General features: G+C 37.3%; 4 protein-coding genes and 3 long non-coding RNA genes across 16 annotated transcripts; 5 read left to right on the top strand and 2 right to left on the bottom strand.

Moving 5' to 3' along the window:
• Window positions 1-15,983: 15,983 nt before the first annotated feature.
• On the top strand, window positions 15,984-21,429 carry LOC104248403 (RNA-binding KH domain-containing protein RCF3). Its single transcript, XM_009804654.2, has 8 exons — window positions 15,984-16,953; window positions 18,500-18,985; window positions 19,202-19,450; window positions 19,902-20,162; window positions 20,395-20,474; window positions 20,545-20,653; window positions 20,746-20,872; window positions 21,052-21,429. The coding sequence occupies exons 1-8, from the start codon at window positions 16,264-16,266 to the stop codon at window positions 21,069-21,071; spliced, it is 2,022 nt and encodes a 673-aa protein (XP_009802956.1). The 5' UTR covers window positions 15,984-16,263; the 3' UTR covers window positions 21,072-21,429.
• A 1,718-nt stretch (window positions 21,430-23,147) lies between these two features.
• Window positions 23,148-29,465, top strand: LOC104248404 (uncharacterized). Of its 2 annotated transcripts, XR_716435.2 has the most exons (10): window positions 23,148-23,268; window positions 23,363-23,584; window positions 24,948-25,212; window positions 25,535-25,685; window positions 25,966-26,188; window positions 26,285-26,376; window positions 26,991-27,126; window positions 27,732-28,063; window positions 28,266-28,913; window positions 29,007-29,465. XR_716435.2 is itself a non-coding variant. In XM_009804655.2 (9 exons), exons 1-9 carry the CDS (start codon window positions 23,207-23,209, stop codon window positions 28,514-28,516), a joined length of 1,734 nt encoding a protein of 577 aa, XP_009802957.1. In that variant the 5' UTR covers window positions 23,148-23,206; the 3' UTR covers window positions 28,517-29,465. The 2 variants fall into 2 exon arrangements, 1 of the variants encoding a protein (XP_009802957.1); XM_009804655.2 differs by having other exon boundaries at window positions 28,266-29,465.
• Window positions 29,466-31,213: 1,748 nt separating this feature from the next.
• On the top strand, window positions 31,214-35,457 carry LOC104248405 (uncharacterized). 2 transcript variants are annotated; one of them, XM_009804657.2, is made up of 3 exons: window positions 31,214-31,296; window positions 32,487-33,351; window positions 34,702-35,457. In XM_009804657.2, exons 2-3 carry the CDS (start codon window positions 32,606-32,608, stop codon window positions 35,180-35,182), a joined length of 1,227 nt encoding a protein of 408 aa, XP_009802959.1. In that variant the 5' UTR covers window positions 31,214-31,296; window positions 32,487-32,605; the 3' UTR covers window positions 35,183-35,457. The 2 variants fall into 2 exon arrangements, with proteins under 2 accessions (XP_009802959.1, XP_009802958.1); XM_009804656.2 differs by having other exon boundaries at window positions 34,699-35,457.
• A 3,729-nt stretch (window positions 35,458-39,186) lies between these two features.
• LOC104248408 (uncharacterized) lies at window positions 39,187-45,843 on the top strand. Its single transcript, XM_009804658.2, has 10 exons — window positions 39,187-39,496; window positions 39,583-39,772; window positions 40,015-40,097; window positions 40,310-40,410; window positions 42,990-43,085; window positions 43,318-43,371; window positions 43,489-43,637; window positions 43,774-43,891; window positions 44,822-44,909; window positions 45,337-45,843. The coding sequence occupies exons 1-10, from the start codon at window positions 39,379-39,381 to the stop codon at window positions 45,525-45,527; spliced, it is 1,188 nt and encodes a 395-aa protein (XP_009802960.1). The 5' UTR covers window positions 39,187-39,378; the 3' UTR covers window positions 45,528-45,843.
• On the bottom strand, window positions 41,034-48,279 carry LOC104248406 (uncharacterized). 6 transcript variants are annotated; one of them, XR_011406209.1, is made up of 6 exons: window positions 48,103-48,278; window positions 47,263-47,429; window positions 46,387-46,453; window positions 43,465-43,665; window positions 42,864-43,056; window positions 41,034-41,516 (listed from the first exon to the last, which is right to left on the bottom strand). It is a non-coding gene; the product is annotated as an uncharacterized lncRNA (long non-coding RNA). The 6 variants fall into 6 exon arrangements; XR_011406207.1 differs by lacking the exon at window positions 41,034-41,516 and adding an exon at window positions 42,406-42,743; XR_011406208.1 differs by lacking the exon at window positions 41,034-41,516 and adding an exon at window positions 42,406-42,736.
• Window positions 48,280-57,771: 9,492 nt separating this feature from the next.
• On the top strand, window positions 57,772-64,879 carry LOC104248409 (uncharacterized). Of its 3 annotated transcripts, none has more exons than XR_011405880.1 (3): window positions 57,772-57,879; window positions 57,972-58,067; window positions 64,522-64,879. It is a non-coding gene; the product is annotated as an uncharacterized lncRNA (long non-coding RNA). The 3 variants fall into 3 exon arrangements; XR_716439.2 differs by lacking the exon at window positions 64,522-64,879 and adding an exon at window positions 59,104-59,510; XR_716440.2 differs by lacking the exon at window positions 64,522-64,879 and adding an exon at window positions 58,296-59,057.
• Window positions 64,880-67,422: 2,543 nt separating this feature from the next.
• LOC104248410 (uncharacterized) lies at window positions 67,423-68,082 on the bottom strand. Its single transcript, XR_716441.2, has 3 exons — window positions 67,937-68,082; window positions 67,735-67,833; window positions 67,423-67,648 (listed from the first exon to the last, which is right to left on the bottom strand). It is a non-coding gene; the product is annotated as an uncharacterized lncRNA (long non-coding RNA).
• Window positions 68,083-71,081: the final 2,999 nt, after the last annotated feature.

Here is a 71,081-nt window from a genome sequence, read left to right as displayed (position 1 = left end):
GATAATATGAAGAAGTCTATTGCAGAATTTGTAGCCTAGTGTCCCAATTGTCAACAAGTAAAGATAGAACATCAGAAACCCGGTGGATTGCTTCAAAATATAGAGATTCCGACCTGGAAGTGGGAGGTGATTAATATGGACTTCATTATTGGATTACCTCGCTCTTATCATAAGTTTGACTCCATCTGGGTGATAATTGATCGACTTACAAAATGTGCCCATTTTCTGCCAGTGAAGACAACTTACGCGGCTGAAGATTATGCAAAGTTGTATATCAAGGAGATTGTTAGGCTTCATGGTGTGCCCATATCTATTATATCAGACCGAGGAGCTCAATTTACGGCTAACTTTTGGAGGTCTTTCCAGAAGGGTTTAGGCACACAGGTAAATCTCAGCACTGCATTTCATCCGCAGACTGACGGACAGGCTGAACGTACCATTCAGACACTGGAAGATATGCTACGAGCATGTGTTCTAGATTTTAAGGGGAATTGGGATGATCATCTTCCACTCATAGAATTCGCCTATAACAATAGCTACCATTCCAGTATTAAAATGGCCCCATACGAGGCACTATACGGGAGGAGATGTAGATCACCAGTTGGATGGTTCGAAGTCGGTGAAACAGAATTATATGGGCCAGATTTGATTCACCAAGCTATTGAGAAGGTGAAAGTGATACAGGAGCGATTGAGGACGGCACAAAGCAGGCAAAAATCTTATTCTGATGTCCGACGTCGTGATCTAGAGTTTGAGGTTGGTGATTGGGTTTTCCTGAGGATCTCACCAATGAAGGGTATTATGCGTTTTGGGAAGAAAGGTAAGCTGAGTCCAAGGTATATCGGGCCGTATAAAATTCTTCGACGGATTGGACAGGTTGCTTATGAGTTAGAATTGCCATCCGAATTGGAATTTGTCCACCCGGTATTCCATGTATCTATGTTGAGAAAATGTATTGGAGACCCTTCTCGAGTCGTCCCTATCAAAGATGTACAAGTTACAGAGGACCTATCATATGAAGAAGTGCCAGTGGCGATATTAGATCGGCAAGTCCGCAAGCTGAGAACAAAAGATGTAGCTTCCGTCAAAGTATTGTGGAGGAACAAAAATATGGAAGAAATGACATGGGAAGCAGAAAAGGAGATGAAGTCAAAATACCCTTACTTATTCCAGAATGAAGATAACAAGGATGCTGGTGGAAGACAGGATACATTGGAAGAAGAAACGGCTCTATGAGGTAAGCAATAATTTGAGAATACTCCTCCTTAATACAAAATGGTGATATGTAGATAATGTAAATACGCATAATGCTTTGTGTAGACTTGTGAAACCATATGTTGGGCTTAATTACTTGCAAGTTTTGCTAGTGACCATTTTATAGGGGAAAATTGATCGGAAATTTCCATTGGAATCCACGATGATTTAAACTCCCCATAAACCCTTACATTCGAGGACGAATGTTCCTAAGGGGGGAGGGTGTTACAACCCATATCCACATGTGTTAGTTCATGCCATATATTAGTTAACATAAATCCAAGAAGGAATTATCTTTGAGATGATAAGAAGTCAATCCTATTGGTCTTAAGTGATACAAGAGTGTATAAGGGTGATTAACCAGTATTAGAAGTTAAACGAATCAAGGATGTTGTAACTCGTATTTTCAGGTAATCTAGCGGTGCTTAATACACTCAAGAGGTCATTTATTAAGGTATTTTAATCATATAATATCCGTATCATAAGTCTTGAAGTCAAACGAGTTATGAAACAAAAGTCGACAAAAGTTGTCGCAACTTAGGTTCATAATTTTACTTAAACATTAGGTCAAATGTTTCTAATCTTTTCTCATAATTTACAAGGAATTACGGGGTGATCTACCCACCAAATTAAAGATCTATGAGTCTAGTTTCCAACGCATTAAACCGTTCATCGATACGATCTCGGAGTAGAGAGATATTCGCGTTTTCGCGAGACTGCGCCAAGCACCTCTCTATGGGGCCCACTAAGTCGGTTTAAGATATTTGGACTTATATAGGATGACCACAACCCGTTTTTAGTCATTTATTTTCACTATTTTCAGACCTTAGAACCCTAGGAACATCCTCTCAAGGTTCTCTCAAGATTCAAGACCCAAAAAAGGGCAAACAACACAAATCAAGTGTCGGGAATTCCGTGGCGCTAGTAAGTCTCTTGTTCTTCTTGTTGTTGCTCATTTTTGTGTCGTTCCAGCTCGTGTGGGAGGTTGTTTTAAAGGGTTTATGTTCTGTAAATACTCCCTCATGTTCTTAATATCAATCCTAGGTGATTTCAAGCCTTCTAAAGTGATTCTAGTGCCGAAAAACACTAATTGATCGCTAGTTTCGCTCTTTTGTTGTTGTGGCAGCATTGGAGGGATATTTCATGGAAATTTAAGGTCAAATTGGAGTTGTTCTTTCTGTATAAAGGTAAGGAACCTCTTACTCTATATGTATTTAAGATTATCCAAGTTGCGGCTAAGCCATTGAAGCTAGAACTTGTGAGATATATATCGAAAGGTTTGGTAGTAGTGTTATTGTTTTGTGGACTGTTTTGCGTTGTTGTTGGGCTGCGTATTTTACTACTATCTTGTGGAGTTTTGGAGGAGGAAGGGTGTGGAGAAACACCATATATATGTAGGTTTATGGGCTGATAGTTATTCGTAACATTTCCAGGTTGTTTGACACGACTACGGTGGTCGTCGTATGTATGGAGTGATTAGGCTGTGTGTGGACTATTTCGGGAGGCTCAATATGTTTATTATTGATGATGTTTGGGCTGTTTGGTGATTGTTTTGAATGGTGTGAGGTCATATATATAGGGGAGGTGCTGTCCGTTTCATCGTAAAATAGGTTGTGGTCGATACATAATAGTTATGACGCTTAAATGATAACGATAGTATCGTTTCTCTTATTGTAGACTAAGGAGTTTTGACAATTGCATAGCTTGAGATTGGGGCAGTATATACAAGGTATGTGAGGCTATCCCTTTCCTTCTTTTGCACGACTCCGATTGTACATAATGTAATGAACGAGCTTCCAAGATACTCTACTCTTAGAAGCTAGCAGTACTTACATTGTTTTCCCTCTTATGGAACGATTGATGTTAATGTTACTTCTCTTATTCTTATGTTATCAATGTTGTTCGTACTTCCTAAATCTTATAAGGTTCATAGTGAAGAGTTAGTCCTAATAACGTGTATAGAGGATACCGACCTTACGTCACTCCGAAAGGTTTAGAATGTGATTCCATGAGTCGAGCATGCATTATATATATGTATCTATTTTACTCTACCGAGCCACGCTATAGTTGGCCGGGTACGGCACCTATTGTGCAACCACTGATCAGTTGGGTTTTACCGAGCTCCACGTGGCCGGGTACGATTCTACCGAGCCTATTATGGCCGGGTACGATATGATGATGATGATGCCCACAGAGGCGAATGCTTTAAAGGTTTATGTATTTATACATATGTATCATGCATTTCATGTAAGTAGCCCTCAGAGGTACTAAGATGTTACAGGTGGTATATTCTTTATCCTTGCTTACATTACTGATTCGTATTTATGGTTCCTTGCCTTACATACTCAGTACTTTATTCGTACTGACGTCCTTTTATTTGTGGACGCTGCATGTCGTGCTGCAGGTCCTGATAGACAGGCAGGTGCAGCTCCCCCACCACAGTAGACTGTCCAGTTCAGCGGTGATTGGCGAGATCCCTTCTCCGGACTTGCCTTGGTCTTGGTATGCAATTTTTGTTATAGACATTATGGGTATGTCGGGGCCCTGTTCCGGCTATGTTGCAACACTTATGTTCTTTTAGAGGCTCATAGACAGGTGTCGGCTCATGTATAGTTTGGTATGCCTTGTCGGCTAGTTTTTGTTGTATAGTCTTTCATAGTAGCGTGGTAGCTCATACCTTATACGTAGTTTCTTGATTGTCTGGTCATCCCCTGCTATGTATGTTCATGCCGTCATATTTTATTGCTGGTTGTCCATGATCTAGGTCTACCATTTATATTGATCTCGTCAGCCTTAAAAGATAATAATGAAGGTTAGATGAAATGTACGTTGGTGCTCGGCAAGTGTGGTCGGGTGCTAGTCATGGCCCTTCAGTTTGGGTCGTGACAAACTTGGTATCAGAGCAAGTCTGTCCTAGGGGTTGTCTATGAGCCGTGTCTAGTAGAGTCTTGATTATGGATGTGTAGCGCACCACATTTATAATCAGGAGGCTACATGACATCTAGGGTTGTTACCTTCTTCCTGAATTACCTTCAAATTGATACTTATCCTTGCCATAATACCGCAATCCTCAACTCAGACTCACCACACGAGACACAAGCATAAAACTACACTGTCTAAAGGCTCATAAGCCGTTGAATACTCTCTTAAATATTCTCGAAAGTACCTCATTCAAAATACTTTCTCTGAAGGGGATTCCCTTGAATTTAAAGCCATTACCTTCACCTTCCTAATACTGATGTATAGAACCCATAATGTACAGAAATGCCAAAAGTCTTATCATCCTCCAATGTAAACCTCAATTCTAGCCAATTACATACCATGAAAATCTCCAATTATTACATGTAAATCTTGAATCCATTTGAACCATTCTCGAGAGACATCCACTCTACTCAAACCCCAATTAGACTGATCAAACGGACTGAACGACCTTTGCTCCATTAGCATTTCAACACCGCAGAAAGTAACCCCACCTTAATGCAACCAAATAAATTCCTGCTACATGCACGTTACATCCTTCACCAATAATAACTTAATTCATTCCATAATTCTTATACACCCATAAAGAATAACACAACCCCTATCCAAAATTTCCTTTATTCGGGTCATCCTCGATCTCAACCTCTGTAAGTCATAACTAATTCACCAGTATGCTTCAAACTGGAACCAACATAGCACATAACCGTGCAATCAACTGATCAATAGCAAACTCCCCCACTTGGCTCAAAGCCATAGATCAAAGTACATAATAACTCATAATGCATATACTCTATTACTGCCATAATACCATAGTGAGATTAAACTCAATCCTTCATAAGCTCGTGCAACACAGACCATCTAGTACTTCAAATCTTCTGCAAATCTCGCATTCATCCTCGTAACAGTCAAGCCCACTCTCTTAAGTGATCCAAATTCAAGTTGCAACACGTATATTTCACTAGTAAAAGAGGTCTTCCAACAAACCACATAAGGATCACACAAACTACAAAATACTCCGCATGAGATAACCCACCCGCTTCACCTCAAACTAACATCTCTTTATACCTTTCCACCGTCATAAGCATCACACAATCACTTAATCTTTCTGAGTTTGAACTCGTATCACAACATGAAATCTACTTCACTTCCAGACTAGACAACATGAAAATATCCTTCAACACCCCCACAACTCGGGGCTATACATCTAATCATAATGGAAATCAAACACCAAATAGTTTTTGTTACCCCCAAGTAGACCCTTCTCGTCTCATTAAAATCATATAAACCCATATCGCAGTCACATCATGCTCATCATGTATATATCCAGTCATCACTTCCCCTAATAGGGACACTATTGAACATATAAAACCAAAAAAACATGCTCACATAATCAGCACCTCAGTGCTCAAGCTACAGGCAAAACCCAGCCTCAAGTCCTCCAGACTGGCCCAACATCAATGCACAGAAATAACATCTTGCCCCTCGATAAGGAAATCACAAGCCATCGATGCACAGTTGATACCGAGCACTCATGCGCGCATACGAACGCTTGGAAGGAATTTTAAGAGTTACATCTCAAGCTGAATCAAGATCGCATGATAAGAATTCAAGAATGTGGGATTTACTAAAGGTTTTACAGCCTCTCGAGGATAAGTACAGATGTCTCCATATCGATCCGCAAGACTCTACTAAACCTGTTCATGACTCGTGAGACCTATGTAACCTAGGCTCTGATACCAACTTGTCACAACCCTAAAACCAACCCGGTCGTGATGGTACCTATCATGGAACTAGGCCAGCCGACACAAACCCAAAACCAATCAATATTTTCCATTCTTAGGATAAAATCAAATCTAGTTAACAATAAACCTTTATATAGTGTTTAAAACAAACAACAGTGCGAAAAAATAGCCCGACATCGGGGTGTCACTAGTCATGAGCACCTACTACAACTGACTGACAACATCAAGATCAACATGGTCAGGAAAATCTAAAAAATACACTAAGGGAGAATAAGGAGGGCTGCAATCACCAGGCAGCTACCTTGCTAACTCCGATGAACCTGCCACCGAGCTCAGAAATACCTGAATCAGCACACAAGGTGCAGGGAGTAATGTAAGCACGCCAACTCAGTAAGTAATGAAAGTAAAGACTGAGCAGTAGGAAACAAATAGAATCCACATCATGATAAACTCAGCAAGCACAACAGGCTTTCAACTTGGAATATGAGTCAATTATCTCCTTTAAAATCTAGTTTTTGGTAAAAATCATTTGAAGATGCTTTCCAACATTTTCAATAGAGGTTCAATGTAGTTTATAGTAAAAGTGATGAAAATTATAATCGGCCCCTTGGGCAAAACATAGTTCATATACAGCCCTTTGGGCAAAACATGAATCATAAACAGCCCCTCGGGCAGACCCCTCGGTCACTCATGTACATCTCATAACATAAAGATCTCAGTGGAAATGACAAAGCCAAATCAGTGATTAAATTCTGAACATCTCATAAAAACTCCAGTTTCAATGAAAGTTGTTTAAAAACATTTGTTCAATATTTTCAATAGAGGCTCAGTATAAAGAGGAGTGAAAACAGTAATTTCATAAAAATAAGCCCCTCGGGCAAAGCATCACTCGATATATATAGCCCCTCGGGCAAGCCTCTCAGTCACTCGAGACTCGGCTCTCACCAATCAGCGCTCACACTCAGTACTCACACTCAATAGATACCTTATAATAACCGTTGCGGCGTGCAGCCCGATCCATAAATATATAATCGACTGCGCTCACTGGGGGTGTGCAGACTTCGGAGGGGCTCCTACAACCCAAGCGTTATATCGTTGCGGCGTGCAGCCCGATCCAATATATCGCTGCGGCGTGCAGCCCCATCCATATATCGATGCGGTGTGTAGCCCGATCCATATACATACATACATACATACATACATATATATGTATGTATATATATATATATATATATATGTATGTATGTATATATATATGTATGTATGTATGTATCGTTGCGGCGTGTAAATATATAATCCTCACAATCAGACCCTCGGCCTCTCTCAGTCATCAACCTCACAATCAGGCCCTTGGTCTCTCTCAGTCATCAACCTCACAAGCCACTCGGGCTATCAGCAAAACAGGGTGCTCAGCCCAAAATATCATTTTTATGTATTAAAGGAGTAATAAATATTGAGTTATAAAATCAATAAAAATATAACACGACTAAGTACAAATCTTAAGTCAAAATAGTGAGAAAATAATGTTGTAATCCTTCAGTTGAAGTAATATAATCTGTTAGTTTGGTTGGTTGTACAAATTGCTTCAAAAAGTAAATTAATATTAACTCCATATAAATCCCAAATGATTAACCAGCGATATGTATCTAGGGGTGGTATGGTCTTAAAACTAGGCATTTTCTCCCTTTTCTATTAAATTTATCTTCTTTTTTGTTTTTCATCTATTGAAAAATATGATCCGTAGATGCCAACACAGTTATTTACTATTTTTTACATATATGAATTTCCAAAAATATAATTTCCAACACAGTTATGAATTTTCAAAATCGAAGCAAATTTGATATCCAAGTCAAACGCAACAAAAAAATAATTGTTTTATCTATCTGTTCTGCATCCTTATGTAATAGTAGCATAATTGATGAAGTACTTGATTTTATAAAATGAAACGAGTGATGTTCATAAGTTCATTCAAGTTCGTACTCCAGATAAGTTTATACGTGAAACGACGTATTTTAGTTTTTCAAACTTTATTGCTTTAAGATCGAATGTACTTTTTAAGTAAACTAGATTCATTTTAGTTTTTCAAACTTTATTGCTTTAAAATCGAATGTACTTTTTAAGTAAACTAGATTAGATGAAATTTGTATCGTTCCACGTAATGTATTTAGCGTTTCAAAATTTGAATCAATTATATTACGTTGAAAACTTATCGCACAGAGTTTAAAAATTGGATCTTCATAGACTTTTTGAGAAAATATCAAGGAGTGACTTCCTAATTCTCTTGTGCTCTCCCACTTTAGCAAAATAAACAAAAATATATTCTTACCACAATAGAAACTGTAAGCTCTAAAAATATATTGTTTACCAATTTGTTTGACACTATTTGTTTGACCAAAAAAGTATAAAACCCTTTTGTCAAACTAATTATTCATAATAATGAAGGTAAATCTTAGCCAAACATAATTAATTCCAGATCCAAACATACAGAGTAGAAATAGAAGAAGAATAAGAACACTTAAGATTTCTTAATGTAATAATCATACATCGAACATGAAAGACGAGCTTACATCTAAGGCTCGTATGCATCATAATCATGGGAGCAAGGAAGGGGAAGAGAGGTAACTATTGATGATGAAGAGATTCCTCTTGTTTTCTCTATTGTCCCCGCTATCTCCCAGAATCTCCCTCCTTTTATCTGGGCTTTTCCCCTATATATATATAGTTCATTTTCCCTTTATCCAATGGTCTTTGACCGGCGTACTTTCTTACGACTGTACCTTTCGTCATATACTCGAACACAACGTTTGTTCTGTGATGTACGTTTTCCGACGACTTGACCCCGGCGATGGCCGAGGTGCTCTTTGCCATCTTGCCTCGTTGGTATGATTACAGCTTGGCCGACCCCTTATCATTCCTCTTAAGGACAACCATTCTGGTCAGATTTTGACCCATACAGTTAGTCCCTCTGTCCGTCGAGGTTGCCTCTTAGCGGGCTCAACGGGCGGACTCTGTCGATTCGAAAGTTATGAGAAATCTGAATTGTTGCGCATTGAGCGAGATCCTTAGGTCGAGATGGCGGCGTGACGCTTCAATGGTACCATCAGACCGTTACGTCCGTTCGGAGTTGAATTGTTGTATTGATTCGATGCGTCATGAATAGCCACTATCATTATGGTGCACTTTATCCAGGCATCGTATCGTTTCTTGTGCCCTATCAGTTTTGATCAGCGGCTCTTGGGTTTTCCGCTCAGGACATTTGTATTCCTATAAATAGGGGAAACCACCATTCTATTGCTACACTTTTCGATTTACCTAAAGAACTTTGCAAATCTTCACCTTCTTCAATATTTCAAACTTCTGAGTTCATTCTCTCGTTAGTCAGAACTTGACGCTACCATCTTCTCTATTCCTTCCTCTTATCCATTTCTTCCTATCAATATAGACAAATGGTTGGTACTTCTTCCCACACTGATAGACTCGTCAAAGCTCTGGTGCCGGAAAATGACACATTTGTTCTCGGAGAAGGAGCAGAGGCAGTGGAAGATGAGGGGGTTCCAACAACGGCTGAAATACTGCCCCGTCCGAGGAAATTATGGACCGATTTCAACAGCCCTGTCGGAGAAGAACCGGATCCTACATCATCTACCATGGATGAAGCGGTGATTGCGGCGCTCAAGACCTAGTGGGGAATTTCGAATCACATTGAAATGGTGTTGGCGACGGGGACGGATATTGTATATTTGCACCGCCCAGGGTACTGCGCATTCTAGCATACCCTTTTGTTATCGGGTATACGCTTTATCTCCCCTCCCTAGTGATAAACTTCTGTTGCTTCTACGAAGTGTGCCCGGCTCAGCTTTCACCGTACGTGTACAAATTCTTTCTCATGCTGATCAAGTACGCAAAGCTCGCCGGTCGAGAGGTCACTTTGGGGCATATTCTTAATATCTTTGCCCCACAACTTATTCGAGGCTCGATGATCCAATGCGCCACCGAGGAACAAAGAGTTTGGTGGTGAAGATGGACGACAAGGCTAATCATCGTTTCTGGGAGAGCTATTTCTTCGTACGGACCGAGCACCTTGTGGAGGACCCGGCAGGGTTTCCCAAGATGTGGAACTTCGCCCGTAAGTTTTCTTTTGTTTATTTTGTGACTCCTCTCGAGGTGGTAGCCGACCGATCCTCTTTAGGTGGCATTGCTAATCTATTTTCTGCATTCGTAGCTGAGAGATTGACTCTCCAACCAATTGACGACATCCGCAAGTGGGTGAATGTTATTCTTCCCCATACAGTGGGGGTCTGCGAGTGGGCGTCCTTCTATGAGAGATACGTGCGCAAGCCTCTCACTAGTAAATCGGCCTGTTGCAGTTTCCTTGTTCTTTGCCTTGTAATTTGATCGTGTCGCTTATATGATCGTTTTTCTCTATTGAAAAAGAGAGTGCGAAGGGTGAGGGCTCCCTTGCTCGTATTCCGTCAACCGACGCCTTCTGCCCCTCCCGCACTGAGGTCTCCAACCCAGCCTACATCAATAGTTACTCAATCTGCACCTGCGGTCAGGGCTGTATGCATGGAAATTACTCATCAACCTGAGACTCTGGCTCCTGCTGCCCACTCAACGGGCGAATCTTCTCGTGCTGATAGCGGAGAGGGTCCGTCGAAGAGACAGCGAGTGGAGTCTGAAGCAACTTTTTCAGCCGAAGCATCTTGGGGGGCGACCTTCCCTTGGCGATATCTGAAATTGGCGATTGTGCTAACTCAGTCGCAGAGGCTTCGACCGTTGTGAATGATCAACAGGATATTGCGACAGATAGATGGGATCTCGAGGCTGCTGTTGCCGTTTTGGGCGGCTCTTCATCATCCGGGCCGAATCGCACTTCTTCTTCAGCCGCAGAGAGGGGAAAGGGTGTCGTGGTTGATGGCTACGAGTCTGACTCCGACCTTGATCCTGATGATGTCAGGATGTTTGAGGAGGGCTTTACCCGTACTATAGTAAGAGTGGGAGGTCCTTCTCGTATACTTGATATTCTATCAGAGCTCAATCTTCTACGGGACACGGAGTGTTTGGTGCCGCGGTTCGACCTTTTATGCTCCACCGCAGAGTGTGAGGCTCTTCAGGACGTTAGCGACATCGAGTTAATGCATGAAGTGGCCGCTATGGGCCTGAGGGTAAGTTTCTCCTCTTTGTGTTTTTTTTATCCTCCTTTTGTTTTTGGCTACCTTGACCTTCACCGACTTTTTTCTTTGCTTTCAGTCTTATATTCTGGAGATCGAAAGTGCTCGTAGGGCCGAAACTCAGGCCAAGATTTTTCTGATGATGTTGGAAAAGTATCGGCACTACCGTAACAAATGCAGTGAGATGCATGAGTGGCTCAGGGTGATCACATGCAATCAATCTCTCGAGGAGGAGTTGGAGAGAAAAGATCAGGAGATGATGTAGTCTACTCGTAGGAATAGTGAGCTCGAGGAGCTACTTCGTGCAAAGGATGAAGAACTTGAGTTGGGAAAGGGGGTCGCTGCAGAGTGCGAGCATCTTCAGGTGAAGGTGTTGTCGTTGCAATCTGAACTTGATCAAAATGCCGCCAGAGTGGAAGCTTTGAGTGATGAGTGGATGGGGAAGTTGGCCGAGCTGAAGAGGAAAGTGTCCGAGTTGGAGAATGCCGAGAATGTTCAGGCGTCGACTGCGGCAAGGGCGGTGGCGTTGGAGGACACTATCTGTGTCCTCTAATCCGAGCAAGAGTCTGAGAGGGCAACAGTCATGCTAAGGGAGGCGAGGCTCGAAGACCGTATTGGCGAAATTGACCGCGAAGCTTCGAACTTGGGAGATCGGGTCGCTGTCCTCAAGGCTGAAAAGGCGCAATTGTTGTCCCAAGTTGAATCTGCCTCTACCGCTGTTCCTCGCCACTTGCATGAGCTTTGGGTTCATGTCGAGGCCCAACGAGACATATACAAAAGTTTGTGGGAGGCGGGCAATAATTCTGAGGCTGCTTATGGAGGAGACCGGGAAAAGGCACGAGAGGCTTGTGCCAACTGCTGCTACGACCCTACGACACCGAAGGCCGGCGAAGATGTTGATGCTAAGGAGGAATTTCCTGGAGACCATGATGGAGAGAAGGATGGAGATGACGCCAAGTGAAAAGCTGCTGCTGCTTTAGTATATTTATTATTATTTTTTTTTGTTCATTTTCATTTTTTGGGGGCCAGTATTGGCCTTGTGTAAGGTGTGGCCGTTGCGCACGCATATATATATAAATAAAAGAATTCTTTTGCCTTTGTATATCCTTTGATTTTCTTTCCCTTCCCTTTGCTCGTTGCATCTTTTTATTTTGGCGTAGACCTTGGGATTTTTGTATGGCGAGTCCCTGGTTTGTTAAACTTTGGGAATCCGAACTTGACCGGATCGAGTAGGGACTCGTCGTGCGAGTGTGAATGGATCCACTTTGAACTTACTCATTCGGGCGAGATAGTCTTTTGATTTTTCGCCTTAGGCAGAATCATTTTTTATTCGACCGAGGTCGAATTCAGATTCATCATTTCGGGCGAAGCCAGTTTCGATTTGAACATCCGAGTGGGATTGAGTCGGCTTACCGATTTAGGTAAAGTCGAATTTCTCATATATGTTCGAGCGGGGACAAACTTAGAGCGGAGTCAATTTTCTGACCTATTTGAACGAGTTCGAAAGAACCTTTTTTTGCCGATGGCTGGGAGCCATAAAGGTGTTATTTCACGTAAGATCAAAATAGTAACCTATTCGGTTGGCGATGGTCATTGGCCACGAGGGAGTTATTTCGAAATAGGGTTGAAATGTTAATCCATCATGATTCGAACGAGGTCGAATCCTTCTTTTGTCAATGGCCTTTGGCCATGGGGGTGTCATTTCGAACTAGCATCGGAATGTTAACCTGCTGTGATTTGAGCGAGGTCGAATCCTTCTTTTGGCGATGACCTTTGGCTATAGAGGTGTCATTTCGAACTAAAGTCGAAATGTTAACCCATTGTGATTCGAGCAAGGTCGAATCTTCCTTTTGGTAATGGCCTTTGGCCGTAGGGGTGTCATTTCAAACTAGGGTTAGAATATTAACCCGTTGTGATTCGAGCGAGGTCGAATCCTTCTTTTGGCGATGGCCTTTGGCCGTAGAGGTGTCATTTCGAACTAAAGTCGAAATGTTAACTCGATGTGATTCGAGCGAGGTCGAATCTTCCTTTTGGCGATGGCCTTTGGCCGTAGGGGTGTCATTCCGAACTAGGGTTGGAATGTTAACCCGCTATGATTCGAGCGAGGTCGAATCTTCCTTTTGGCGATGGCCTTTGGCCTTAGGGGGTGTCATTCTGAACTAGGGTCGGAATGTTAACTCGCTGTGATTCGAGCGAGGTTGAATCTTCCTTTTGGCGTTGGCCTTTGGCCGTAGGGGTGTCATTCCTAACTAGGGTCAGAATGTTAACCTGCTGTGATTCGAGCGAGGTCGAATCCTTCTTTTGGCGATGGACTTTGGCCGTAAAGGTGTCATTTCGAACTAAAGTTGAAACGTTAACCCGCTGTGATTCGAGCGAGGTCGAATCTTCCTTTTGGCGATGGTCTTTGGCCGTAGGGGTGTCATTCCACTAGGGTCGGAATGTTAACCCGCTGTGATTCGAGCGAGGTCGAATCCTTCTTTTGTCAATGACCTTTGGCCGTAGGGGTGTTATTTCAAGCTAAGCTCGAAATGTTAACTCGTTGTTTCACTGTCAGATTTTGGAGAATCGCAGGTCGCCTTACTGTTTGTGCATACGTCGGGGTGAATCCTGGCGTACTCGATTTTGTTTTTACTAGAGAATATTCGGTGTTCCTTGGAGGAATCCCAGTTTTGCTTAGCTTCTGCATTTCCTGGGTGAGTTCCAGTTTGCTTAATTTTGCTTGATTGGAGAATACAATGACAGAGAGTACAGAATGTTGCTGTTTCACTCACTGGAGAATGCCATACATGTTCGTTTCATATATATATTGGAGAAGTTTCCATGTATCTAGTCCCTTCATTGCCCGGTCTGGGGAAGTAGTCAACATGCGGGGTAATGAATCACATTTGAACTTCGAGACGTCCCCCTCGTCGCCTCGTTAAAAACCTCCCCAAGAAAATCCAATTGGGACGGAACCCAGGCAAGAGAAAAAGAGTGCGACTTGAGGGGTGTCCTTTTCCGGAAGTTGAAGTATTTGATATGGGCAATATTCCAACTGTTTTGTAGTAGTTTTCCTTCCATTGTTTCTAGTTGGAATGCTCCTTTTCTCGCTTGCCCGTGCGAGTGCTCGCGTTCCTGTTTAAACCAACAACAGAGGATAAATCAAAATGAAATTTTCTGCACCTCGATCCAACGGGTCAGCGAAAAGAGCAACGTTATAGCGTCACTCGCTGTGCTTGGTGTTTGAATGATGGTTCTAGATTTGGCGGCCGTGTTCAGCTCCGTTTTTAACAGCATCTAGGCTTCGCGCGGGTTGGGCCTACCTCACTTGCTGAAGTGTTGAAATCGAGTCCCGGTCCGATCTCGTTCGATTTGTACCAACAACAAGGGAAACATATCATCATTCGTTCATGGACCATCCAATGCGTGGGGAAATGTGAAAGTAGGGCAGGATATGCCCATTCTTTCAAAGGACTGCGCAGCAAGCTGTCGTCCCCTCATGAAGGGTGGAAATGCAGGTTAATATATAAGGTAAATGCGTCTAATGGGGGTGTGGCCATGCTAGATGACCCTGATCCTATTTTGAATGTGCGTACGTCGTGCTAACCCTATCGTTACTGGCGAGATGTGGGTTTTGCATAGATATTGATTATAACTTCTACTTTTGTGTAGCAGCCTGACCTAGATTAGTACGATTGTCTCGAAGGTTTATTTACCTCTCTTTCGAGCGGGTGGTGACATTTCACCGGTTCTAGATCTGAAGGGAACTAAGAAATTCCCACAGACGGCGCTAAATTGTTTAACCAAAAAAGTGTAAAACCCTTTTGTCGAACTAATTATTGATAATAATGAAGGTAAATCTTAGCCAAACATAATTAATTCCAGATCCAAACATACAGAGTACGAAATAGAAGAAGAATAAGAACACTTAAGATTTCTTAATGTAATAATCGTACATCGAACATGAGAGATGAGCTTATATCTAAGATTGATATGCATCATAATCATGGGAACAAGAAAGAGGAAGAGAGGTAACTGTTGATGATGAAGAGATTTCTCTTGTTTTCTCTGTTGTCCCCGCTATCTCCCAGAATCTCCCTCCTTTTATCTGGGCTTTCCTCTCATATATATAGTTCCTTTTCCCTTTATCCAATGGTCTTTGGGCGGCGTACTTTCTTACGACTATACCTTTCGTCGTCTGCTCGAACACAATGTTCGTTCTGGAATGTACATTTTCCGACGACTTGACCCCGGCGATGGCCGAGGTGCTCTTTGCCATCTCGCCTCGTGAGTATGATTACAGCTTGGTCGATCCCTTATCATTCCTCTTAAGGACAACCATTCTGGTCAGATTTTGATCCATACACTATTTAAGTGAACAACACTTCTTGACACATAAGTTTAATGTGTAAGCAAATAAAAAATATTCCTACACGATACACACAAATAATTATTACAGCTCCTGAAAGATTAAATATTACGTAGGATAACGGTAAAAGTAAAATTAAATATTATGTAGGAGTTTCTAAAACAAATACTGCTAAACAAAGTGAAATAGCGCGAGCTAAAATCTTAGGAGGAAGAGTACACAAGACGAGCGGAGGAAAAAAGAAACAACCCCATAATAGCAAAATAGAGACTGCTCAGAGAAGCAAGTAACATGGTACGACTAGAAGTCCAAAAGAAGGAAGCTTCGGTCTTTCCTTAAAAACTTCAATATCTCTACCCTTAAACGACGACGTTAAAAGTGGGGAACGTGAGTTACACGCCCATCGTTGCTGAGGTATTTACCCACTACGCACCACCAAAAGGAAGAAATCACGATTATAAAAAGCAAAAGCAGCAGCTGCTCACCCTCACACAAATAGAGAAAGTAAAGCAAACAAAAATTGAATCTACAAAAGCATTAAAGTTAAAAATGATGAACAGCAGATGGAGGAGCATAAGCTGAAGCTTCGTTATTATGTACATTTTCCTCATCATCACTGGCTCTACTGAACTCAGTTTCCCTTTCTTCCCTTCTCTAGGGTTTTTGAACAAATTACAGCAAAACAGTACACGATTCTCTTAAAACCCTAAAACTGGCAGCAGCTCAGTGGAATTTCACTTCCAGATTTGATTTGAAACCCTAAAAGGACATGGACAGATCAAGATCTAAGAGATACTATTACGACCAAGACTACGATCCCGAGAACAACTTACCCAGGACTAAACAGAGGTACAACAACAATCCTCATGCTAATAATCACCATTATGCTCCTACTCACCACCGCCGTTCCCTCACCGGAGGCGGCGGAGGAGGAGGCCGGAAAATGCAGGACCCTTCGTTAATGGTTACTACTAGTTATCGGATTTTGTGCCACGATGTTAAGGCGGGTGGTGTTATTGGGAAATCAGGTAGCATTATTAAGGCGATTAGGCAACATACTGGGGCGTGGGTGAATGTGCATGAACTGATACCGGGAGACGATGAACGGATCATTGAGATTTCGGATACTCGGAGGCGGGACCCGGACGGTAGAATGCCGGCATTTTCGCCAGCTCAGGAAGCGTTGCTGTTGATACATGAGAGGATTTTGGATAGTGATGGAGGCTACAGTGGTGGTGGTGGGGTTGAAGTGGAAGAGGAGTTTAGGATGAGGGGCCTTAGTGGGAATAATCGTGCCGTGACGAGGCTTGTGGTGTCAAGAATGCATGTGGGGTGTTTGCTTGGGAAAGGAGGAAAAATTATTGAGCAAATGAGGATGGAGACTAAGACTCATATTAGAATTTTGCCCAGAGATCACACTTTGCCTCGTTGCGTTTCAATGTCAGAGGAGATTGTTCAGGTTAGAATACCAAATACCTCAGTTTCATGCACTGCTCCTGGAGTTTTCTAAAGTCTCCATATGGATTTGTCTTGGTTAATTTGAATTGGATAGTGACTTTGTGCATTGTTGTCGATAAAGTGATCAGAACCATACCATTAATTGAAGCAGTGATATAGTTGCTGAAACAAAGAAAAAACTAATGACAAAGATAATTTTAAAAAAAATACTCTTACCATTGGGAACTAGAACTGATTTGTATGATTGTTTGTTGGAACTGAAAAAGGTTAGCTGATACTGCATAAGAAGTTGGAGAACGAACATGCATCTTAAGTAGAAATGAACACTAGGTCACTTGTCACTCAGGAAGTTGGAGAGCGAACATGTATCTTAAGTAGAAATGAACACTAGTTCAGTTGACAATGAGACTCGATGATACCTGAGTTCAGATAGGATACAAGAATGAAGATGTTCTGAATTGAAATGGATCAGATAACTAATAGCTAGTGATATTTTAATGAATGGCTAATGTTTTATGCCATACTTTTTGAGCACCTATATTTATTTTCCTGAGTTCGGCTAATATTGGGGCAAGACTGATATTACATGTGACAACCCAAATTGCTTTCTGCTATATGCTGACTAGTGTATCTACAAAGAACAAGTACAACTACCACTATGACGCCTCAATCCCAAGCAAGTCGGGGTCGGCTATATGACCCTCACTATCCATGTCACTGCATAAGCTCATCTCAGTACAATATTGCTGAGTAGTCTAATCTGAAAATGCCTTGAATGGGTATTTCAGATGAAGTGTTTGATGTCTGGTATTTACCTATTTTTCGGAGGTCAATGTGCATGGCAAAATGAGCTTTTATTCAATGATTCAGTTGAGAGACCCACAAGGTGCCAATTAACTTTGATTTGTCACTAGTGGGTTTTGCTTTAAAAGCCATTAGAGCAAATTTACTGTTGATTTCCTTCAGGAACTTGTTGGTCCAGGTAATCATGCAGATATCTGCTGAAACTCTTGGGTCATATGTTTAAGCATAGCACTTTATGTTTTGATGGCTAAACATTTCTATATTGGACCATATCCTGCTTACTTTTCCTCCCGAAGCCATCAAAACATTTGCATATTTCAAATGATTTTGAAAAAGATATTTCAAAGAACATGGATACATTAATGCAGTTCATTGCCTTCATATGACCTAAAGGGATCATTTCACTTGCAATTATTTTTGGCTTATAGTTGATTTGATATAATTACTTACATTAAAGTAATTCTTAGACAATGCTCTTAAAGTTACCTTTGTGATTACAAAGAGGAGATTTCTAATTAAAGAGTGGTAAAATACTGCTGCTACTGATTTATAATCTCTTGTGCCTGATGATTCTGAGCTTTTCATATAGATCATGATATTTATGTATGACGTTATCCGGACGTTGTGGCAATTGTAATAATGTGGTGGATTTTATTAGATAGCTAATGCATGTCTGAAAAGTATCATTAGTAGTGCAGCGTAGCATTATGCATTGTGTATGTCTGAAACCTGTTTGTGTGCAGGTAGTTGGGGAAATGAATGCTGTGAAAAAGGCCATAGAAATTATCTCCTCACGCTTGAGGGAGAGCCAGCATCGTGATCGTAGTCACTTTCCTGGTCGGCTACATTCTCCTGAGCGGTTCATTCCTCCTGATGACGAATTTATTCCTCACATGAACAATACAACCCGCAGGGCGTCTGAAAATGGGTCTAGTTTTGGATCAAGGCTACCTGCTGGTATGAGTAGTGGTCGAAGCAACAACTATCCCTCATCCTCGTCTGGATATGCCATTGAATCTGGAAACGCTCCTGGCAATGAGAATGGGCAGGTCATGTATGTCGAAGATCTTGTGTTCCGAATTCTATGTCCAGTTGACAAGGTTGATACTGTTGCTGGAGAATCAGATGGAATTATAGAGTTGCTTCAGAATGAGATTGGCGTGGATGTCAAGATTTTGAATCCTGTTGCCAGCTCAAACGAACAGGTCATAATCATTATGTCTGATGAGGTACTCCTCCTTTTTCTTTTTCACATCACAGTAAGTCATTGCTGCTTTTGGCTGTTAGAGTTTTAATTTTTAGTTTGCTGTATGGGAGAAGAGGATTCCACTAGTTTTCTTCCCCCTTAGCCTTGTTTCTGAATTTGTTAACTTTATCAAGCATAGACCTCATAGAATTATGTTTAAAACTTTATGAAAGATCTCTGGTTTATATTTGTCTTTTAGGGTCCAGATGATGAGCTGTTTCCTGCTCAGGAAGCTCTTTTGCATATACAAACCCGCATTGTTGATCTTGTTCCAGAGAAGGAAAATGTTATTACAACTCGTTTAGTTGTGCAAACAGATGAAGTTGAATGCTTAGGAGGAAGAGATGGACCATTATCTGACATGCAGAAAATAACTGGTGCTACTGTCCAGATTCTACCAAAGGAAGAACTTCCACCATGTGTGTCAGGGACTGACGAAATTATACAGGTAATGCCAATCTTCTTTTAATCTTCTAATATGATGGTACCAATGTAGCTAATTTGATTCTCACGTTGTTTAGTTGATATATGCACCAGAGATGGTGCATAATTGGGCAATGCATTCCTTTTGCAAGATACATGGGTTGTGCAACGAAGGAATCTTGTATCTGCAGTTTTATCAGCTGCCATTAATTTTCCTAAATGTCTTAGTGTAGCATAGGTTGCTGTTGTGTAGAAGAGATTTTAAGAGAATTCAGATTATTGGTTAGAGCTGTAATCTATCTCCCCAGGGTAGGGGCAAGGTCTAGGTCTGCGTACATACTATCCTCCCCAGGCCCCACTTGTGGGATTTCACTAGGTTTATTGTTGTTGTTGTTGTTGGTTAGAGCAGTACTAGTGTCCGGTTGTTGGACTCATTGTTTTTTCTGGACGTGGTCTGTAATTCTTCAAATCTCCAGATTGTTGGAGAGATAAAAGCAGCTAGAGAAGCACTTGTTGAAGTGACATCGAGGCTTCGGAGTTACACTTATCGGGAGTTCTTTCAAAAGGATATACCCTCACCAGCAGTACCTGCATCAAGCCCAGCTAGGAGTAATATTGGAGCAGACAAAAGTTCCGTCAACAACACATCTCCTTCTCAACAAAACTACAATGTGAACGATGTTCAAACTTCAATCTATCAAAATGCACCAGCCAAACTGATGACACAGCCAGTAAAAGTGAGTTAATTGCCATTCCTTCTTGTTTCCGGATGAATCTAATTTTTCTTACCCCAGCCTTTGCCGTTACATCCTAATGAGCTTGGATAATACTTAATAGTTTGTCAAATAGCCTTAGTTGTCTCAAGAAATGTCTAATAGCTCCTTATCAAAAAAAGGAAATGTCTAATAGCTGGATTCATAGGTGTTGGATCCCCCTATTATATTCCATTAAAAGGTGTTTTCTCTGTAGGAAACTGGGGCATCTGCCAGTGAAATAGCCAAGCAAAATGAAAATGAGCGTCGTGAAGATATTCCAAGCGGATTGAATAGGTAACAATTCTCTGTTTTATCTTAAACCATGGTAGTTTGCTGTCTTTGAACCTAAATTTCTCTTTTCCAGAATGCATGTACCATTGGTCACAAGAAGTACATTGGAAGTTGTCATACCTCCACACGCAGTGCCCAAACTGATAACAAAATCAAGAAATAAGCTTGCTCAGATTAGCGAGGTCAGTTTGGCTTCTTCATTGCAACCACTTTCCTTAAGAATCACGTTTGCCTACAGCAAGTATCATTATAACATTATTTTTATTGCTGACAGTTGTCAGGAGCAAATGTTAAATTGATTGAGGATAGACCTGAGGAAACAGAGAAGATCATACAAATATCAGGCACTCCGGAGCAAGCGGAGAGAGCTCAAAGCCTGCTTCAAGGGTTTATTTTAAGTAGTAAGTATCTTTCTTCTCTCTTCATCTCAACCTTAAACTGGGAGTTAGAGAGAAGTGTGTGCCAGTAAACCCCACCCCCACCCCCCTCCCAAAAAAAAGGGGGGGGGAAGAAAAGAGAAAAATAATGACTAGCATGGCAATGTTCCTTATGTAATCTAATTCTTTGCTTTATTATTCAGCCCTAGAAGATGGCCCCTGAAGAACTGTGACATATGTGGCAAATAATGCTCCAAGCCTGTAGGTGCCTTGCAAATTTTCCTCTGTAGTCCGTTATAGTAGGGTATCCTAGGCCAGCGCGAGGCACTGACAAGTAAGAATGTACAATATTAGAACTCAGTGCTAATGTAATTTGTAATGCTTTACTCCCTCAAGTTGTCGTGTTGTATTTTGGAATGTACTATCAACACTCCTGCACTGTACAGGAATGAAGTGTTTTGTGCAAAATCAGGTTCAAATGCTGGTGCTTAATTTTCCCTCAAGTTGTCGTCTTGTAGTTTGGAATGTACTATCAACACTCTTGCAATGTACAGGAACGGAGTTACGCATTTTGTGCAAAATTGGGTTCATGCTGGTGCTTATTTTTCCGCTAAAAGGGAATACCTTTATTTGGGGTTCTTTTCTTTTTATTTTGTACCTGTAAATGGATATATGATGCGCAGGAGGTGGGGGAGTAAAACAACCTTTATGTTGACATCCCTGTTCCGTGTATAGTTAATACAATGGTTTTTGTGGGGGTGGCTCTTCTGGCCAGGTTTGCTAACTCTTCCTCCCTATCTGAACCCTCTTTTGCCACTTGACACTTTCTTTTCCACCCGTCCTTCCTAAGAATTTCTGCCTATGTAGTATGCCAGTCTGGAAGGATGAAGAATGCATTTGTTTTCGACATGTAAAATTACACGCCATATTTGAGTGGATTGGTTGAGGTACATGGTACTTGGCAGCCGAAGAACACGGGTGTGTTTGTGTGATGTGACTCATTTTTTTATGTTTTTCATGATTCTTGTCATATGGAACATTTTCCTCTAGAGATTGGTCCTGATGGGGAGGCCATAGTTTTGTTAGATAAGGGGCTACGTTAGCCAAGTCAATTGGACAGATATAAATTTGACATGTTAAACCTGGACTATTGGAGAAGTTTTGTGCTCTCTAGCTATTTTAATTTTTCAAGTCCTTTTATTTCTCATCATCCACTGCTGGAGTGCCATGCTAGTAAACAGGTTGCGAAATGCAGCGTTGGGTCTTGCAACGGACTTTGTTCTCTTCCCTTCTTATTTTTCAAATGCATAGAAGGTATATTAGGAGATTTTTTTAGCACATTACTGAAGCACCAGAGTGCTCTGTTGTAGCTCTACCCCGAAACTAGTTACTACCATATGCAAAAGCAAATTTTGATATGCTTCAGAATTTTAATAGATATCGTCAGTTGAACGGAGCAATCTTTATTTAGATTGGATAGAAGTTACAAAGTCTTTATTATGCTTCTTTATATATCGTTACAATCCAATATACACACAATTACCTGCTAGCTCTATTTGATCTTTCAGAATTGGAAGCTGAATCGTTGCAGGCGAAAATGTAGAATATTGCAACCTATAATAGGTCACTATTGGCGGAAGCTATGTCCCGAGGTCTCGGCGACTTTTTTTGATTGAAATAAGATACGAGTCTTTATTCTTCCAAACATTTTATTTTAGGAATGCCCCAAAAAAAGTGATCTTTAATGCGAAATGTTTTTCCACTAAGTTAGGCGAAATGTAAAAGATATAGCAATTGCGCAAAAGCCGTGGTTCCAAGAATTTAGAGACGAATTATAGAATTTTTTTAAAGAATAAAAAGAAAAAGAACTAAGGGAAAGATAGAAGCTAAATTATAGCCTGTTTGGTCGTACTTTTTTAGCCAAAAGTAATTAGAAGGAAACAAAGAATATTTTTGAGCGGAAACATAAGCTGTTTTTGAGAAGCCGAGAAAAGTGGTTTCTATTCGGAAGCACTTTTTAAACAATTACTTTAACAAAAAAATATTTAGAAATACTTTTTAAAAACTTGATTAAATATTATTTGTTATTAAAATTTATTAGCTAAATACAAATTGTTTCTCATGAAAAATATATTTTTAAGAAAAATATTTTTCAAAATAAATTAAATTTAGAAGCACGGCGAAAACCTGCTATTAAAACGGGTGCACTTTTGAACAAAAAAAAAAAAAAACAAAAACGGGTGCACTTTAATATATACTAATTAATTAGAAAAAACCCAAGCAGATTTGCATAGTTGTGGATAATCTCTCCTTCTATCTGTTTCCCTCGGTTTCTCTTGTGCTTTCTGCAGCAGCAAAATGTCTACTTCTCTAACCTCTCCTGCTCCTTGCACCTTTTTCTCACTCACCAACTCCTGCAGGTATCTCAAACCCCATTTCGTACTTCAATTTCTTTGTATTTGCTTATCTTTGTCAATTCAATGAGTATTTTTTTTTCCGGGTTGCATTTTTCAGGACGAGTCTTGTATTTTTAAATACCCATAATATTGACCGACTACAGAAAGGCATATTGTCTGTCACCTTTTATCACCGTCCGTCTCAAAGTTGTAATTTTAAGCTTTGCTTTCCTACTGGTGGGCTGTTTTCCCCTTTTAGTAAAAGGGGTTGTGTTGTGTCAGCTGCCTCACCCAAATTTTACAAAGGATATCAACTTAATTCAAGTCTTGGTTCTCAGAGGTATGGACTTAGCTTTCTTCTGATCAAATGCAGATTTGTTCACATTATTGTGTCAAATCTTTGACAATTTCGTTACTTTTCTTGTGTAAAGAAGTGGTTTTTATTTGTTACTTACACTTACTGTAGGAAAAAAAAAATCTAAAACTAACGGTTACATTACCCCTCAATGTAGATAGGACAACATTGTTAATTGTTATTAGAATTTCACTTAGAACTTTAATGGCTCCAGTTTGAGTTGCAAAGAACTTCATCTAGGTTTTTGAAATCACGAGGAGGATTTTGAGGAGTTAAGGGTTATAATAGTCAAGGAATTTCGAGGGTCAATAGAGCTAATTGTCCTTATTGCACACCATTGACGCAAAAGCTGTTAGGCGAGCTTGGGACGCCGCACCAAGCTCATGCCTAGGTAATTGAGGCACACATCTCATGATGGAACTCAGGCAAGCACCTCACTACTGACTCATAATGTTTTAAGGTGAGACAAATTCCAAAAACGCCTTTTCATGCACTGGTTGTGCTAGGTCTAGTACTTTAAGTTAATGTTACAATCCAGTTGCTTATCTGGTTGACAATATTATCAGTAGAGCATACAACTATTTGCCTTGGCAGACCTACAAGCCACCTACCACCCCTCCACCCATACAATCATTTCCATATTCTTGTCTTAATTATACTCCCTCCGTTTCAATTTATGTGAACTCATTTGACTGGGCACGGGGTTTAAGAAAAGAGAGAAGACTTTTGAACTTGTGGTGTAAAATAAAGCACATATATTTTGTGTGGCTATAAATTATTGCATAAAAGTAAATTGTTTCCAAATAGGGAAAGAGGTCATTCTTTTTGGCACGGACTAAAAAGGAAATAGGTTCACATAAATTGAAACGGAGGGAGTAGATTTTAAGAGGATAATGCAAATTATTCTATTTGAATCATGGAAAACATCAAGTATGAGAAAGTACAAAATACCAAGTTTGGGAGGAAGAACCAGAGTTCTGAAAGCTGAAGCGTTTTATAAGCTGTTATATTTATTAACTAATGAAGCATCTGTCTTTAGAAAAAAGAACTAACGAGCATCTGTTTGTACAGTGCAACTTTAGCACCTATTTGACATCTCCTTGGCTCCACCATTGCTTCTGCAAAAATTCACTTGTGAAGAGGTGTAATGATTTCCGTCAAATGGGCGATAATCTACCAGCACTATCTATAAGTTTGATGCTACTGGCTAAACCCTTTAGTAGGTGAATAGATTAGAAATCCTGATGAATTCTAAACTTTCCAACAGTTTCAAAGTATAGAAATTTAGAGACTTGAGTTCTTTTTTATATCCATTGAGAACTACTGTGACAGCATGTGTTTTCATCAGTTACACGGATTTAAAGGACAACGTGCCTAGCAGTCTGAATATTCTCGAGGAGCAGCTGAGGGATTTATTTAATGAAGTCCATGCCATGATAAGAATAGGGAAGGAAAGTGAGGCCAGAGATCTGCTTCTAGCGAATTATGAAGCGGTCAAAGAACAGATAGATGCAGGTAACAAGGGTATAGAAGAAGCTGCTATTCTTGATGTAACAGCCTTGGGATACATGGCCCTTGGGTACACAAGTTCTGTCAAACCCCTGTTGGATGTGGTAATTCTTTCTCTTTCCATATATGCTAATTCCTGATTCTTGTTTTTCTATCATCATCATGAAAGGATCAAGTGACCTTTCAAGGGGCAGATGTACGGTGTAAATATTCGTTGGAGAACCAGAGCATGGAGACATGATCTCAAACATCTTCCTTGGAAGTTTCAATTACAAGTATCTCTGAGAAAGACAAATCTTTTATTGACATAAAGAACTTTCGCTTTTCATGCAATACTATAACGTCCTTATTGTTTTAGAATTCATACTTGTCCTCATTTTGGTCACCCTTTTCTGTATGTGGGTGGTTGGGATGATGTACTGGCAGTTGGGCGAGATTGTTGATGACTTGAAAGATGAGGAGCCTCTTCTGGACTCGATACTCACACATATGGGTAATATGCATGAAAAGTTGGAAAATTTTGAGATGTCCATTTGTCTCTATGGAAGAGCTGTCAAAGTTATTGAGAGACTCTATGGTAAGTCGGTTTTCTTTTCCACTTTTCTTGTGTTGCTTATTTTACGTTATGGATATATTTGTGTTAGATGGTTGTGCTGCTCATGCTTCTAAAATATGAATTCTATTCATCTACTATGGGGTTGGATTTTGTTTGCCATACAACTGTATAGAAATAAAAGGTCCAGGTTGATAAAAGTTTTAAGTTTGTAGCTTTAGTTACTGTTATCAAGCTAGTGCTTCTTCTAGATGGCTGATATATGGCTGAAAACAGTTCGCGGCGCTTTTATTTTACATTACAGGAAATACCAGTTCTTTTATCGTCACTCCATTGTTAGGGATGGCAAAAGTCCTGGGTTCTAATCGAAAGACCACAAAAGCAATAGAGGCATACCATCGTGTGGTTAAAATACTCGAATCTAGCAGGGGTGAAGAAAGTGAAGAATTGGTAGTTCCTTTATTTGCGATGGGCAATCTTCTTCTGAAGGAAGGGAGAGTGGCTGATGCAGAAAATGCTTTTAATAGGTGATCACTGATCCTACATGTATCTTGATTCTTGACCATTGTGTTTCTATAATCAACATACTAACTTGTTTTCCCTTTTATTTTCATATGATATAGAATTTTGACCACATACATGAAGTTATATGGAGAAAATGATGGCAGAGTTGGACTGTCTATGAGTTATCTTGCACGTGCAAAATGTGCAAAAGGTGAATTTAATGATTTCCTACTTCTCGTGATTAATGTCTCTTTTAGTTTGCTGTTCCTGGTGTGTCACATAATGTTTTCCTTATCTATGGTTGTCATTACTTAAGTAAATGAAGAAATCAACGAAAAGGCCGAACAATGAAGTAACTTGCTCAATAGCAAGTATGAGATAGGGCCAATGCTTGAACAGCTAACTAAATTTGAATACCTATTGGTGACTTGCTCAATAGCAAGTATGAGATAGGGCCAATGCTTGAACAGCTAATTAAATTTGAATACCTATTGGTGGCTTGGCATTCTTGTGTTCTGGAGATTCCAGTTTCTTGTAACTTTCAGCTTCCTGCAAGTACAACAACAAACTCAGTTTAATCACATACATGAGGTCTGGGGAGGGTAGTGTGTACGTAGCCTTACCCCTATGATCCTATCCTATAAAGGCAGAGAGGCTGTTTCCGATTCAGCTTCCTGCAAGTGCAAGAGCATAATGCACTGGTTTCATTCCAAATTAGGAGAATTACAAATTATTATGCTTTCTAGGCTCTCTGGCCATTATATTATTCCTATTTTGACATTTATTCCCAAAAAGAGCCGTGTTCATACATCTGGTGTTTTACAGGAGACGTGAATGAAGCCATTGATCTGTATAAAGAGGCTCTTCGTAGGCTGAAAGATTCTGATGATATAGCCATAGATGATCAAATAATGGAGAAGATGAGAGTAGACTTGGCTGAATTGCTTCATGTGGTTGGAAGGTGAGGATCATATTTTAATTGAACATAGGGTTACTTACGTAAACAAGCTTAATGAAAACTTTTTTCTCACATAAACTTCCTTGAATTTTGCTCCAAAGGCACACAATTTTCCTGTGGTTTCCAAAATTATGGAATCACCCCAATTTTTAAATTGTTTGATAAAAGCTTTTTATCCCGCCAATTTCCTCTTCAGCAAGTATCAAATTTTGGCTTCTTTTTTATTCTAACTTACCATCTATTTTTTAATAAATTCATTTTCTTATTTGCATTTAGTAAAGTTGTTTTCCTATATACAACTCAGTATTTCCGTGAAGTGGCCTTTGGAATCGGGATAGACAATATGCACTTTTGACAGAAATTAAGTACGGTTTATTACGGAGGTTGAGATTTTTCTTGCCACTAATTTTATTTTATTTTTGATGAGTAACGTATTTTTTTAGGCATCCAGTTGGCACTACCCTTTTGCACCAAAATCTAAGCAAAAATAGACACTTATGTTTAAGATTAATAACACTGTCCCTTTTGTCTTCAAAAACTCACTCTCCACAGTGAGGATTTAAGTATATCCTTTTGGAGAACTGCTTTAACACTCATTAATCTTTCAGAGGTGAAGAAGGCCGCCAGCTACTGGAGGAATGCTTGTTGATAACTGAGAGGTTCAAGGGAGAAGGGCATCCCGGTTCAGTCTCCCATTTAGTGAATCTGGCAACTTCTTATTCACAGTCCAAAAGATTTGCAGAAGCTGAGCGCATGCTAAGGATGAGCTTGCAGATTATGTTGAAGAATGTTTCACCTGATGATCAATCCGTTACTTTCCCAATGCTGCATCTTGCAGTTATTCTCTACAATCTAAACCGTAACGAGGAAGCCGAAAAATATGCATTAGAGGTTCTGCGAATCCGTCAGAAGGCATTTGGGAAAGATTCTCTACCAGTTGGTGAGCTTATCCCTTTTCCTAATATTTAACGTTAACCACTATGTTTCTATCTGCTATTTCCTGATGTTTTGCAAAATTTTAACAAATGTAAGCTTTCCCTCTTTATCCATGTATATGAAAGTAGTAGCTGGTTACGTGTTTAAGCTTTCTCGCTTCTTCTCTTTCTTTTCTCCCATTTTGGTTAAAGAGTTTCTATATGCAGGGGAGGCTCTTGACTGTTTGGTCTCCATTCAGACCCAGCTGGGAAAGGATGATGGTGAATTGCTAGAGTTGCTCAAGAGAGTACTGAAAATTCAAGAGAAAGCTTTTGGTACCGACAGCGAGGAAGTCATGGAAACACTTAAAAAGATTGTATATTACTTGGAGAAGATGGGGAGGAGACATGACAAACTCCCTCTGCAAAGAAGATTATCAAAGCTCAGAAGTAAATATAAGCAAAAGGTTCAATATTAAGGATCCTGCAAAGCCACATGTCGGATGTGTACCTGCTTTCATGCCATTAATGGTGTCAAATCGCTAGCTGTTCTGCAGCAAGAAACTTTTCTTTCTATTGGAAGTTCGAGTGTATCAGTAGGAAAAGAGATTACTGGAGAATAGCACAAGATCGGTTTTTCTTGTTGCCATGGTGAACAAGGTAGGCAGTCAAAAATAACAAAGACAAAATGACAGGCAGATGAAAGAAATTCTCCTTAGCTATTTCTGTCCAAGAGTGCAAGTGCAGTTTCAGAGAACATGACGAAGCAGTTTGATATGAAAGTTTAGGGGACAGTGTTGTCGACAAATGAATACTACCAAAAGCAATGTGCAATGGGATTGAACACTGGAATATGATAGCATGCTTACCTGGAAGGTTAGTCCTTGTTCATATGCAAGTGGTATCAGGTTTCAGTCTGGTGCTAATTCACTTGGTTTAGATGATAAACATTACTGCATTTTCATGTAGCCTGGTCGTCTGTTGATGAAAAATGTTACTGCCGACTCCCTAAGTCCCTTCACGAGACATCCCCATTGAGTAACTTACCGGAAGTACAATTGGTGGTATGTGGAAAAGATAGACACAGTCCAGCTGCAGGTCTGCAACATATCTGGGTAATCTGAAGGTTAAAGAAGCACAGCTCTTTTCAACGTGGAACGGGAGTACATGAAATGGTGCTTGCATAGAGAAGCTTCATAGACATACTCCAGCTGCAAGTCTGCAGCATAACTGGCTTATCTGAAGGTTGAAGAAGCATATACGTATATAGTATACGATCTTTCTCTTCAATGTGAATGTTGTAAGAGTAGCCAAATGACATAATTTTACCTACATTTTAGGCAATGATTTCAGGTGACAAAGACAGCAATATTACGCTACTCAGTATCCAGATTCTTGAAATAATTACAATGCCCGTCTTTTGAGTTATTCTTCTTTTGGAATGGTATTATTCATGTGAAAAGATTAATAATTGTTACATAAATATAGCGAATCATATTAAATTACCATGGTGGTGTAAATTATATCATTATATTTGGAATATTCCAACTTTCGCAAGGTTTTCAACTATTATGGAGATCTCTCACCTTTCAACTTTTTTATTTTTATTTTTTGAGTGGAGATCTCTCACCTTTCAAAGTTTGGATTCATGACAACTTCTTGATCAGATCTATTCAAACATTTAAAATCAATTCAAATGCCCTTAGCCCAAATAACTATCAATGATGTAATGATCTTATCAAACAATGGTTTGGTAAAATTGTCTCTTCTTTATACATTTGTTAATCTTCTGTTTAATGGGATCACAATTTTATCTGTAGGGGTTTTCATAAGCCAAGAATGGCAAAATATATACATTTTCTGTCAGAAGTTCATTTAAGTGCCCAAAAAATTCTCACTTTATGCTTTTCTTTTTAGAGTATTAGAACACGAGAATATTAATCCATAAGTATCCTTTTAAGTAGTTTTTAGATACTCCTATTTTAGTATATTGGATCCTTTAACCTATTATGCTCAAACGAAAAGTTATCCAACTTAGTTTACTTCTACTAGAAAGCGTAATTGACAACGTTTAAAACGCAGGGGTTGAAAATTCTCATGCAGAGAGTGGGGATTTTAGAGAAAAGTGTGAAAAGGGTGTTTATAGCAAACCAATAAATACATGACATGTATCTTGCATATGGACTTCAATTATTTAACCATGGTAAATTATATGCATTCTCATCTAATTAAATTAATTAACCATGGTGAGTTAATATAGTTTAGTATAAACATCCGGTGAGGGTAACTATTTAGCGGAGAAAAGTCTAAGTAGGGCGGGACCAATGAAGGAGCACTCTTAATTTAAAAGCTAGTAGGTCGGGACAATGGAGAAAATTTGGGGTATATGCATTTACTAGAAACTAAGGTGGTTGGTGCTTTATTTAATTTTATTTATTTAATTATAATAGAGACTACACTTGTGCCACACTCGATGCATGTACATATTTTTAGAAGATCATTTGGTTTTTACTTTAGATGTAGATTCTAAAAATCGTGTAAAAATAGGATTTTTAAGAATATCATAAAATAGAATTTTGTATGCAACAAAGGGATTGAGTAGTTAAAAAGTTAGGATGCTTACTTTTATCAAGTTATCAAATTAATGCTTATCAATTAATCGCTCTGTTTAATTTATGTTGTTCACTTTTGACTTTGTATTTTCTTTAAGAAAAAAAATTAAATAAAGTATATATTTTACAATTTTACCTATAATATTTATAGCATTTCAAAAAGTCTTGGGAAATGATAAATATAAAATAAGAAAAAAGATTGTCTTTCTCTTGATTTGCTAAAATAAACAAGTAAAAGTGATAATATATTTTTGGTATAGTAGACAAGTAAAAGTGAATGGAGTAAGTTTCCTTTGAATGTGTAAAATAATTTTTACATAGACAATAGAGGGAATTTAAACTCAGAAGTTAATATGAAAGGCCAAAGATGGTTACTTGATTTGATGAAATAGAAGTGTTATTTACTCTGAGAAATTGGATTTTATTACATATGTTTATTTAAGATATACAAATGGATAAACATCCGGAGATTAAGGTGGAATAATATCTAACATGCCTTTAATGCGAAATATTAATTGGTGGTTAATAGTGACATGGAAATATAATAAATTCCTTGTAAGAAGTTGAACATAAAAATCTTATAATTAAGATCAAAGAAATAGAATGACTATTTTTCTTTCCTTGGAAGCATCTCCAACTCCAAGCAGGTACTTTCTCTTCACTATTTCTTCAACTGTGTTTCATACTCTGTTCCACTGTCTTCTTTTCTGATTTATTAGAAGGTCTAATCTTAATTGTTCATAGATTAATCATGAATATAATTTAACTTCTTGTATTCGCTTTTCTCTGATCCGTACAAAACTGACGGTTATTTATGTATAACTAGATAAAGGCTGTTTGGGAATTTTCGCTTTAACATATAAAAATTGAACCTTTCTTTGTGTTTTTTGGATTAGCGATCATGTATGGTAGTTTTGAGGTGTAAAGAGATGATATGATTTTGTGAAGATTATATGAAGTTAGTTGATTATAGGTGTATTCTTTAAGATTTGATCTGACATGTTTATTAGACACTTTCAAGGGGTAAAGAAATGGAGCAGATCAAAGTTTGTTATGCGTTGACTGGGTAATTAAGCAGTATGAAGTTCATATGGCTTGTCGTTTACCTTGACCACAGTGGTGGAGCCACCTTAGGCTAAGGGGTATCAGTTATCAGAAAATTATACTGTGTAGCTAGGTTAAAATTTTATTTTTATGTATATATATTATATGTTGAATCCCCTTAATTTATTAGTGTGTTTAGTAAATTCCTGGCTTTGCCACTCCTTGACCATTATCTTATTTGAATACTTTAGCTGACTAAATTCGATATCTGGGTATAATATTTTCCTCTCTGTGTTTTTCCTGTCAGTTTTTATATCATGGTCCTCATAGAGGCTTGACCAAAGGAATGTTTCACTATCACAAAGTGATTTCTGAATGTTTTTTAGATGTGCTTCACTTTGTAGAAGGATTAGGAGAATTCTTTCCCTCATCTGGTGGTATGTTGAATTGAATTTTTGTCTAACTAAACTTACCTTGGCAGTACGATTAGACAAATTAAGCATTAGTGCTTTACACATGAGATTCTTTTCTAGCAATGGTGTTTTGGGAAGTAAACATCCAATTTTTTGTGTAGTTTGTACATAAATCATTTGAATATCTCTTCTTAGAAAGAGTAGTTTCTGCAGTTGGAAAAAGCCAAAAAGTTTCAATTGATAAGTGAAGCGTCTTCTGGTTCTCAATTCAGATTTTTGTTTTCTAACCAAACTATATCCCATGACCTATAAATGCTCAGGTTTTTGATATCTATCCATTTCTTTGCTTTCATAATTATGTTCTTCTATTGCTTATTCAGGGTCACAAGGAAGGGATGATAAGGTAAAAGCTGCTATATTTGGGCGATATGAGGATGAACTGCCAACTGTTCCTTCTCTAGAGATTAAAAGATAGCTGCAAACATTCTCTCTATTCCTGATGTCTTCTACAAAATTAGGGTCCGGCCACAATTCTAGAAATGCAAAAAAAGGGTCACACGATGTTTCAAGCTGCATGGATTCTGAACTTCATGAGTGTGAGAAATATAATTCACATGAATTTATAAGCGTGTTAGAGTCGGAGCTTAAAGTGTTGAGCTCAGAGAGTGTTGATATTCTAAAATTATGCGGAGAAAACCAATTGATCGAGGAGTTCTATTCTCAAACATATTCTGATGATGCTGCAAAGCTAGATCAACAGCTCAAAGGCTACAATTCTTCTTCATATAGTTACAAAGATAGACCATTAGACATGTTCCAAAGTGTAGTTGGTGATGGTTCGCAGAAAACACCTGTTAAAACAGATACCGTAGGATTTATGGACTTCAATTATTACAACCGCTGCTTTGATCCTGGACACACTGAGAAGGCCTGTTCTGAACTGGATTCTCAATGGACTGGAATTGAGAAGGCTGAACCATGGTGGCGCGCAGCTGATAAGGAGTTAGCTGCCTCAGGTTCTCTCGAGTCAGCTGGGTGTATTGGGAATTCTGTTCTTTCATGGCCTCAGTTTTTGGAAGGTGAGTCATATAATTGTTCTCAGTGTTGTGGCCAGGTTAGTGTGACAGAGAAGGAATTTCTGGATGCTCGTGACTGTTATTCGGGACAACGTCCTTCACAAAGCCAATACAAGAGGTTGTGTGTTGGCAAAGGGTGCTCAACACATGGTTCAAGACAGACAGAAAGGTATTTATCCAACTATAGCTAGCTACTATCTTTCTTCCCCATAGTGTTCTTTCTAACATATGTATACCTTATCCCATTTTGTATGACTTGGGAAGACTTCCACAGAGGTTGAAGAAAAAATGTTAGGAGGAGCTTTTATGTGTGAGTTGTGATGGTTGTGAAAAGTGTTAAGGTGTCACATCAAATTCAAAATAATATGAAAAAGTATTATTAGATATTAATTAGACCTTTTGGAATTGGTGGTCTTTATTATTTAAGCAAAGAGATCGTAGTTTTAGGACGGATCAACATAGAAATGGATCAAACAAACTACGATGGAGGGGGTATATGGTCGAGTAAATTTAATGCATCAAATTTGTAACAAGATGTGGCACGCAAAAAAGGAAGTGGAAGAAAGCAAGTTTAATTCCGATGTATGGAAGAGAGGGAAGGAAAAATATTTTCCTCCTTTTTGTTTTAACCTAGAATAAACCTGAAATATGGATATTCAAAGTTAAAGGATGTAATGTACTAAATTAGAGTCAAAATTTGGATAATTTAATATTTTAGATTTCAAAACATGAAACTCAACTTATTGAAATTTCATCGACATAAGTGCAGGTGAAGTCGAATCCCTAACTCTTTTCCTCTTAGGAGTCTTCTCTCAGTTCTGTTAATTTAGGTCTATCTTTGCTATTTTTCTCGAAATATCAACGACTGTATTCATCGCCTTCTACCTGTATATTAGTGCTCTTGTATCATTCTGTTCTCATCAAGTTTTATCTTAGAGAAGACCTAATAAGAAGTTACTGATTCTCTTTTCTTTCGTCTTGTCTGTACAAATGGGACAAGGAAAAGGAAAAAAAATTAGAGTTGGCTATCCTTTCCATTCTTTTCTGCACTTTCCACCCACTTTGATATGCTGGTTTGGGCTTGGCAGGTGTTGTGCAATGATGAATCCTGGAGAGTTTATGACAGATCTCTCTTATATTTCCTTTCAAGAACCTAGATCTAGTATTGCAGAATCTCTTCGTTTCGAGTTAATGGATAAAGGATGTCCTTGGGTTTTTGAAATTCTTCGTATGTTCTGAGTTTTCTGCAATATCGTGGAACTCCATAAACAATTTCTTAGCATTCTATCATATCTATGAAGTCTCTCCTTGACATATTATTCACAAAACTCAAGTGTCCTAGTTAAAGTTATAACACCAACCCTACATTTTGAATGTTTGAAACATCATGTTCATATGTATGCCTGAACCGACAATATTGTTAGTAAATGCTAAGAAAATTGTTATTCACCTCGCTTCCTTCTCATTCTCATTTTCCAATTATTAACAACACTAATGTGTATCATTTTAATTCCAGCAGTGATGACAATTTAAGTACTGCCAAAGTCCCCTCGGACGAAACTCAACCAAGATCAAGCGATCTCAACAAAGCTCAGCTGTTAGAAGCACTATGCCATTCTCAAACCCGTGCAAGAGAGGCTGAACAATTGGCACAGCAAGCCTACAACGAGAAGGAACACGTGATCAAGCTATTCTTCAGACAGGCTTCTCACCTCTTTGCTTACAGGCAGTGGCTTCAAATTTTGCAGCTTGAAGCTCTATGTCTCCAGCTTCGGAACAAAGACGAGCAAAATTCCACCAACTTTTCGCCTTTCTTACCCTTGGTCCCAATCAAAGGTAGGAAACTGAAGAAGTGTAGATGTAAGCCTATCAAGAGGAAGCCAGCAAAGGATAAATGCAAGATAAACATGTCTGCTGTAGCTTTTGCCTTGGGTTTGAGTCTTGCTGGTGCAGGTTTGCTACTTGGTTGGACCATGGGATGGCTATTTCCTGCTCTCTAAACCATCTTACAATATAACATTCATCACAACAATCACTCTGTTCCACGGGTTCACTAAATTCATATATGTATATTCCATGTCTTTTCATATCAAATTACGTCGGAGATATATTATTCTAGTAGGTAGCATTGTACATTATATATGCAAGTATACAACAACTACGCCTCAATCCCTAAGGCATTTTGTAAATATAGTTGTGCTAGTTTCTTGTATACATGTTCTGTGTGTTTCATATCAGAATCTTTGGAGGTTATTCTAGTGGGTAGGATTCTGCAGTTTGTGTAAATATATTTGGGCTTAGGAGGGGAGCCTTAGAGTAATCGTAAAAGTTGCCGCCTTGTGATTAGGAAGTTACGGGTTCAAGTTGTGAAAATAACCTCTTGCATAAGGTAAGACTCCCTACATAAGATAATAAGATCCAATGTGATCTAGTCCTTTGACCCCGCACGTAGCATGACCTTATTGCACTAGGTTGCCCTTTATATTTGGGCTAGCTTTAAATAGTACTCCCTCCGTTCACTTTTATTTGGCATGTCTAAAAATAGATGTTCATTTTTACTTGTCACTTTACGAATATCAAGAGAAGACAATTTTTTTCCTGTTATACCCACAATATTTATTACCCATTTAAAATTATTTTCTCAAATCTATATCTATATTTATACTATATTAAAAGCACGAAGGCTCTTAGCGAAATATCGTTTGCCTTTTTTACCCTTTAAAAATAGATTTCACATTGGATAAAATAGTCATTTAATTAATTTCCTAATATTTAGAACTCTAAAATTGGCTAAATTTTTTATTATTAAACCTTTCCTTATTTGTGATAAGTAAGTAGCCCTAAATTTTAGGACTTTAATATTAATAATTAGTATTTTACCATACATATATTTTTTCCTTGTTTAAACTCCATATATAACGTAACTATAATTATTTTCATATTACTTTTAGTGGATATAGATTCTATAGAAAAAAGAGTAAACTAACGTGTGTTTTAATGAAATTAAAGTAATTAATAGATCATGCAACGTTATGCCTAATATTTAAAAGACCTTTAGGATTTGGGAGAAATTCAAAAATAGTTAGATTTACAACTGGTCGCTCAAAGCCCAGTTTCAAAAGTAATCAAAATTTAGCCACTTTTCATGTAAAGATAAATCTGAGCGAAAATACTGTTCAAAACCCGGAAAATACGCCAGTATATTATACTGGAGTTCCAGCATAAGTATGCTTGAACTCCAGCATATTATACTGGAGTTCCAGAATAAGTATGCTGGAGCTCCAGCATAATATGATGGAGTTCTAGCATAAGTACACTAGAACTCCAACATAATATATTGGAGTTCCAACAAGTATAATTGTCCAGTATAATATACTGGAGTTTGGAGCACCGGTGCTCTAGTCTCTAGTATATTATACTGGAGTCAGCAAAGTATACCGGTTCAGCATAATATGCTGGAGTTCATACACAAGTGCACCGAACTCCAGTATATTATGCTGGATCGGTCTCTGTTGCAGCAAAATAGTGGCTATTTTTCATTGACTTCGTAAACGATGACTATTTTTGAATGACCAGTCCAAAAACTAGCTACACCGTGCTATTTTTACTTAGGATTTTAAATAAGTAATATAACTTTCCCACGTTTAGTTTTCGTATAAGTTGTAAAAATATAACAACATTTTGAAATAATACCAAGAAAGCTTTATCATGAATAAAATGTGCAAGTATACATGTAAAATAAAAGGTTAATACTTTAAAAGATATCACTTTCTTGCACCTAATTATTTTTGTTAAATCTTTATCTTGGACTTGAAAGCCAATTAATATTTTAATTATCTTACATAAATTTATTTTATTTGAATAATGTAGCATAATTATAATTCCTTTCATGCTATTATATGTGAACTATAATAGTTCATATTATCTTTGAACTACTTTTCTCTCCAAACAATATTTTTCTATTTAGTAATTTTTTTGTATAATATCTTTAAAAATTATGCTTAATAATTAAATTAAAATACTAAGATACTATTTAAAAATATAAAAAGAAAGAGGGAGAGACTAGAAAAGTATTTGGTAACACTAATAATTCTGCAAACACAAATATCGAAAAGTAAACTATCACATCGATTTGTTATCCCTTAATACAGAATTTATAGTAAGTAAAATTATAATTATAGTTAAATATTTAAAATTTGGGTGAGCTAATATTAAGAATTTGAATCAATAAAAATAAATTATTTTCGTTAATGTTGAGAGCAAATAATTTGAATTAACTAATTAACAAAATAATTCTATCCAATTCCTTTCTAAATTCATCATATTCGTTAAAAAACAATTCAAGTGAAAAAACTCTTAGGATACATAAACCTGGTTCAATAAAAAGAGCATTCATGGTAAAAGCAATCGGAAAATAAAATATAATCGGTGATGATATAGTATTAAGAGTTAATTAAAATAATTCAAACTTGAAGCAATAAGGATGAAATAATAGAAGATAATTTATTTGAGTTGTCATTAATTTTTTTTCCTCTCATTTTGCATTTGTTACAACAAATAACAGTTCCCTATATTTTTTGAATTGTTGTTAGAGATTTTCTTTTCTTTTTTGTGATCTTGACCGTTAACACTCACTAGATTTCTCTTCAATCATGATAAATATGAGAATTCTTTTTTTTTATTATATGTTTTTATCGTGTTTGTATATTTTGGATATATTGAATACAATTACTATGTTAATGTAATAATATTAATTTATTGATGAGCGCGAGGTACACGTGCAATGCACGTACAAAGAACTAGTCCAATAAAATATGCATCAATTAATATGGATATCGTGGTAAATTATGTACTTCATTTATTATTTCTTAAGAGGCGTGAAAAGTCAAAATTTACTTGGCACGGAAAGGAATATCTTTGAAAGTTTGTGAAGTCATCCTACGTATATATTCATTTTCTAGTCCCATAAGTTGTTTTATTCAATGTGTATGTGTTGAAATTGGTAACTTCATGCCTTTTGTTATTACTAAGGCAGCTTCTTCTTTTTTGGCTTATAAATGGAAGAGGAAACTGAGTGGATAAAGGTTCTTATTTTGTCTAGATGCAATCGTGTGTGTGCTGAATCAGCTCTATAAACATCAAATTTCCTCTCAGCCACTAACTTATCTGTTGTGTTGGAAAAAATATGTCCTTTAAACTTAAATATCTAAGAAATTCCTTTATCCTTCAAAAAATGTGAAAAACGTTAAATTTGTGCTGCAACTTGAACGCGAGGAAAAAAGGGTGAAAAATTCAATTGTTAAAGAAGGGGCTGTTAAGAATTGCAACGTGCATTCTCAAGTATTTAATTAAAAAGAAAAAGATTGTCAAAGATTAAAAGGAAATGAAGGTCACCAAAATATAAGTACAGCTCAACTACTCCTTCAAAAATGCCACAAAAAGAAAAAGGAAAAGGAGAAGAAAAGAAAAAAGATAAAATCACTAACCATCTAGAAAGTCTATAAAATATTTATTTACATTTTGTGTTTTCGTTAAAGCAAATTAACTTATTATGACTTAAGTGACAAATAAGATGAAAATATACACTTATTAATCGTAATTAAATGATATAAACTTATGTGCTAACATATACGATATGCTTATTTGTTTGATATAAATATTAGGCGCAGAAGAATTATTTTTCGTATTATTTATTTAATTTTGCTTAATGTTATTGGGTTACTCTGCCTCAAAATCAAGACCATTTCTTCCAGAATTTCATACTATGCTTCGCCAAAGCGATTTCTTTGACTTTTGACTTTTTCTAACGCAAGCCGAGCTACTCAAAGCCGACCGTCCATGCTGCTTTTTGATCCACCGCTTCTTATCTGCCACGTATTCACTCGGCCCCACTTAACCTCCAAATAATTATAAGCAAAAATGAAACAAAAAAAAAAAAAAAAGTAAAAACCCAAAAATGAGTAGCCTAAGGATTGTCAATGGAAGTTTATTTAAAGGAAAAAGCCACATTATACAAAAACAAAATCTTGTTCCCATTTCCTAATTCTTCATTCTGGATTTCTCATTCATAATAATTCCAACATAACTTTCTTCTCATATTTTATTATTTCTCCCTTCGTTTTTTCTGTAAAGGCTCTATAAATTATAAAGACTTGATTTTTTTTTGGAAAGCTGAAAATTGTTGAATTGGCCAAAAATGCCTTTCTGTGAAATCAGCAAATACCAGAACGGTGTGGATGCAACTGGCAACAATGGAACCAAGATTTTTTATAGAACTTATGGTCAAGGCCCGGTCAAAGTTCTCTTAATTATTGGTATTCTTCGTTTTCCTCTTTGTTTTTTGATGTTTTTCATAATTCGCTTTGTTTCTGAAATTTCTTTTCTTTTTGAATGATAAAAGGATTGGCTGGGACACACAGTTCGTGGGTCCCACAGATCAAGGCACTCACAGGGACGATTATTCCGAATGATGATGAATCGCCGGCGGCCGCTGATCGGAGCTCCGGCGAAGGCTCCGGTATAGAGGTCTGTGCTTTTGACAATCGTGGAATGGGCTTAAGCTCCGTCCCCACTAAAAAATCAGAGTACACGTAAGTCCCCAATTAACCACAATTTTTAATTACCTTTATTCAGCTATTTTTACCAATAAAATAGGAAAAATGGCAACTTTTTTATTATTATCGAATATTTGCAGCTAATAGGAGCAGTCCAAGAATGAGTTAAGTTCTTGTGGGGTTCCAATTAGATATGAGAAGACCTTCAACTACTTTTCTATTTCTTTGCTGAAAACTAAAGTTAAATAGTTAACACGTTAAATTAATGTTTGGTGCAGCACGAGGATTATGGCAAAAGACGCAATTGCTATAATGGATCACTTGGGGTGGGAAAAAGCACACGTCTTTGGGCATTCCATGGGTAAGTTTCTGACTCTATCCTCTTTGGTTGGCATTATTGACTGTCAATCTCTATTATTGACTTGGGACATCTTTAATTGAATTTGATTTTGAGATAGATACTTTCGATCTTAAGTGTGCAGTATATGGAAAAAGATGCAATTTCTTTAATATGCTTATGTGATCAATGTGCTAACTTTTATGCTTGCTTGTACTTTTTTCTCAATCATTCAGGAGCGATGATAGCTTGCAAATTGGCTGCATTGGTGCCTAAGAGAGTTTTATCTTTGGCTTTACTGAATGTAACAGGGGGAGGCTATGAATGTATACCCAGGGTAAGATCTTCTCTTCAACTATCTGTCATTAAGCATATTGTTCAAGAGTTAAATGGTATGGATATACCTGAATATAGAAATAAAGAACATCCTTTTTGGTCTTCTTTAGCATCGCCAGCTCCTTCCATGTAAGACATTATAAAAATCAGCTTACTGAAAATAAAAGAATAGATGCATTCTGTTAATTGAGAAGAATTGAGGCCATTCTTGCATTTTCAAATTTTTCCACTATACATGGCATCGATGGTCATCTTTTAAAGTAGCAAGGTGGAATTTGCGCAGTGCAAACTAGTCAGGGACACATCGCTTCATCAAAACAAAACATTCTTTTTCCTTGGTTGCTACAGTTGACATCATTGATTCCCCTCTATCTGAGTGAAGAACCCTTATGTTGTTCTGATCAGAGATGACAGAGTATATCCATTTTCTCTCTTAATTCATTTCTCGATCACTTTCATTTCAATCACAGCAGCGTAGTGACGATAAAGTAGAGAAGTGCTAACCTTGCCTATGGTGGTCGTCAAGATAATTCCAGGAATAGAATGTGGCAGGTCCATTTGAAGCAAAAAGCGAGAATTGAAGCACACACTTTTTTAAAATGAAACGCACAATTTAAGAAAAAATTAAAAATATAAACATATGGTATGAATTTATTACTATAATAATTGAATTGCTACTAAATAACATTTCAGCATCCAAATATACAATAATGTCAGTATAAATCCAGCTCTCTAAGAGATCCAAAAGCCTGCTACTTCTCATTAGGCTCACCTGGCGCGTCAATGTTTGGCGCGCAAAACTTCTTTGAAACGCATGACTTAACCCAGGAAGCAATAACCTCTCGCTTCACACGGCTTAATTGGTTTAGGGCGGCCAAGTGCTGGCTTTTAATAACACTGGTATGTGGGTCTTGAACAAACCACAGAAAGAATTTTCTCTTTCTGGGGGAATACATTTCTATGTTACTTGTGTGTACTCAAAAAGATACTTTCTGGTTGGACTTCTGGTGCAGTGATGCTCTAAGCCTGCTTAAACAAGAACTTGGAGCTCCTAATGCAATTTTATCCTTGTTTGATTCTTTTTCTCGGAATAATACTTGTTTATCCCTGAAATAAGAAACATGATCAAATTGAAAATGGAAATCCTATAACACCTGCACTTTCCTGAAGTCCGTTTTGCACTAGGCAAATCATCATGTAGACTTGAACCCTCAGATGCAACATTCAAAATTTGCAACTTTTGTGCAGAGTGAATAAGTTCTTAACCAAGAGCTGATCTTTACTAGCATGAATTGTAAGGCACAGACCCGAACTTCTTAGATAACATTTGCTCCTAACAGTTACAAACTAGCTGTAAGTGCATGATGTCGTCACCAATAGTCTCATGATTTACTGCTAGATGATGCTTATGTCACGATACCCAGTTATTTTGGTGCTTAAAAGGTGGCTCCTGTACATACTTATCCAAAAATTATACATAATGATAAGAATAAGGTGTGGTACATAAATCTTAAAGATTGTATCCATCAACATGTGGCATAGAGGGCATCTAAAGGTGTGGCTTAGTGGTTAATGAAGTCAGAGGAGAATCATGCGGTCTCAGGTTCAATCCCAACGGAGACAAAAAACACTACGTGATTTCTTCATCTGCCCAAGGCTTGGTGGGCAGAGTTACCTGGTATCTGTGCTTGTGGGAGGCAGCAGGTACCCAGTGGAATAGTCGAAATACGCCGAAGCTTCCCCAGACACCACTATCATGAGAAAAGAGCATGTGGCATAGTGGAACATTGGCATTTTGTATGATTCAACAGGAAAAAACACAGATTTCACTTTCTGCGGAATATTCTTATCTTGTCCAATCGTGTATGTTCGTGTGTGCACGTGCGTGTGGGAGAGAGAGAGATGCTAATGTGTCTGAGAAAGGAGGAAATGCTATGCTGGTTTTTATGGTCACAATCAGTAGCACATATTCACTTGATATCCCCCCCCCCCCCTGCAATTGAATTAATTAGAATGAGATATTATCAAGATGCAAACACTTAAACTATAGTACTGCAGTAGCAATCCCACGTGCGAGGAAAGGCGGAGCTTGCATGCTCATATTTGCGTAGGAGATATATAAATATCAGAAATATAGCATATATTTGTAGATTAGGTAATCCTATTCTACTTCATGCTCTCGAAGGGCCCAGGAGATACTCAACCCCTTAATCCAGTGAAATGCTGTATGTCAACCTGCCACCTTTGGTAGGTGGTACGGCCATCCACTATAGTTCCTAGTCCCACCAACTTTCTGGATGGCATCATAGAAGAGTCAAGCAGTTGATCTGAAAACTAAAGAAATAGTCAACTTGTTTGCGTAGTTAAAATAAATTACTGTGTTGAATAAGATCCTGTAAAATTAATGAGTCTGCTAGTTGCATCCAATAGATGCGAGCGAAATTGTTGTTGTACCTTAAAACACAATGCTTCCTCGGTCTGTTGCTCATTATATACTTGAATCAAAGAAAGATTTTTGTGTTTGTTCTCGTGCTCATTTTTGTGTTTGTTCTCGTGCTCATATGGTCTTTTTTGCTGCAGCTCGATCGTCAAACTCTATCTATTGCTGTCCGCTTTTTGAAGGCAAAAACTCCTGAGCAGAGGGCTGCTGTTGATTTAGACACCCATTACTCAAAGGTTGATTAATTATTCATTTAATTAATACTGCTGACAAATAAGAGACTTCATTTCCTTCTCAAAAGTTGCATGAACATGCCATGTGTAAACACAATGGTTTCATGTGCATTATTTTTTATAAAATTGCTGATTGAATTCGTTGATTATGACTAGATATAAAAATGTAATGAGGTGTCATTTCTCATGGCCAGGGAATGATTTGTAAATAACGTATGTGTTTTTCACTTTACAGGAATACCTCGAGGAATATGTGGGAACTAAAACCCGAAGAGCAATATTGTATCAAGTGAGTGACGTAAACACACTATGTTCTAGATGTTTCTTCGGGCGTCTTTTATCTTGTAAAGTAATCTACAAGAAACAATAATAAGGTGCTTACTAGGGTCTTTTTTGGGTGTGGTAGGAATACGTCAAAGGCATATCAGCATCGGGGATGCAGTCAAATTGTGGATTTGATGGGCAGATAAATGCTTGCTGGACTCATAAGATATCGCGGGCTGATCTTGAATCTATCTGCTCTGCTGGTTTCCTCATATCTGTTATTCATGGCAGGTATATTTATCTGATTCGAAGGCATTATCTGCAACAGATACAATCTCAAACAGCTAGAGATATTATTTAGATGTAAATCAGTATTTTTTTTTTCTGAAATATTATCTAGATATAAATCAGTATTTCTTCTGCGTAGGGACGACGTCATTGCTCAATTATGCCATGCGAAGAGTCTTGCAAAGAAATTATATCCGTATGCTAGAATGGTAGAGCTTCCTGGAGGACATCTTGTTAGTCATGAAAGGACAGAAGAGGTATTATTTTTATGTATTTATTACTTTAATACAGAACCATAGGTGCTCTGCACATCATGTTAAAGTTATGTGCTAAGATGTAGGCCAAGAAAGCATCTGATTCTATATAAGATTATGTGAATTTGCTCCAAAAAGCCGTCGGGCTGGGTTACTCTTATTAGAACTATTGATCTGCAGCTTTTTAGTGATTCTGAGGATCATTTGGCAGATGTAGAAAATCAATTACTTGGCACTTGGCGGAGTCACTAATAGGCCAAAATCAACCTTTTGGTGGAGTCACTATGGGACATTTTGAAATACATAATAACTTATGAGATTCTCAAAGTTTTTGTACTCTCTGTGGCTTTAAATGATTTGACTGTGCAATATATCTGTGAACACCACATAAATACCAAACTTCACCCAAATTTCTTTAACCCACCCAACCCGCCCGTAGCAAAACCTTACTCGACCTACCCGTTTTTAAACGGGTTGAAAATGGGTCAACGCATTCTAGAATCTTTTCAAGCACACTGGACATTATAATCTGACAATTATTATAAGTGTTCAGGTACCTGAGTATTTTTATTGAGTTTGGTTTTTTAGCAAGTGAGAGGGTATTTTATACAATGCAGACTGTTTAGATCTAGCAGGTCTTTCTCTTTTCATTTTTGTTTTCAGAGCTAGGGCCTTGTAGTGTCATGCAGAACATCAATGAATGTTTTGACAGCAGACAACTTGTCGGTTCTTGAAAAAGACAAAATAAATAGGAGAATCAAACATTCACATGGATATCATGATCAAATGAAAACATTATATTGCACTTTTATATTTATGAGTCAATCAGCATACAAAATTTTAGATATGTCCAATCTATTGGCATTTTTGTGGCTGTAGTCATATGTATGCTGATTGTTAATGGAAGTATATGTCGATTATTAAAAATTTTAGGTCAATGACGCACTTCTTGAGTTGATCAAGGCATCTTCAAGTAAGATTAGCCCGTATGACTGGACAAATTTGCCCAAGAAAAGCACCGGTAAGTACTTATATCTGTTTTTTTTACCTACTCTTCCAAGAAAAAGGCTGCATAATGAAACTAGACTATTTGGAATAGGGGGAGATAGAGGGAAAATGTCTTTGTAGAATGTATAAACTTCCATGAATCACTAACAACAACAACAACAACAACAACAACAACCACCCAATGCAATCCCATAAATGAGGCCTGGGGAGAGACGTTACCCCGATCTTATAAAGATAGAGAGGTTGTTTCCGATAGATGCTCGGCTCAAAGAACAATGGAGATAGGATAAAACAACCAAGTAGCAAACAATGGTAACAACAATGTAATATGGTAACGAGCGTGAATGACACAACATACTTCCATGAATCACAAGTCCCATTATTTGTTTTAAGCTTATTGGTTAAGTTGCATCCCTCTAATAGTTGATTGTCTGTATCAGGATGGAGTATAACCCCACTTACAAGAAAAAGTTCTCCCGAGGGAAGCAATGTGTCTGTCATGGTCGACATTGTAGCAAGGCTCCAGATCTTCTTGGTGTTCTTTTTTGGCTTGTTTATGTTGGCATTTGAGTTTATGCGAAGAGGTGTAAGTCGTCTAAAACCAGTAAGAGTAAGCGCAGCCCTCACATGAAGCCATGGTGGCAAACTCTGTCCACTGGTGACTTAACCGGTGAAACCAAAAGGATGGGATTAATTAATCTTAATCTGTGTTTCAAGATGACGACGAATTAACTGTACAGTGTCTCACATACTAGAATCACATCACAGGAGGAAGGATAAAGAAGCGAAACTACACTGCTGACAAAAGGATCAGCAAAAGGAATACAGCCCTTGCCACCTTTAATTTTGTAGTTGGTTAGGGCATAGAGCATTTTCTGAATTTTGTTGTATTGACAACTGCAAATCATGATTCCTTTTATTAATGATAATTATCCTTTTTCAATGAATCACCCAAGAAACTGCAGACTTCAAGCAAAAAGTTAGTGAAGATCCAAGACCCAAGTCTCAAAATCTTCAACGAGGCAATGATTCTCAGCAATCAGTATGCAATATCACACAATTTTTAAACAGCAACATACTTTCTGACCAGATTGTTTCAACTTTTATTATTACAAAGAGGGTAAAATCTATCTGAAATAGCCTCTTCTCTACCTTCAAGGTGGGGGTAAGGTCTACGTACAAACTACCCTCCTCAGATTCCAATATATATATATATATATATATATATATATATATATATATATATATATATATATTTGTGTGTTACAAAGAGGGTAAAAACGAGTAAAGGATGTCATTTTCATTTTCTAGTTACAGCTAATCAGAGAGGGTTCTTGTTCCATGTCTCAGCAAACTTAACCACCAAAAACTAGCATGTCCACGTAATTCATCCGGCAAAATCAATAAATTTAAACTACCAAACAAGAATCTTTAAGAAAAGGAACAAGGACCAAGGTAAAATAAACAAGAAAACAAGGAAATAAGCTAACCTGAAATGCTTCAAACCAGGAGCGGCCCAAGAAGATTGGTGGCCTAAAGCCAATTTTTAATCTGGGCCTGTCAAAGGAAAAAAAATTCATATATATTTTTAATGGAAGTCTTATTTTTCTATTTTTTTAAGATGTAAAGTTGTTAATAGTTTTTTTATAAGTAATTTAATCTCTCCTAAAATATTATTGATCTTAGATAATTGAACTAGATTCAAGAAGTTTATAACTTGATATCAACATAATTTTTGATGTTCTAATATACTTGTTGAAATGCTTGAAACCTGAGGGGGAAAAAAGGGAAAAAAAGAATGCGCAATATAGTTTTATTCAACGGTACTCTTATATAACTTATAGAGAACTTAAACTTTTTTGTAGAAATCAAGAAGAGAATATAAGAATGTAGTACCCGTTTTCTGATGAGAAAGATAAAAAATAAGATTTGGACTATTGAATTGCACGTTTTTAGTGAGAAATGTAAAAGAAGAATAATAATATAGGTACCTCACTAATGATGTCAATCGTCAAATTTAAATAATGAAAAGTTTTATATTCGCGACGACAGTTTAGGGGGAGTGGTTCTCTTTCTCCAATTTTTGCTTAAACGGTTACATCAATACTAAATTAAAAGTTATATTTACTTTTTATAAAGTATTTCTTTTTAATTTTAACATACCCAATATATTTAGACCCTACCTCTAAATATTGTTGTGAGATGTATATGATCCAGCTTACCTTATATTGGGTTCGAGTCATGTGGTTGAAATAAATCCTGTTAAAATGTGTTCTCTCTTTTATTAGGCCTTATGCGATACGAATCTAGACTAGTCGGGGGCTCAATACAAATACGAGTAGAAAACAAAAAGAAAAATTTGGGACCTTAAAAATTTGAGGGCCTAAAGCCTTTACTTTAGTGGCTTGACCCTTGGGCCGCCCCTGCTTCAAACTGTTCTCTCTTCTCTTTGATCACTCCCGGGAAACATCCTACTGCAGGCTTTAGTCCTTGCCATCGAGTAATAAATCCCACTTTTTATTCATTAATCCAGCTGCTAAGTAGAAAGAGAATGATCATTATTATTATTGTACGTTAAGCCACACACACGCTTATATATAAGCTTATAAGTTTATATATTGGTAGATCAGAAAACTACATCTTATATAGTCAAGGCTTCAAAGGTTGACAGAAAATTTGCATGGACCCTTTAATTTAAAGCTGAGAAAACCCCATAACATGTATTATAGGCAATTAATTAACCAATTATTGATTCCTTAAACCGACTACCTCAACACCAAAATGAAACGTTAACATGAACTCATTACTCATATACTGTGCGAGACAACATGTTTTCTCCCATAAGTGGAGTTTTTCAGCCAAATAACAACATCAACTGCAGTAATTAATGGTAAAACAAAAAGCAATCACTTTAACTTATCTTTATTTCTCTCTATTCTCTAAGTATGGCTCTCAATCCCTTCAAAACCTCCACTTCTATTTTGCCTTTCCATTAACAATATGCAGTAAATATATAACAATCTCACAAGTAGAAGAATCAGAGTAGAATAGGAACAAACAACCACAACATAAACTAGGAAAGAATTGGAACTTAATTTTTGAAATGGGATAAACAACTAGAAAAAAATATAGAGAAAGAAGTAATTAACTCAATAGGTACTAATAAAATAGTCGAGTTGCACGTAAATGGAAAAGTAGAGACTTGCCTTTCTTGCTTTACCGAAGATGAAAACTTTAATTAGCAGAGGAGAGATATGCATCAACACATGGTTTTTTTAGTAGAGAAAGTATAGCAACTAAGAGAAGGGGGTAACAGAAAATGAATGAAAGAGTATAAATAAAGATGCTTAGGTTGGCGTCTGAATTATACCCTTTTGATTCCCATTTTCTTTTTGGAAAATGAAATAATGAGGCAGATAAGCCAACAGTTGGTAATATACCATTGGAATATTCTTGTGCAACTTAATTCTAACCAGACACAATTAATACCATCCAAATCCTTGTTTAATTACTTGTTCCATTGATTCAATTATACATTAACACACGCCACTGTTTTTTACATTATCTTTCCTTCTTTTTACTTTTTAATTTATTGTTTGCTTCCTGCTTTAGACAAGTTACGCAACATTATTATTTAGTTTTTTTATATAGAAGAGTGAAGATGGTCGATCAGGGGTAAAACTGATATTTTACATCTCAATTATCATTTTGCTCAGTCATATATTTTAATCGTGCTCATTCTAGGTTTTTTATCTCAACACCAAGTCTAGAAGCATCACTCTTTCAAAAATTATTTTGCTCTATTCATTTTCTATGTGTTATGATTTCAATTTACTGGTACAATTCTTGCTCAAATCTTCTTTTTTTTCCTCTTTGCAATCTTCTTTTCTTTCTTTTATTTTTTGAGATCTCTTAATAGTTACCAAATTTATGGAGGAATTTTCTTGACTGCTATTGTTTTACGAAGTCAGAACAAACTATCAGCACCTCTATTAATTTTTTAATGATGGAAGGAGTTTTGATTTAACTATTTGACCTTATAGTTTGCAATGCTCTCTCCCGAAGCTTCTCTCCTTCCTTGGCAAGAAATCGCAAAAACCCTTCAAAAATTCCGAATATCCCACCAAAATTCTGAAAATCTCATTCTTTTTGGTAAAAATTTGGGCAAATGGAGGGGTATGATCAATTTTCATTAATCATATCCTACCCTTCGTCCATCATCTACCGTTGAAAGAGATTCACGTGTGAGAGAGCAAAACAAAACATGAATTCGAACCAAAATCAGTTATTTGTCAGGCCACGTGGAAAAAAGAGAGAAGGGAAAGGGGGACCATGAGTTAACTCGCCGTAATCAGTGAGTTTTCCGGCGAGTTTTGGACGGGCAGAAGGCGTGGGAGTTGGGGGGGGGGGGGCGCCGTTTGGTTAGGGGTGTTTAGGTTTAGGGTTAGATAAATATTTGGTTTTTATATTATGGTGGGGAGGAATTGTGGTCATTAGATCTAGGTGTTTGAACGACTGAGATTAAACAAAATTGGGGCGGGTTGGTGGGTATTTGGGGTGGACTTGGGCTGCTGGGTTGGGTCAAGGTAATGGGTCAGCTAGGTTGAAGGGATTATGGGATTGGGTTGCCCCAATTTGGGCTTCTTCTTGCCCGAAATTGGGACAAAAATTTGGGATTATAACCCTTTAAATCCATCAATTTAAAAACTTAAACCTTTTCTTTATAAAATGATTTAAAATTAACTCTAACTAATTTAAAGTAAACTATATCATACTATGAAACTATATATATATATATATATATCACTTTTATACAAATTATTATATTCAAAATAAAAGTGAGAATCATGGTAAAAACAAGATATATTGCTATAAAAATATTAATAACCTAAACTAAATAGAATAAGATAGAACATGAAACTATTTTTGTATTGTTTTCAATTTTTGTGCCTTAAAAATAGAATTAAATTAGTAATAAAGTAAAATCCTATAGAAATAAACTCAAATAAATATCCTAAAAATACTAGGACTATTAGAGGTGATTCTAATGCGTGAGTCAAAAATTACATGTCTACATTATTCAATCATGTATTTTAAACGTGCTCATTCTAGGTTTTCTATCTCAACACGAGTCTAGAAGCATCACTCTTTCAAAAATAATTTTGCTCTATTCATCTTCTATGTGTTATGATTTCAATTTACTGGTACAATTCTTGCTCAAATGTTCTTCTTTTTTTCCCTCTTTGCAATCTTCTTTTCTTTCTTTTATTTTTTGAGATCTCTTAATAGTTACCAATTTTATGGAAGAATTTTCTTGACTGCTATTGTTTTATGGAGTCAGAACAAACTATCAGCACCTTTGTTAATTTTTTTAGTGATGGAAGGAGTTTCGATTTAACTATTTGACCTTATAGTTAGCAATGCTGTATATATTTATGATGATTTACAGCTAAGTGTTCCCTATTTGAATTTTTTTTCCTTTTTCTCTTCGAATTCCATAGTTTATATTTGCACCGCTAATTGCAATAAAAATTTTCGATGTTTATTCTAGAGTTACTTGTGCATTTAGCTCTTTTCTTAACTGACTGTACTTATGCATGTTTTATTTTGAATAGCTTGTGCTAAATTTCCTGGTTCTGTCCAGACGGCCTCAAAGATGTTCTTTGAGAGGTCGTAATATTTTAGAAATCTGAGTGGTCTACAATGAGGTATTGTTCTTGAAATTTTTCCCTTTCATCCTTCGTCCTCCATCACCGCTAGCCTCAATGGAAAAAATAAAATTTATTAAAAACAATTGTGGTATTTCTTAAGCGTTTGGCTTTTTTTTAAACTGAGTTTGCACATGCTTATGCTCATTGACCATTTTATGTCAATTTGTTAGCAATCAGTAGTACTAAAGGAACTATGGGAATAGAAAAAGTCTCTGTGAACTAAACTCTCAAAGGTCAGTAATTCATTTATGTTCTGTCAATTATTCTGATTGCTTTTTGTGGTAATGTCTACTTTGTTTTCCTGAGTAGAGATTAGCACTTTTGACTATACCGTTTTGTGGCATATATGGTCGATAAATTTAACACACTACATAATAATATGAATTTAAAATGGATATTTATTTTGCTCAATTTGAATATTTCAAAGTTCAATTAATCCTCTCTTATTTTAATGGAAGAATAAGGTTATACTCTTTGAATTGATTTTTTACTGTGGATGGAGGAATTAATTACTTGAATGGTCAGCTAAATTATTGAAATAATATAACAAAGTCACTTTTATTATTTTTCATATTGTGCTTGTTCCCTAAAAAGCAAGACAATAGAATGGTTGTGAACTTCTAATCCTTATATATGTCAATAACTAGCTGACCGCACGGATTATGACAAATGGTTGAAGAAGCTAAGATGTACTGCACCAAAGTTTCATGAAGTCTTCTTTGAAAATGAATTTATTGGATCATAAAAAGAATTCTTACGTATCATTGCATATATGCTCTATATCATTAATATCAAAGGCCAAAGCTGAGATTAGAATGATGAAATTACAGATTGAATTTTGGTATCAAACAAAACTAACAGGTGCTTATTTTGAGCTTGAAAAGGATCAAACGTAAAGCAGCGCTCTCTTGGCAGAGTTTTAGGCGGCAAGATCCACAAGAGCTAAACTTGACGAGCACACATGATAAACAAAATAAGGTCCTCGAGAATTGTAGGAGTTATCAAAGATTGATTAGCAAAAAGGTTTAAAGTCACAGGGTACAATTCTGATGTTGGATATTAGATTATTACATAGAGTATGATAATTGACATGAGGTTATTTTTCTATGTTCATTTAAGTTGAAGAGATATATTTATTTTTCCATCTTTCTCCTGTAGCTTTTTCCAAAAGAGCTAAAATGCATGGCCTATCAAAAATATGGAAGCTCTCTTTTTTGAGAAGTTGCAAAAAAATCTGGAATGAGACCATCAACTTTAGATATTTTTTCATCTCAACTCATGCTTATTAATTAGCTGTTGATGTTGGTTTAAGCTCGCTACTCTTGGAAGAAATTATGATTTCGCCGATTTGCGGCATGATGGTTTCTTTTCTTTTTTTCGTTATGTTAATTTTTATATTTTGTCATCCTACACAGCGTTGATATTCAATAATAAATTGATGTTTAAGTGAAAATTGGGATTTTGTTAGTTGTTTGGTTGTCTTTGATATGATCCTTATGTGCTCAATAATATGCTATAAAGAAGGAAATGGGACAACATGACCATCACTAATGTGCTCAAGTAATGGATATATAAAGTCAAATAGTTCTCTACATAGCAATGTTTCAGTTATATGTCTACTTGAAAGTAGTTTTAAATATGCAAACTTGTGTGTAGCAGATTCCACACCTTTATTGCAGCTCTTAGAGAAACCAAAGACAATCCATTACTAATGTCACATCCTTTAGAATATTTAAGTGTTCTTGCTACTAACTGTTGGGAATAAACCCCTTACCAAAATAATATTCACGGTAATAAAGCGGAATAATAATGTAGCACCGAGATACGGTAATTAACAAGAATAAAAGAGTAACAATGACACCAAAATTTTTACGTGGAAAACCCTTCTGAATAAGGGAAAAAACCACGACCCCGAGAGGAGCAACTGATATCACTATAGTAAGGAATTTTACAACTTTGTAGGTCGGAGGTAAATACTCCAAAGACCACTACAACACTCAAAAGAAATAACCCTCTTTTGATATTCCCACCTCACTACAATATCGCTCACTCTCTATTTTCCTCACAGACTATTTTCTTATACCTTGTCTGTGAAACCTCACTCTTTCTTTCTCTCTTTGTTGGTGTGTAGAAATGAGAGTTGAAGCTCTCCTTTTATAGCCAAAGCTTCACCCTCTAAAGCCTACAATATTTGACAATTTACACACATTTTTCACAATTCAACAAAGTTGGCTACCAAACCAAAGAAATTCAACAAGGTTGGTTACCAACCAAACCAAGTCAACAAGGTTGGCTACCAAACCAAAGAAAACTCTTATTAGGCACATGCCTAATACTTCTTCAATGAGATGGACATCATCAATCTCCCCCTCCAGTCTCATTCATCCAGAGGAGGTAGCACTGTCTTCTAGTTTGAATGCATGCCGACAAGTTCTTTGCATAGCTCGAACTTGTTCCTTGGTACCACCTTGGTCAGCATATCTGCGGGATTCTCATTTGTAGAAATCTTCAAGACTTTTAGAGATTCATCATCTACCATTTCTCGAATCCAATGATATCTCACATCAATGTGTTTGGTCCTTGCATGGTACATAGAGTTCTTGCTAAGGTCTATTGCACTTTGACTGTCACAATAGACGACATACTCCTTCTGATGCAATCCAAGCTCTTGAAGGAATCGCTTGAGCCATATCATCTCCTTGCCAGTTTCTGTAGCGGCAATGTACTCTGCTTCAGTTGTTGAAAGTGCAACGCACTTCTGCAACTTAGACTGCCATGATATAGCTCCCCCTGAAAATGTAAATAAATATCCAGTAGTAGATTTTCTGTTGTCAATGTCACCTGCCATATCAGCATCTGTATAGCCCTTCAAGATTGGATCAGATCCTCCAAAGCACAAACAATCTCCCGTGGTACCTCTCAGGTACCTGAGTATCCACTTGACTGCTTCCCAATGTTCCTTTCCAGGATTTTCAAGAAACCTGCTGACAACACCAACTGCGTGAGCAATATCAGGTCTAGTACATACCATTGCATACATCAAGCTTCCGACTGTTGAAGCATAAGGAACTTTAGCCATGTTCCCTTTCTCCTCCACTGTTGTAGGACACATCTTCTTACTCAACTTTAGATGACCAGCAAGAGGTGTGCTGACTGGCTTAGCATTCTTCATGTTGAAGCGTTCTAGTACACGTTCAATGTACTTCTCCTGAGATAGCCACAACTTTCTACTTGTTCTCTCTCGAACTATCTTCATCCCTAGAATTTGTTGTGCTGGGCCCAAGTCCTTCATATCAAATGACTTGGACAGATCTCCTTTCAACTTTGCTATCAACCCCTTGTCTTTTCCTACAATTAACATGTCATCCACATACAACAACAATATAATAAAGTTATTCTCAGAAAATCTTTTGAAGTATACACATGGATCAGAATAGGTCTTTAGGTATGTTTGACTTTTCATGAATGAATCAAACTTCATGTACCACTGCCTTGGTGCCTGCTTCAATCCATAAAGACTCTTATTCAATTTGCACACCATGTGTTTCTTTCCAGCTACTTCAAATCCTTCTGGTTGCTCCATATAAATCTCCTCTTCCAAATCTCCATGAAGAAATGCAGTTTTCACATCCAACTGCTCCACTTCAAGATCTAGGCTAGCTGCTAAGCTCAAAATTGTTCGAATAGAAGTCATTTTAACAACGGGGGAGAAAATTTCGTCAAAATCAATACCTTTCTTCTGTTCGAAGCCTTTAACCACCAATCGAGCTTTGTATCTGACCAGCTTGCCATCTCCATCTTTCTTGAGTTTAAAGACCCATTTGCATTTGAGTGGTCTTTTACCCTTTGGAAGTTCAACCAGCTTGTATGTGCCATTTTTCTGGAGAGATTCCATCTCTTCTTGCATAGCTTTCATCCACTGGTTCTTTTCTGGATGGGACAACACCTCCTTAAGACTTTCTGGCTCCCCCTCATCACTGATGAGGACATACTCTGTGGAAGGGTACCTGCGTGACTCTACCCTTGGCCTCTCTGATCTCCTCAGAGGTTGAGGTTGTTCTTCTCCCTGAGTGGGGTGCTCCACTTCCTCGACACCTTCATCAAGTTGCTCCCCCTGCTCAATAACCTCACCAGGTTGCTCCCCCTGCTCGGCAACCTCGTCGGTCGTACTTTCTGCACTTGTGGGATTGTTAGAAGTAGAAGGAATAGTAACAAAGTTAGGAATTATACCATTCTTCGCCTTTTCTGACATATCAGCAGCAGTTCCAACTTCACTTTCTCGGAAGACTACATCTCTACTTCTGATGACCTTCTTCTTTACAGGATCCCACAGTCTGTACCCGAACTCTTCATCTCCATATCCGATAAATATGCAGGGAATAGATTTATCATCCAGCTTTGTTCTCTGCTCTTTTGGTACATGTGCAAAAGCTCTGCAACCGAACACCTTCAGATGCGAGTAGGACACCTCCTTGTTGGTCCAGACTCTCTCTGGGATTTCAAACGCCAACGGAACTGATGGACTCCTATTGATCAGGTAACAGGCTGTCTGAACTGCTTCACCCCAGAATGACTTAGGCAGTTTAGCCATTCTGAGCATGCTTCTCACCTTCTCCACAATGGTGCGGTTCATCCTCTCGGCTACGCCATTGTGCTGTGGGGTTCCAGGAACTGTCTTTTCATGTCTGATCCCATGACTTGAACAATACTCTTCAAATTCCCTTGAAGTGTACTCACCTCCATTGTCACTTCGGAGACGCTTTAGCTTTCGACCCGTCTCCCTTTCTACTAGAGCATGAAACTTCTGGAAAACTTGAAACACCTGATCTTTGGTTTTCAAAATATAAACCCATAATTTTCGTGAAGCATCATCAATAAAAGTAACAAAATATTTGTTACCGCCCATTGATTCAATTTCCATTGGGCCGCAAACATCAGAATATACTAAATCAAGTATATTCAATTTTCTTTCAGACGATGTCTGAAATGAGACTCTATGCTGCTTACCAAATAAACAGTAGTCACAAGGTTTTACAGTTGTACCTTTGGCATAAGAAATGAGTGATTTCTTGGCAAGAATCTGCAATCCCTTCTCGCTCATATGACCCATTCTTTTGTGCCATAAATCTACAGAAATCTCATCTTGTGCCGCGTTCAATTCACCTTGGCATATTTCTGCATTTGTCCTGTACAACGTGCCACGAGCAACTCCCTTTGCAATCACCAATGATCCCTTAGTGAGTCTCCACTTTTGATTTGCAAAATAACTCTCGTATCCATCTCGGTCTAAAGCAATTCCCGAGATCAAGTTCATCCGCAAATCAGGTACATGCCGCACATCCTTTAGAACCAATGTGCATCCGACATTTGTCTTGATACAAATGTCACCAATCCCCGCAATCTTTGAGTAACTTGTGTTACCCATTTTCACTGTGCCGAAATCACCTGCTACATATCTGCAAAAAAGATCTCTTACCGGTGTGGCATGGTGAGATGCCGCTGTGTCAACCACCCATTCCGACTCTGAACCTGACAGGTGCATGCATTCCTCTTCCTCATTTATAAAGAGGACAACATTATCATTATTTTGCACCATGGCGGCTGTGTTGTCGTCATTCTTCTGGCCACTGGTTTCACCTTTGCCCTTCCTTGGATTTGGGCAATCTCTTTTGAAGTGACCTGGTTGATTACAGTTGTAGCAATTTCTGACTCTTGATTTGGATCGGTTCTTTGACTTCCCACGAGCTCCGGATCTACCATAGTTGTTCGAACTCCTTTGATAACTCCTGCCTCTACCTTCTGTGATGAGAGCCTGTCCTTGATTTTCAGGCTTCTTTCTCATCTTCTCATTGAGTAGAAGAGCCGATGTGACATCTTTCAACTCAATAGTAGTCTTACCGTGCAGGATGGTTGTTGCCAAGTTATCGTACGAAGATGGCAACGAGTTCAATAGCAAGATGGCTTTATCTTCTTCCTCGATTTTCACTCCGAGGTTGGCAAGCTGTGTGATTAGTCCGTTAAACACATTTAAATGTGACAAAAAATTCGTACCTTCACTCATGTGTAGGGCGTATAACTGCTTCTTCAGGTACAATTTATTTGTCAGCGTTTTGGACATGTATAGGCTTTCCAACCTTGTCCAAATTCCTCGTGCAGTGTCTTCATCAATGATGTTATTTACCACATCATCTGATAAGTGCAACCTAATTGCACTAGCAGCTCTTTCATCCAAGTCAGCCCAATCCTCAGCTTTCATGGTATCAGGCTTTTTGGAATCAACATCTAGAACCTTGTGTAATCCTTGTTGGATGAGCAGATCTCTCATCCTTCTTTGCCATGTTGAGAAACCGTTATCTCCGTTGAATTTTGCTACCTCGTACTTTACTCCGGACATTTTTATTTTTTCACCAAGTATAGTACTACCGACAGTGAATAGTATTTCAGTGAACGAGCAGAACCCGTGCTCTGATACCAGTTGTTGGGAATAAACCCCTTACCAAAATAATATTCACGGTAATAAAGCGGAATAATAATGTAGCACCGAGATACGGTAATTAACAAGAATAAAAGAGTAACAATGACACCAAAATTTTTACGTGGAAAACCCTTCTGAATAAGGGAAAAAACCACGACCCCGAGAGGAGCAACTGATATCACTATAGTAAGGAATTTTACAACTTTGTAGGTCGGAGGTAAATACTCCAAAGACCACTACAACACTCAAAAGAAATAACCCTCTTTTGATATTCCCACCTCACTACAATATCGCTCACTCTCTATTTTCCTCACAGACTATTTTCTTATACCTTGTCTGTGAAACCTCACTCTTTCTTTCTCTCTTTGTTGGTGTGTAGAAATGAGAGTTGAAGCTCTCCTTTTATAGCCAAAGCTTCACCCTCTAAAGCCTACAATATTTGACAATTTACACACATTTTTCACAATTCAACAAAGTTGGCTACCAAACCAAAGAAATTCAACAAGGTTGGTTACCAACCAAACCAAGTCAACAAGGTTGGCTACCAAACCAAAGAAAACTCTTATTAGGCACATGCCTAATACTTCTTCAATGAGATGGACATCATCACTAACAACTTTAGATTTTATTATTATTATTAAGATCTATTAATGTATGGTGTATTATTTTCTGTATTAGGTAGACGAATTATAGATTAGTTTCACAAGCTATTAGTGGTTCCAAGAAATAACTCAGCTATCATAGATATGTCAAACCCAAAAATTATATTTCTTCTGCTTCTGGTCCTTATACCAAAGGTGAAAAGATATTTTCAATTGAAACTTTCATTTTTATTTTTCTTCTTTCAAGATACTAAAGTACATTCCTATTTTCGGGTTGTTCTTAATAGTTCTTATTGCTTCCGGTGTCGAGGCACCGAGAAGAGACCAAGAAGGGTACAACTTCAAATTTAGAGCAAGAAGTGCCAAAAGCACCAGATCCACAGGTGAGACGTCTGTTTTACCAATCAAAGAGATTTATCTGTTTATCTTCCCTTTTACTTATATACGTTATGAGATTTTAATTTAATTTTTTGTCTGTTGGGTGTATATATTGTTCTACTGGAATATCTGAAAAATATTGCAATGAGTCATTTTTATCTTTGTCGAGTGCTTTTATTATTATTATTTGACAGAGACTCTTCTACATGATTTCGTTTACTTGCATCATCTAGATCTTCACATTCAATCTGTCCAGCGATTTGGGAATCAGTGGGGATAGATATGCTTCCTGAATGGTTCAAAACAAGTCCCACCTTGAGACACTGTTAAATAGTCATAGATGAAGCACCAATTGTGAGCAATGACAAATAACATGGACATTAAAAGGCAATTTCTGTTTGAGTTTATGGTGCTGGCTCAAAATATTATGATACCTTATTCATGAGTAATTTCACATGAAATATTACATTACTTTATATGTGTTAAATGTTGAATAGAGTTATCCCTGCATGCAGCCAATAAAGTATAGTTTTAGTTGTTGTTTATCTTCAAATAAGTGTCCAGTAGCGAGTCATTTTGATTATGTTATTGGTAATGTACATGGTGATTGAATATTAAGATTCTTTTGATAAATTATTACTTCACATTATCATTCTTGAAGCTCAAAGCCAAACGAACTCACCACTTTAATTGACTTACCTTATTACAATATCTCTAACTTAGATCTTATGATGGACTTAAAAATTTTGTTCTATGGCGCGAAATCTGTCATTAATATTTTAAGAGGTGTTCTACTTGTATAAAATGTGTGTAATTTAGTTATTAATTTTCCCAATAAAATCCAGTTTATTGGATATATATTGGGACATATCAGTATCACAATTGAGGCTTGAATATGTATTTTCACCTTCTCTTTTACGGTAATATTTTTGATGCTTCTCAGCAGCTTGTAAGTTAATTTTCAACGAAGGCTTATAGGATTTAGTTTCCATCATTTGAAAATATTCAAGATTTTAATAATAATACGCTGTTGATATGCAGGACTTTGTATGAATACACAATGATTGGTACAAATGCTAAAATAGATTGGCTTGTTTTGAAAACGAAAGATTTTCGACTTGGACGCTAACCGATTCAAATGACCAATTTCTCCCGAGCTTTGCAATTTTTCAAACATTATGGAAATGTTAAGTGCACTTTGACTCAATGTCATTGTCCATTGTATGTGGACATTTTGTTTTTGTCTGAGCTAGATATGATTTGTTATTGTCACTATTTCAAATTGATTTCCTAAGCTTCAAGTACATGTGATATAGCTTGGATGCTTCATTTCTGTGATTGCAGCGTAAAATATTTCGTTTTTTGTTACCCTAAGCACTGAACTTCTTTTGTTCTTGCATCTTAAAAATTTGGGAGGTTTGATTTACATGGCAGGTATTTATGTTTCAGTTTTTGCGTCTTTGTATTTGAGACTTCTGAATTTACGTTACCTTCTAAATAAAGAATGTTTGACGTTTGTGGCTTATTTTACTGTCCAAGTTGTCATAATTAGTTATTACCTTTTGTACATTTACTTGACTTTCTTGTTATGAGAGTGTGTTGGTTGAAAGCAATGACTAATCTATCAGAATATAAATCATCAATATTCTAAATTGTTGTCATTGCTTATACCAACTTGATTGAAAAGAGAAACAAGTCTGCTACCTGAACATGTGAAATGTTGGGCCCGTGCTTTTGCACGGGCTAGACCCGTCTAGTATAGCTATAGAAAAAGTATGATTTCGGAGTGGTCGTTGTCTTTAACTCTACCACTTGTCTACCAAATACTAACGAACACAGATGGCGCTCCTAATCTTTAACTTTTGCAACAGAAAGATTCTCTATCACCTAAGGCCAAATTGATTAATTTAATGTTCTGTTTAATAGTTTCATATTATTATTATTATTATTATTATTATTATTATTATTATTATTATCTTATTCTTCGAATTTCTATTGCTATACGTTCTTTCATTTACTTCGGTTATCTTATAGCTTTGTTATTCTTTTATTACTGTTTTTGTCTATATTATATTTAACATAACTTCTTCACTATTGTTTTTTTTTTTACAAACCTACTTTGAAATATTTTTCTTATGCCGAAGGTCTATTGTAAAGTCAGCATACATACTATCCTACTCATAGTCCACATGTGAGAATAAGGGCGGCAAGTGGGTCGGGCCCGGCCTCAAGCGAGCCAAACGGGCCACAGTCCCTGGCTAAACGTGCTTTTTGTAGGAACCGGCCCGGGATCGGGGCCACTAACTCATGGTCTAGGGTTAAACGAGCAGGGCCCACGGTCAAACGGGCTAAATGGGCCCAATGGCTATGCAGTAATTTTTTTTTAATTAAATAAAACTTAGAGACAAAAAGATGCTAAAAAAACATCTAAGACAATGCCTAGTAATTTTATTATAGAATTGTGACCTAATTTTTTAATTCAATTTTAAGTAAAAAATATTGTAAAAAATCATTCAAAGCAATGCCTTGTAATTTTATTATAGAAATAAAAAATATGGCAACATCTTTTTTAGACCTAACGCCTATTTTTTTAAGACCCAACGACTATTTTTTAAAGACCCAATAGCTACTTTTTTCAAAAGCCAAATGGCTCTTTTTTAAAAAAAATAAAATCCGTTGGGCCTATTTGGCCCACCAAGGGACTGGACAGGTCCGGTCCCTTGGCGAGCCAAACAGGCCCGATCCAAACGGTTCCAAAGCAAAAAATCGGTCCACGAGACCGGCACGAGCCCACCAATCGCGTGCCAAACGGTCCCAGCCCGTTTAGCTCGTTAAGTCGACTTAGCCGGTGGTCCCGGGCTGGTCCCGAGCCAGCTCAGTTGTCAGCCTTATATGAGAATAATTGATAATTAATCCTGTGATAACTTATTTCCCAACCTAAATGACCCCTGAGTATGTCGTTGTGGTTGATTGTTTAATAATTGTGCAAAATACATACATATCATTTTTGGTCTTAAATTGAATAATATAAGTTAATTTACTCTTTAAAACCGACATTTTTATGAGTTTAAAATATTTTTTATTTAAAGTGATAACGTAATACGTTGGCAAATCTTAGACAAATATGTTAATGTTTGATGTAAATTTATATCTATCTATCTATCTATCTATCTATCTATCTATCTATCTATCTATCTATCTATCTATCTATCTATCTATCTATCTATCTATCTATCTATCTATCTATATATATATATATGTGACGACCCAAAGGGGTTATCACTTGTTTTCTTATCCATTCGGTGCTTCCGAAGCCTTAAAAACCTCATTTAGAGTCGCCTCAATTTGTGTGCGCAATCCGGGCGCGTAGCCGGAAAACTTAAATATGAAATTGCTGTGAAAAATGCTAAGTTTTGATGTTAAAATGAATAAGTTTGACTTTGGTCAATATTTTGGGCAAACGGATCCGGACCCGTGATTTGACGCTCCCGGAGGGTCCGTAGGAAAATATGGGACGTAGGCATATATCCGGAATCGAATTCTAAGGTCTCAAGCCCGAGAAATGAATTTTTAAGTAAAATTATTTTCTGAAAATGTTTAAGAAAATTGGAAATGAAATTTGATTAGAAAGCGATGGTATCGGTCCCGTATTTTGGTTCCGGCGCCCGATACAGGTCTTATATATGTTTTAAGTTCTCCCTGTAAAATTTGGTTGAAATCGGACGTCGTTTGACGTGTTTCGGTCTTAAATTTCTAAATTTGAAACTTGATGAAGTTTTTGGAAAAATTCTTGATTTTGAGGTTTGATTCATTGTTTTTGAGGTTATTTAGGCGATTTGATCGCACGGATAAGTTCGTATGATGTTGTTGAGTTAGTACATGTGTTTGGTTAGGAGCCCCGAGGGCTCGGGAGTGTTTTAGAGGTGTTTCAGAATGTTTTTAGCCTTGTAAAAGTTGCAGGTTTTCTGCAGTGAGTGCACAGGGAATTTGTTCTTCGCGTTCGCATGGTCTCACTCGCAAACGCGTAAGGCAAAATTCCCAGGAGTTCATTTTCTTATTCGCGAACGCGAACCTGAGGGGGGTAGACCCTTCGCGAACGCGTAGGGTACAGGGGGAAGGGCCACCAAATTTGTTCAACGCGAACGCGGCTCATGGCACGTGAACACGAGGGCTCGAGGAGCTACAGCTTCGCGAACGCGAGCCCCTATCTGCGAACGCGAAGGCCAAAAAAAGCCTGACCCATCGCGAATGCGTAGAGTCATTTTGCCCAGTTATTTTAAAGTTCCAAAACAGAATAAAAAACGGGATTTCATAACATTTTCATAAACCCTTTCTTCTCCAAAGCTCCTAGGCGATTTTTGAAGCATTTCTTCATCAAAGTTTCTTGGGTAAGCATTGTTTAACTCGTTTTCTTCATTTTCCATCAACATCTATTGAAATTCCATCAACATCAACAGAGCAGTGGTTAGGCCTGCCATGTTATATGGAACTGAATGTTGGCCGGTAAAGAACTCACACATCCAGAAGATGAAAGTAGCAGAGATGAGGATGTTGAGGTGGATGTGCGGGCATACAAGAATGGATAAGATTAGGAATGAAGATATTCAAGAGAAGGTGGGCGTGGCCCCCATGGAGGACAAGATGCGGGAAGCAAGACTCAGATGGTTCGGGCACATTCAGAGGAGGAGCACTGATGCACCGGTGAGGAGGTGTGAGCGACTGGCGGTAGTGGGCACGCGGAGAGGTAGAGGACGACCTAAGAAGTATTGGGGAGAGGTTATCAGACAGGACATGGCGCGACTTAGGATTACTGAGTACATGGCCCTTGACAGGAAATTATGGAGGTCGAGTATTAAGGTTGTAGGTTAGGGGAGAGTTGTGAATATTTCTACAGCACAATAAAGTGAGACTAGCCAGTTAGGAGTTAGACTAAGAATGTCATTGGTCGTTTATTGATGCAGGGCTTTACCTGCTAGTTTTACTATACCAGCCATCTTTTTCGTATTTTGTATTCTGTATTTCATATCTATTGTATTGCTGTTATTTTATTATGCATTTATATGGCATTTATATGGTACTAATATAGCGGCTTCTGTTGCTTTTTGAGCCGAGGGTCTCCTGGAAACAGCCTCTCTACCCTTCGGGGTAGGGGTAAGGTCTGCGTACATATTACCCTCCCCAGACCCCACTTGTGGGATTATACTGGGTTGTTGTTGTTGTTGTTGTTGTTGTTATCTATTGAAATTCTAGGCCTAAACCATGTAATTAAGGGTAGAAATTAGGGAATTGGGTAGAGCTAGGGCTTTTTGATTTTTCTTGATTTAGACCTCGTTTTGGGGTCGAATTTGAAAACAAATTATATATTCGGACTAGTGGGCGAATGAGTGATCGGGTTTTGGTCCGAACCTCGTATTTTGACCAAGCGGGCCCGGGGTTGATTTTTGAGATTTTGGGAAGAATGATTGGAAAGTTATAGTTGAACATTGGAATTGGATTGTTTAGCACTTATTGATGATATTGAGTCAATTGTGTATAGATTCGATTGAGTTGGAGCCGAATTTGAGAGGAAAAGCGGTGTTCGAGGCTTGAGTTGGCCGTGGAAGTTCGAGGTAAATGTTCGGTCTAACCTCAGCTTGAGGGATTAGGAGTTGAGTCTTATTTGCTACTTGCTTCTTGTTGAGTGCGACGTATAGACATGGTGACGAGTATCTATACGTTGCTGTCGAGCATGACCGTGAGTCTTAAATTTGAACGTTGTTGTGCTCTTAGATGACACTTCAGGTGCTTTAATTAATGATCTCCTACATTGAGTAAAGATTGATTTTATCCTCGTAGATCTTAGTTATGATTGAGTATTGTCATTAATTGAGCTGAGTACAAAATGAGTTAGGATTTGGTTATAGCTGATTCTCCCTTGCCGGGATGACTGTTTCGATATTGTTATTCCCTTGCCAGGAAGTTATTATATTATTTTGTTCCCTTGCTGAGATTTCTTGTAATTTTGTGATGACTTGTAAATGGGAGCGGGTGGTACGCCTACCACAAGATATAATGAAATGGGAGTGAGTGGTATGCCTACCACAAGATATAATAAAATAGGAGCGGGTGGTACGCCTACCACAAGATATAATGAAATGGGAGCGGGTGGTACGCCTACCACGAGATATAATGAAATGGGAGCGGGTGGTATGCCTACCACGAGATATAATAAAATGGGAGCGGGTGGTACGCCTACCATAAGATATAAGAAATGGGATCGGGTTGCACGCCTGGAACAAGATGAAACTGAAAGTGAAAGTTGCCTTATTTCTTTTATCCGTGTTAGAAGTTAAATTGTAGTTTCCTTATATTTTTTGATATTCTGTTTTATCTGCTACCCCCGAAGCATGCTCCTCTTTCCCGGCTTTGATTGCTTATTACCTGTTTACTTTTTTCACCATATATTATATAATTGCACAGGTTTATCTGGAGTCTAGTCCTAGCCTCGTCACTACCTCGCCGGGGTTAGGCCAAACACTTACCATCATATGGGGTCGGTTGTGCTGATACTACACTCTGTGCTCTTTTGCACAGATCCAGGTATTGGACAGCAGTAGTAGCGCGGGAGCCAGCCTTCAGTCCATCGAGACACCGAGGTAGCCTTGCAGGCGTCCGCAGGCCCAGCGTCTCCTTTATCTTATTTCATATTCTGTTATCTCATGTATTCGAGACAAACAATGCTATATTTCTTTCAAACAGTTGTATTTAGTACTCTTAGTAGTCCGTGGATGTTGTGACATCAGGTTCTGGTTAGAAGCACGTGATGGTCTTTGAGACATTTTCGTTTTCTATTTATTTAAGACTTCCGCTAAATTTTATATTCCGCTGTTATTTAACGGTTTATTTCCTTGTTATTATAATTGGTAAAGAAGTTTTAAAATAAAGGAGTTAATGATTTCTAAGTTCATGGCTTGCCTAGCTTCTACAAGTAGGTGCCATCACGACTTCCGAGGATGGGAAATCCGGGTCGTGACACTATATCTATACTATATTAAAAGTGGGAAGCCCTTAATTTAAAAGTGAAATTACTGTTTTACCCATTTAAAAAATCTAATTATAACAAGAACCCCTAATTTAAAAGTTAAATTATCAAAAAAAAAAAAAACTTCTCAAAAACTTAATTAAATCTTACTTATTAAAAAACCCCTAAAAGCCAACACTTCTTTAAAAAAAAAAGCAACGGTTAATGAACATCTTTTGCACCCTTAACGTTTCTCTCGGCCAAACCTTTTTCATCAACAGCCAGGTAATTATTTTTCACGGCTATGTTGTTCTCTTTCTGGTTATGCAAGGTTTACTCCTTTTTCATGTATTCGTTAGTCTCTCTTCATACTTATTATTCATATTGATAATATAAATATATAGAACTACTATCACAGTAAATCCATTGAATTAGTTCTTCTCTAAAAGTTTTTGTTGATAACTCTTATGTTAGTGGTTTAATTTTCATATACATGTTATCGATACTAAAAGTTTCCCCTGGTATTATGTGTGGGTGTTAGAGCGTACATCATATATACTGGTTATCAGCTGATTCAATATTTTTGGTTTTCCTTCTCTTTTATGTCTTTTTACAAACAGGTTTGAGAATTTTATTTTAGTTGAATGTTAATTCTGAATTTGTTCCACTTTGCTTTGTCTATTTGTCCTAACCAGGTGATCGTAAACCTTCGTATACAATTTTCGTTGTTCACTATCTTCTCTCGGATCTAGCGGTGGTCATGTTAGAATAGAAAATTATTCTCTTTGATTTTTAATAATTGACAAAAAGAGAATCATTTATGCGACAAAGTTTGATTTGCTTAAGGTACAAAATAGTTTTGCCTTTGGTGTGGTGTTTGCAGGAGAGGAATAGTTGTAGAGAGAGTACTATCTTGGCACAAAATATTGTGCAATCTTACCAGAAAGATTGTTGGATAAGGCCACAAACTGTATTTAGTCTTCTGCATTAACTAGTAAATTTGTTCGCGCTTCAAGCGGTTATAAAAGACATAAATGAATTTGGAATTGATTTATAATATATAAATTTTGTCAAAATAGAAGAAATTAATACGTCATGTATATGCAGGCAAAAATTTAGTTTCATATATTGACATATATGTGCTCATGAACGTATGTACTGCATTTTTCATGAATTGTATTTTCTCATGAAATGAAAAAAAAAGAGAGATATTTTTTGAGGAATTTTGTTCACTTTAGAATAGGTGAAAGATATCAATGAATATAGAAATAATTTTTTCATGCATATGCAGGCAAATTTTTTATTCTATATATTGATTGTATATGCACCCTCATACAAACAAAGTTGATAATGAACTGCATTTTTCTTTATTTATTTTCTCATAAAAAGGAAAATAAATTTTTGGAGGAATATAGTGAATATGTTATTTTAACACATGATTCTCTCTATAACCACCCTTTATAACATCATTTTACATAGGTGTCATAGTTTTCTTTGGACCTGATTTCTCATATATTCTCTATGACAACATTTCGCTATAAATATGGCCGTATATATTAAATACATAGTACATGAATATTTGATTTTCTTTCTTTTGCTATTCCAAATTTTTCTTTTCTTCTTTTTCTTTCTATTCATATTCTACTCTGTGATCCCCCTAAATTTTTATCCCCTAAATAAGCTCTCATTTTCGAAAAGTAATTTTTTCCCTCTCAATTTTTCTTAATATTTCCCTTTTCTCCTTCTTTACTATCGGTACTTCCTCTATTGGCCTTTCTTTTTTCTTCTCTTTCCGTCCATTTTCTCCCTTTTTCCTAGGTTACTCAAAATAATATTAAACTATTCTCCTCTTTAATGCCTACAATATCGACTTTCTTCTCCTGATTCTCTGCAAAAAAAAAAAAAAAATTTTCTTCTCCGTTCTAAAATTTCCGGGAAAGTAATCCTTCGGACAAAAAAAAAAAGAGCTCTAAGCCCGAACTTTGAAGCATTGAGTTCGAAAAATGAGAAGTAGAAAATTATTCCTATCTACAATTTATCATAAACACGGAAGGTTCCTTTTTATTCTTTCTTTTATCCTACAAGATCATTGTAAAGATAACCTTTTTCCCTTTTTACATAATTAGTGTGGAGTAAAGACGTTAACCAAATATTTTAGGATTCTTGTTCCCCTTTCTTTTTTACAATATTTCAAGATATTTTCTTCATATAATTAGTGGCAAATAAAAGATGTCTAACCAAGCACTCCAAACTTCTGATGCTACAATTTTAAATTGTAAATTATGACAAGACTAATTTATAATTTCTTAATTTTTGTAAAAGAAAATTCATATTTTTAGTAATAAATATATTGTCGTGATTCTTCTATGAACTAAGACAATGGATAATTTACCTATTACAACTGTTCAAACTTCATACCAAGAACTTCTTGTCTCTTGATACAAATATTATAGAAAAAAATCAAATGGTACCAACTGTATCATATCGTCTCTTGAAGAATATCGAGTTGCATCCACACAGTTCTTGTGAAAAGACCGAGTCCTCTTGTTCCTTGGACCATGTTGCTCTCATAATTACCTTCGACGACTATGACAAAGGTCGAGAAAAATAAATATATGTCCCGTGATAGAAAAATTAAAAAAAAAAAATGATTGAAACTTAAATAGAAAAACCTGAAAATCTAACACCAACCAAACATGAAGCTTCAAACCATCCATGGGTTTTTCCGTCGGAGCTTCCACAGTCACTTACTCTCCTCCAACAATTTCTTTCTATTTTAAAGGCACCGATGGGTTATATCAAATGAGAAACGAACATATTCTCATCTCAACGTACAATAAAAAAAACATTGATTAGGAAAGTAGATAATTATACCTTAATAGAAGCTTCGCCACCAGAATTTTCATTCATCACAAGAAAAGATTGAATAGGAGGAGGATGAAAGGAAGACTATTGTTTCATTCTTTTTTTTATTATGGAGGAAAGTTGTAACAGTTGAGAAATAAAGAAGGTGAAGTCAAAAAACCGAATTCTTTCAGTTTTGAAACTGATGTTTTCTCTCTTCCCTTATTTATTATGGAGCTATAATTAAATTATTAATGTTTTGTAATAAATGAGTTCTTATAATTGCAACAATATATCTTATTATTAGACAAATAAAAAGTAGTGAAAAAGGCAAAAAAAGATAAATACAATTCTTGGCCAACGAGAGGTGTCAAGTCATCTTCTCCATTCCCACTTATATATATAGGGAGAAGAAAGATAAATACAATCCTTGTCCAATGAGAGGTGCCAAGTCACCTTTTCCATTCCCACTTTTATATATAGATAGATAGATGGATTATTATTGATTACTATTAACAATAATCAGAGAAGTAAATAGTCTTTTTGTAACTTCATCAATAAATATCTTCAATAACAATTAGATTGTATTTCTCCTAACTAATAATCATAGCAGACAAAATGAAAGCAATCAAAAGTCGCATCGAAGATGGAATTCACTTATTTGGTGCAAGGTATATCTACCACGAAAATAGTTAGGGAAGGCTGCTATATAGGACATTGGTTTAGGAAATTTTAATCGTATATTTAATTTGCTATATGTGAAGGATTATTGGGTGTCTATTTTGTGTTTATTTGCAATCTACGCGTTTATATACCAACGAGGTACTAATAACAATCAATGCTTTATTTTCTGTTCTTGTAGATATTTTCAGAATTTATTTCAGATGAATGTTTACTCTTTTGCTACTATCAACATGTAGATGTTGATAGATAGCACACAAATGAAGTACTAACTTTAATGAAGATGGCATGGTGTCACGATCCAAAATCCTGTCGTGATGGTGTCTATCGTGGTACAAGGCAAGTCTCAACTCAACATCTCAACAAAGTAGAACTTTTAAATAAAGGCGGAAGCAGTTAATATTAAATAAAACCTTTTAGAACAGAATATAACTCCAAAAGTACTAAACAATCCATCCCCAAAATCCGGTGTCACTGAGTGCATGAGCATCTAAATGATAACAACATCCGACTGATAAAACACTGTCTGGAAATATAGAACAATACAACATGAAAGGAAAAGAGAGTAAAGGTTAGCGAACGCCATGCAGCTACCTCAATAGTCTCCTGAGTCCGACTCCTCAATCAGCAACTGCCGTGAACAGAAGTGTCTAGTTCTGTACACGAGGTACAGGGGGTAACGTGAGTACACCAACTCAGTAAGTAACAGAAATAAATAAGGAACTGAGAAGTAGTGACGAGCTATACAATAGAGTTATCTCAATAACTTTCAAATAAGAGTAGTCATACTTTCAATTTAACAGTTTAAGTCACATCAGTACGTACTCAATAGACCAGATATCAAATTTGACTAAGCAGTAAATAATATCTTTCAATAATTTTCAAAACAGTGATATGACATCTACGATGTAACAGTAATAAAGTAAATGTATTTTCTCAGAATAACAGTTACTCTGTCCTCCCATTCACTCCAACCTCACAATCACTCATTTCTCACATTCACTCATTCCTCCCAGTCGCTCAGCACTCGGCACTCGCACTCAGTAGGTACCTGCGCTCACTGGGGGTGTGTACAGACTCCGGAGGGCCCCCTTCAGCCCAAGCATTATAACAAGCCACCTCGTGGCATAAATGACTCAGGCCCTTGGCCTCCCTCAATCATAAATCAGTAACAACATGCTGTGGCGTGCAGCCTGATCCCATAAATATCCTTACAGATCAGGCCCTCGGCCTCACCCAATCATAAATCAGTAACAACATGCTGCGGCGTACAGCCCGATCCCATAAATATCCTTACAGATCAGGCCCTCGGCCTCACTAAGTCATAAACCTCTCAAGCCACTCGGGCTATCAGTAAAACAAGATGCTCAGGCCAAAAAAACATTTCATATGTTTCAAAAACAGAGTAATAAAGACTGAATTATGGAATCAGTAAGTATAACATGACTGAATATAGATTTTCAATCATAGCAGTGAGGGGATAATAAGTAAAAGGCCCCTAAGGGTCTAAACAGTTTTGGCACAAGTCCCGAACTTGGTATTCAGCCCAATTTATAGAAACTTTTTCCAAAACACATAAGTATCATATAGTTTCAGTCAAATACACAACTTTATAGTTGCTACGGGACGGACCAAGTCACAATCCCCAACGGTGTACACCCACACGCCCGTCACCTAGCATGTGCGTCACCTCAAAAATAGTCATACGACACAATGTTCGGGGTTTCATACTCTCATGACCAGATTTATAACCGTTACTTACCTCAATCCGAGCAAAATCCTACTCTGCTATGCCTTTGCTGCTCAAATCGGCCTCCAAATGTCCCAAATCTAGTCACAATTAACTCGATTCATTCAATACATATTATAGGAATTAATTCCATATAAAAATACTAATTTTCCAACAAAATCCGAAATTAACCCAAAAATCGCCGGTGTGGCCCACGTCTCGGAATACGACAAAAGTCACGGAATACAACCATACAAATTTTACAAAAATCCGACATCAAATTGATTCTCAAATCTTAAATTTTCGTTTCTGGAAGATTTGCTAAAAATCTAATTTTTCTTCCATAAATTCATGGATTCATGATGTAAATGAGTATGGAATTATGAAATATAATCAATATATGATAAAGAACACTTACCCCAATGTTTTCACGTGAAAATCGCCCAAGAACTGAGCTCCAAAAATTCCAAAACGAAATGGCAAAGTGACTGATTTTTGTGATTAAATGTTTCTGCCCATCTGTCACTAAAAGCCATTTTCGTCACTAAAAGTCGTCACTAAAAGTCTACTAGAAACAACTTTACCAGCCCTTATTCAATTGATCATAACTTTCTGTACAAATGTCCAAATGATGAACGATTTAACGTTACCAAAATTAGAATGCAAGGGCTACAACTTTCATGTTTTGCAAATGTTCAGATTCCTTATAGATTTTGAGACATAAGCTTCCAAAATAGCCTCCTCGCATCAGAAAGTTCTGGAAAA

This window comes from Nicotiana sylvestris, chromosome 3 (assembly GCF_000393655.2).
Source record: "Nicotiana sylvestris chromosome 3, ASM39365v2, whole genome shotgun sequence".
NCBI lineage: Eukaryota > Viridiplantae > Streptophyta > Magnoliopsida > Solanales > Solanaceae > Nicotiana > Nicotiana sylvestris.
Note: the sequence above shows the minus strand (reverse complement) of the source record. Positions and strands in the feature narration are given on the sequence as shown.

Bases quoted from the DNA above. Each gene is read 5' to 3' on its own strand.
- LOC104248404 (XM_009804655.2), top strand. From the start codon at position 23,207: ATGTCTACTTCTCTAACCTCTCCTGCTCCTTGCACCTTTTTCTCACTC. The intron at 23,585-24,947 runs GTATGGACTTAG...TGTTTTCATCAG, and splicing joins TCAAGTCTTGGTTCTCAGAG to TTACACGGATTTAAAGGACA. The intron at 26,189-26,284 runs GTGATCACTGAT...CATATGATATAG, and splicing joins GCAGAAAATGCTTTTAATAG to AATTTTGACCACATACATGA.
- LOC104248405 (XM_009804656.2), top strand. From the start codon at position 32,606: ATGTCTTCTACAAAATTAGGGTCCGGCCACAATTCTAGAAATGCAAAA. The intron at 33,352-34,698 runs GTATTTATCCAA...TTTTAATTCCAG, and splicing joins GGTTCAAGACAGACAGAAAG to CAGTGATGACAATTTAAGTA.
- LOC104248403 (XM_009804654.2), top strand. From the start codon at position 16,264: ATGGACAGATCAAGATCTAAGAGATACTATTACGACCAAGACTACGAT. The intron at 20,163-20,394 runs GTGAGTTAATTG...TTTTCTCTGTAG, and splicing joins TGATGACACAGCCAGTAAAA to GAAACTGGGGCATCTGCCAG. The intron at 20,475-20,544 runs GTAACAATTCTC...TCTCTTTTCCAG, and splicing joins ATTCCAAGCGGATTGAATAG to AATGCATGTACCATTGGTCA.
- LOC104248408 (XM_009804658.2), top strand. From the start codon at position 39,379: ATGCCTTTCTGTGAAATCAGCAAATACCAGAACGGTGTGGATGCAACT. The intron at 43,638-43,773 runs GTATATTTATCT...TCTTCTGCGTAG, and splicing joins ATATCTGTTATTCATGGCAG to GGACGACGTCATTGCTCAAT. The intron at 44,910-45,336 runs GTAAGTACTTAT...TGTCTGTATCAG, and splicing joins TTTGCCCAAGAAAAGCACCG to GATGGAGTATAACCCCACTT.